The sequence below is a fragment of the Cygnus atratus genome, chromosome 4, assembly GCF_013377495.2.
Source record: "Cygnus atratus isolate AKBS03 ecotype Queensland, Australia chromosome 4, CAtr_DNAZoo_HiC_assembly, whole genome shotgun sequence".
Classification (NCBI taxonomy): domain Eukaryota; kingdom Metazoa; phylum Chordata; class Aves; order Anseriformes; family Anatidae; genus Cygnus; species Cygnus atratus.
The window spans coordinates 39752654-39824742 of NC_066365.1; positions in this window are offsets into that span (position 1 = coordinate 39752654).

Sequence of the window (72089 nt, forward strand, 5' to 3'; positions counted from 1 at the left end):
TACACCCCAAGAAAAAGAACCACTACAGAAACCGCAGAGATATTGCAGCTCAGTGTTACACCAAATGCTTTTAATGTATATTTAGTTCAGCAGTTATTGCATGGCAATACAAAAACAGTGATTTATTTTGTTTGTAACTAAAAGTAAAGTAGACAAATAAAATGAAGAAAATTTACCTTTTTCCTACAGAGAGTTATTCGGGACTATCAGCAGACAGACTCAAACATTTCACTGATCTGGTCAAGTGTCAGTGCTTCCAATTTCTAATTTCCCCAGGTCTACACAGATAGTTTTATTATTGCCAGCTTCAGTCATGAGATGGATGAGTGCATTTAAGACCCAGAAACAGCAGGAAAAGCCTAATGCAGGGTGCCTTCACAGCTAACTCCCTTTGTAATGCCTTTTGCAAAGAGACTTTCTAATGTAGCTATTAAATATGTTATCTCAGCTTTCCAGTCTGATGTTTTGTAAACTTCAAAACTACATGAGTAAGAAAACAGTCAAGCTCTGTCATTCACTTAAAACCATTCCCTGAAAAACAGTCCTAATATACGCTAGTGAAGGAGATGTGGTTTGCTCTCCATTAATTTTTGCTTAGGAACATCAATGTACATTGGCAACCAATATCTTCATGCATTTTTTTTTTCCTTCAAGAGAAGAAATCACTGGGGGATCTGTAATTAGCTTTCCCCCCAGGTTTCAATATAGACATTAGCACAGGACAAGTACTCTCCAAAAACGTCCATTTTCCTTTTGTGGAAGAGGATGCACTCATTACCTGCCTCTCTCCTAGCACGAGGAAACAAAGAGCGCAATCTCTGAAGCTCTTGACAGAATCAAAGGCAGAGGAGAAAAATAAAACAAAACAAAACCTGTCCAGCTGAAGGTTTAAAAGAAAGGGGAACGCCACCAGCCAGCACATCCTGCTGAGACTCTAATGCATGCAGCCTCTAAATATGCCTCGTAGGACTGGAATAAGGAAACTGTGTAAGAGGAGCAGATGGGAGAAAGTCTAAAAATAAGTACATAGTGTGGAACAGAGAGGTTGCATGTTCTAGTAGGAAGAAAAGAGAAGCTTGAAGCAAACTGTTGTATAAACAGACTTTAAAGAAAGCAAGCATGACCTCACTAAAATGCTTCCTAATGATGTGGTTTCAAGATAGACACAATCTAGTCTCTTCGTGATAAAATGCATTAATCAGCAGAATGACAACAGCTTATAAAGCTTCTAAAAATAACACATAAAACTGAATAATCCCAAGTCACATTGTCATTAATAATTGAAAATTTAGCCAATAAAAAGTTATTGCTGAAAATTTATTAGTGTAATTGAAAAATGGAAATATACCAAAACTGAAATCTCATTTTAGCGTAGGGAAAAAAAAATGGTATTTTCATATTTTCATTCTTATTTTAAAAGAAGCATTCCCCTTCCTGCTTTCAGCAAGCGTTCTCAATACAGAAGTGAATCCTAGACGAACAACTCCCTTCTTAGACCTGCTTCCATCTTTTGAGCAAAAGGACTTCCACAGATTGGATGCAACAAGTCATCCTGGGATAAAAGCTGACTGCACTTAAAAATCAGAGGGTTAAATTAAAGAAGTAAACCAAGATACATGTGTGAAACCATAAGATGTCCAATCATCAAGCACTGAAGCACTAGAAAAGTAACATTCTATTTGCATTTAAAGCATTTGAGATAGTAACAACTAATTAGTGCAATTAAACTTCTTGTTAACTATTTTACTTTTGATCACTGGATAATAAGGAGTAGCAAGTCTTGATTTGGTAGCATATTACCTGCTATATATACAGTGCGAAACATCCCATTTGCTTGTCTGAAAGGGCAGACGCTCACTTCTGCACTGATAAGAAGAAGATACTATCCTTTATTTTTCTCCTGGTACAATCTCCATATACAGAAGACATGCAAATTGTGTTCAGCTCCTGCGTTATGGACATAACCACCTCACTATCTTCAAGATAGTTGGTGTAAAATTTAAAAAGAAAATTACTTCTCCTTATAGACCAAATACTTTTCTCAGGGACTCTTCAGTCTGTTTGTGTACACATTAGAATTTTATTCCAACAGGCAGCTTCATAGGCAGGAAACAACAGCCTATAACAATGCAATGCACAGCCAAATTTTAGCTGGTAATAATCCTCAGCTAAACACATTTTTAAAAAGTGCTTATGACTTTTGCTCAAATCAACTGCCTAAGCACTGACATTTCTGAAATCTGCATAATTTTTGTGTTTGTTTACAAATACGTTAAGTGCGTCATCATCATTGCTAAGCACATGTGGGATAACAAGAAAAAAATAGAATAAATTTATATATTTAGCATATAAAGTATATTTAGTCGTTTTTGTGTAACAAGCATTTTCTGTGGAAGAAATGAGAACTCTGGAGATAGGTATGGCTCATAAATTACTGAACATACTGACATTTCTCAGCATATTTCAGTTAATTTGAAGATTCCTCACAGCATTAACAGGTCGACTTGTTTTAAAATGCAGAATATAACATATCCATTGTGCTTCCAGTCATACCTTTCAACAACCTTTTTTTTTTTTAAATGTCTTCTTGGCATGTAATGTAATCGTATTCTATTAAATATTAGCTTAAGACACTATTCCATTATTTATTTATAGGCCTATGACCACACAAACAAGAATAGCTAGAGGGGGACGAAGAAAGATGCATACGATCTCTATTTAATCCTACTTTTTTTACCTGTTCTAGTCATTCAGTGTGAGTCTCACTGCATGCAACAAAAAAGCAACACCTGCTGTATGATTCATTTTGTAGGTTTTAGGCCTAAACTAAGCCAAGACACGTATGTGTAAAATACAATAGTGCTATTTTTTCCCAATGTCATCATTAAAGAAAGAAGTAAACAACATACTCCCAACTGAAGTCCTGCCTACCTTCCACGAGAGCGCTGTACCAGCGTACCACACTCATTGGGACACGGACTGAAGAAGGACATGACATTGCTTTGATCAGGGACACGTAGGGGGTTTTCCTGCACACCCCTGAGAGCTACTGCATGCCCCACAAGACAGACCACCACCAAATGGCCAGCCTCAAATGCAGCATTCTTTGGGCAGAGTCTTTCCATACTGCTTGTAATTACTGACCTGTAGATATCCACAGTTCTTTCCCGAGGAAGGAGCTACTGGAAGACAAAGTGAAGCGATTTTACATCAGTTTTATACTTCGTCATCTGCTGGGCACCACTGCACAGCTACGCAGCAGCTTCACTGTTGCTATTGGTGGAAGCAAGTAAAAAACGTTCAAAAAAAAGACAAGCTAAACAGGAGTTTGCATAAGTTTGCTTCAATGTGGTCTATTGAAGTTGTTTCCCTTCAACTGAATAAAAACAAAAAGCAAAAAAAAAGACACTAAACAGTGTATGTTTCGTTCGTGAGTATGGTGAAAAGGTATCTAAATCAATTTTTCTGATGAGAGGTGATATTTGACATTATGCAATTAATATGAGACTGACTATCCTGAGGATGCTCTTTAAATTAGTTTCACATAAACTTTTCTGATATGAATAAAAGGTGCATGTCTGAAAGTTCTGCTCAATGAGCCTTTTAAAAAATACCCACATCTAAGAAAAACATAAAATGAAGGGCGAAGTTTTGTTTGCACTTTATAGAACATATTTGAACTATGCGTTCTAAAAACATCATTACACAAAAATAATGTTACTTAGAAAGAATATCTATTTAAATTATTTTCTTTTCATCAGTAGATAATGTAATTAATTACTCAAAGAATTTTTCCTATGTTTTCTATCCATTAGAAAATAACTCTCCAGCTATTCAAGTTCTAAAGTATAAAGAAATATAGGCAACTTATTATGACTATCAGAAGACTGGAAAATGAGAAAGAAAAAAATACTACAAAGTAACATTCCAATTGAAGCCAGAGAATAGTAGAGACTGTATATTAAAGGTTACGTGCCTTTAGTACAATTAGGCAGAACAAAAGAAAACTGATGTATTACACTGTATATGTTTGTTCAGTTTTTCCATCATGATGATATTTCCTTTGATTCTACTTTTTCCTTTTGAAGTATTGCCTTAACATTTAGCTTGCAAACTAATGTGCATATTAGCATAAACCTGTGCTTAACATTTATTCTATAGGCCTCTAGACAAAAGCCTGAGTTAGTGTATAAGGTCAGAAAAATAGGCTTTGTAAATGTTACAACAGTAAACCTCAAGGTTCAGCGGAATATTAAATTGTGTAACATTTTTTAATTTACCTGAATCAAGGCTACTATATATAAACTCTAACAAAAACTAGAAAAAAAACAATAAGCAATATTTAAACATATGTGAAGTGCATACAGAGAGGGAATAGTTTATAAAAAGTAATAAAATGGTTAAATTTAAAATTTTAGAACCCCAAAGTGTATGTAAATCCAGGCAACATCAGTAGTCTTGATATCCCTGATGTAACTAATTTTCTAGTGGTTTAGCTGAGAACACCATTTAGAAGTTACCTGTGATTAGTCCAAGCAGTTTACCACACTAACAATATGGTCATCAGATGAATTCATAACATTGTTACAGACATGCAGGAAAAGCTGCACAGAGGACTACAGAAAAAAACAATTTCTCATAAATACATCTGGATAGAATGACAGCAGACGGAGATTGCAACAGGTCTCTGGCAACTGGAGAGTACTGGATGTTTAAGAAAGTTTCTTATTTTGAAGTTCGCTGGCAAGTCATTCTACAGCAGACAAAAGAGACACTGAAGTGATTAAAAAAATAAAACAAAATTCTTGTACCATGATTCAAGACAAAATACCTGAAGTCTCTGAAAGCCCCTGTTCATGGGGGCAGGTTCACAGCTGAGAATCTCCAGCTGCATCTGGGAAATAGCTCAAAGGCATAGAAAATTAAATTCCCAGTACAAACCTGGCTCAAGTACCCACACTGAAAACCCATCAGAATGGAAGAAAAAGACCTATATAGACAATCCTTATGCACGCCTTATACCTGCCTAATCTCTGCATACTACCGGTCTGTTTGAATGCTATTTGATTGCTTCAGCGCTAAGCAATTATGCAGTGTTTGGGGAGAGCGTCACGGGGGTTAAACATTATAACCAGTCAAAAAAGCCACCTACAGACCAGAGAAGTAACAAATGTAAATGAAAATAAATTCAGCACTTGAAGGCAAATTGGTTATTGTTCACATATTATGAGTTATCCTTGAGGACAAGGAAAAAAAAAAGGTAATAGCCTTGGGAGATTTCTTTCAGTATCTTCTGAGACAAGGTTAAAGCTAGAGAATTAGGGAAAGATTTATATTTAGCATACAGGGATAAAGCAACAGATGACATAGGCACTAAACTGCCATTTAAATGACAGAACAATCATAATTCTGTAGGCTTTTTTTCAGCTGATACCTAGACCTAATACTCTGCATTATCTTCCACAAAGTACTGATGCACTCCCATGCTGATAACAGAGTTGCTCAGTCATAACCAGCATGGTTTGTGCTTGCTGGAAAACTATTTCATCTGGATCTGAGATGCTTGGTAATGCCAGGTCCAAGGATTTAAACTCAGATGAGGACCCTACCTTTACCTGCTAATGTCAACTTCTGTTCCATGTTGTCCCAGAAGTTCCTCTGCATATGCAGTTACCAGGGGAATTTAGGTAAATTTTAAAAGAGATTTAAAATATACGAATGGAGAAACCCTCATATATCAGAGCATGGGTACAGTTTCTGTTATCCAACACCCAACAATGGCTATTCATAGGTGTCTAAGGAACGAGCATAACTATCAGGACACACAGTAACGTTGGGGAAAAGATCCTTCCGGGCAACACCACACAAGCACCAGGCAGTCACTGCTTTGGGGAAGATGGTTAATAGTCACCAACACATGCTGGATTCTCCAGAACTTTTTCCAATTCTCTTGGCCTCCCTACCCCTGCAAGCAGTAAGCTTAAATCACTAACTTTTTCTTTCAAAGGGGGAAGAGGAATATTATTTTCTATGTTAGGGCTGCTGCTTGAATAATGTCATTGGGTGCCTCTTAGAACTGGTATTGTCAGAAATAGTGAGCAATCACTCCCTATTCACCTTTTCTATACTCCCATGATTTATAAAAATCTCCATCACATTTTGCTTCTCCTGTAAATTTTTTCTTCCTAATTTGAAGAGTCAGTTTGTTTCATTGTTCTTTTAAGACTCTCCTCTTCCACACCTCCGGTCTTTCCTACTCTGGGCCTCTAACATAATTCCACACTTTCCTTCCTAAGTGCTGAGAATTTCTTTCCTAAGTGCTGAGAACTAAATTAGAGTCAAACATCGCATATATGTTGATGCAGCTGTTTTATCTTGTCCTTAAGTGCATTACTTTGCATTTATGAATACTGTAGTTCTGCATGCCTTTCAGTCACATCATAGGAGCATTCTTCAGAAAGTCAAATATAAAGCTGACTGAACAGCTGTGTACTTAACTGTCATGTTATTATTTAGCCCTTTTTCCCCAGATTATATATAAAGGTTTTCCAGTATATGTTCTCTGAGATTTCAACAGGAACCATACCCTATTGCACAGCATCAGAACAAAGAGCCATATAGCAGTTAGTGCCCTTTATTTCTTTGATATGACAGCTGATTTAGTGGAAAGTTATCCTTCACCACCATTTGCTCAGCCACTTCGTTTCTTAACTTCACAAGGACTCTTAGGTAATTCTATACTCACCATAGGCTTGTAACAGTACGTTTCCTTATTTAGTTTATAAGTCCTACTATTGATACCTCAGTTTGAGACTGCTGCTCGGGCTTCTTCCCTAAGACGCTTCAGAGCTGAGCTAATCTTCTCCGGAGCAAGCACAGCAGCACCTAGCTAGCTTTGCCCGTTTGCTACAGCTACTCATTCTCAGAGCTCCTTAAGTCACCTCACTTCTCTGCTCCTCAGTCTGTTAGCCAGCCCCACAATTTACCAGCATGCTTGACCATCTTCCCGTTTAGTAGAGGCTTATAACCTACCTCACACAGACCAAAATCCAAACCCACCAGGACCTCTCCTAATGATGTGACAGAATTTAAAAGGAAATGTCTTCACCAAACTCATATTCTTTCTTTCAAAATCAAGAGCAGAATTATTCATCATCTGGTTTCTCAAGGCAAATAAACCACCCTAGTACAGTTGACTGTAATTGACTTCCCACAGCTTCTAGTGATCCGGATAATGACTTCAGAGAAGTATGTTCAACATCACTAGCATGGCAGATCAAGTCCTTAGTTGTCATTTTGATATATTCTATTCCCACAAGCAAAGGACTTAAGTTTGTAATCAGGGGACAAAGGAATCTATTTTAAAATTTTCATATGAATAATATGAAGTGACAGGAACTACTGTTAAGAAGAAAAATTGAGTGGTTTTATTTTTCCTAAAGTAGGAATATAGGTTACATGTGTTTTATTTGTGGTTCAGGTTCACTCTCCTTGCTCTGTGGGATGGTAATAACCACATTTAAAGAAGTACCTGAGGACCTGCAAACTCTCAGTCCTGTCAGTTGTAGCTGACATCTAATACTGAAGTGGATTTCTGAAGTTCATACAGCAACAGGTATTCCCTTTGAATTCACAGGAAACATTCTATAATTTAAGTGAAGCTGATGGGACCACTACTGGAGCAAGGCACTCATCAGATGTCACTACCTAGCTTTTGCAAAATACTTTGCCAAAACAGTTAAGATGCCACTACGTAACACCTGTTGCTGTGATATCACAAAATAAATTTTACAGGTGTTATTTTTAGCTGAAGCTATTTTTTAATTAACTACCCATCTCTTCTGATATTGATTGCAGGGCATCTGTTCACTTGTAAGATTATGACTCATTATGACTTCAGTTCTCTACTTCCCTTCATATCCTATTCATTCACTTACCTATCCTACCATTATGGCAACGTTTTTTTTCTGATATGTTCTATGCTCTTCCTCCTTCTGCTGGAGACCTTCCATCTTAATGGAGTTGCTTTAAGGTTATGAAGTATGAATTGATAATTCTTTCAAGTCAGTATAAACTTATGTAAGTATAAATATCCAAATAGCATAGGACACTGTAATAGCATAGGCACTGTAATAATTTGCATGAGTGCTACAATGTGTTGGGCAATTAAAAACTTAGAAAATAAACTAGCAAGTTTCTGAAAACCAAAAATCTAAATTGTATTCAGCTGATGTAAGCAAGCCATTCTGATGACCTCACTGGACCTACTAAAATTTCTGTCTCATAATACCATTTAAAAAAGGGGGGGGGGGGGGGGGGGGACACAAAATTCCAGACATCATCTCTAAAGAAACAGAAATGTTTAAAAGAAAGGCTGCTCATCTGTCCAAGGCAGGTGCAGGTAAGTGCTGCCATCTGTCTTATGATGTAATATCACTATAATTGCCTTATATTTATGTTTTTAATTCAGTCCACCTCTAAGAAAACTGAGCTGCCCAGAGATGAAATGCAGGTATTTAGCAGCTGTTCTTTATAATACTGAATCTACCTTTTTTTCCCCCCCTACAGATTCAAATGCAATAGATTAGGTCAGAAAAGTTTATTCTTTTTTGTTCAACTATTCAACTGCCAGTATCTATTAAAGAAAAATTTAATCAAGATATATATATATATATATATTCCATTTGCTTCTATATTCATGATATTTTTAAACTTAGTACTTAACATATATTAACTATATGAGTTACCTGTGAGTTAAAGCAAAAGTCTGCTTTGCTTTTAAAAATAAAATTCAATTATTTTTTTTTTTAGTTGTCTCTCAGCTATTGGACAAAATCATCTATTTCAAAATTCCTTGTGGTAAAGCCATTTCTTAATTAATAACCACTAGTAATTATAGAAGTTAATGTCAAAATACCACTTGAGAAATCACACATGGTGTCAAAGAATCCATTTTGCTTAGTTTTTCTCTTTATCATCTTGCATAGAAGATGAGAATAAGGACAGCAAATAACGTCTGAGCATCAGCTGTATTGCTGTATTATCAAACCGTAACTGCAAAATATACATTTATATTCTGTGGGGAAATAAACACTCTCAGATTATTTTAGAACCTCCACCAGGGAGTGTAATATCAGGGCTTGGTTTGGGTTGTGGTTTTTTTGGTTGGTTGGTTTTATTATTTTTTTTCGGAGCAAATGTTTTGTCAAGTTTATTTAATAAAAAGCAATGAGCCAAAACAAACAAACAAAAAAGCACAAAACAATTGATATTGAGGGATCTCTGTTTCAGTAGTAAAGAAAAAGTAAAGTCAAATTCCCAAGAACATAGGGAGTTCATAAGTAATGCTCAGGATCCCAAGTCACAAAGTTGTTTTTTTTTTTTTACTTCTGTATTTCTCTGCTTTGCATAATCAACATTTCCTTCTTCTACCTTTATTTCTATTGTCACTTATTTCATCCTCTGATTTTTAACTGGCAATTTGTGCTCTCATCACTGACTTTCCTTCAAAGCAGGGTCTGCAGTTTGTTTCCACATAAGATTTTCATGAAAAAACTATCAAAACTATTTATGCAGTCTGCCATGTTTTCAGGGATGAAAAAGAATACCAACAGCTTTGTACTTATTGTAAACGTGTGACCCTCCTCCCAGACTGCCAAAATGCAAATACATAGCTGCGTTCAGTTTTGATGAAATTCTCACAGCACAGTAATGCCTCTTGAGCTTTGTGGTTCAGAAAGAAAAGCACCAGAAATTGAGTGCAGATGTAAGTAAACTGTGAAAATGGTATTGTTCTTGCAACACGGGATGTCTGACAGCACTGAAGGAAAACATACTTTTTTAACTGTTTTGCATTAACCATATTTTTTATTCATTTTCCATTTTCATTACGTATGCAAATAGAAAGTATTCAGGATTTTAAACAAACAAAAAAATCACTCGACCTTTCTGGTAAGCTAAGGTACAGTAAGACTTCACTTATGTTTACAACATTGCTACATCATATTACCTGGCCCTGATGTTTCACATTATCAGCTTCTTTATTACTTATGAATTTCTTTATGATCTTTTAAGATAATTAAAGATATTGCCTAATTCTGTAGATCACGTCGCCATAAGATGAAGATAAAAATGTAAAACAAGTTACTTACCTCCTTTTCCAAAAGCTTAGTCCTTTTACTCAGTTTTCAGCAAAGGAACATTTCCTACAGTATCACACTAGAGAATAATAATAATAAAAAAAAAAAAAGAAAATAGTTTCACTCATTAAGAAACAAAAAATATAGATTGCAACAGATCAAGGTTTTGTCCCCTGTGAAGTATGAAAGCATGCATTATTTTAAGTTATGCAATTTAAAATATTTAAAGTATGTTCCACTTAATCATTTACATCTTACAGCACTATTTTATTAAATAATGAAATATTTATAGCCTCTAAGGCTCTAATTAAAATGTTTTCTCAAAATTATTTTGCTGATTTCATATGAAGACTTAACATATGAAAACAGACAACCCAGTAAATATTTAAAAGGAAATGATCTATGAATATTCACTCGCGAACAGCAGAGCGACAAAGAACAGGCACACAAAAGCAACTCCAAACTTAATCCTCTCCACACCAGCAAAGCGTAATCAGATCCAACTCACGTGGCTAAAACAACTTCTATTTTCTGCCTCTTGAAAATGCTTTGATTAGGAATATATGTCTGGAAGAAGTTCCCCAGAAAAGCCATTTTAGACTGTCATGATAGCACTACATAGGCCATTTTGGTCTCTCTGGCCACATGAGCACTGGAATGGCACTACCACAGGGTCGCTACCACTGAGCCATCCCACCAGCAACCTACACCTTTCCACAGAAATCTTTCTTCTCTTCATATTTTTCATTTTAAGTTGAAAACTTAACTATATCTCTATCGATAAAAACTGCCTAATTTAGGCCTTCTGCTGCCACAGGGAAGGTCTTTCACCTGTTATTCCTGGCAAGATGCAGGGAGCACCACCGCCAGCAGGCCTGTGTTCACCCGGCTGCTCTCCTGACTTGCTCAGCCACAGTACGCCTCATCTGCACAGTCCTGCCTGTCCGTCACGGACAAGCACTTGCAAATGAAGGCTCTCTGGCATTTTGGGTACTTCAGGCAGTTTGGGTACAGGACACCAAACCAGCAAGGCCTTCACAGGCTCCAGTGCAACATGGGCATCCATCGGCCTTAGGGTGAGGCAGAAATCCCGCTCGCCCAGCACTTCCGAGCATCTGTGTAACTGAGGGGTCTTTACTTTGTTTTATTTAAAGGTCGATGTGTTACAAGATCCCTAAATAACTACACACTATTCATCAGTTGCACCAGCAATTCGCTGACTTTTGCTGTCCAGATGATTTCAACTGAGTTAGCTTGGGTTAGTATAAGCACAGGGCCAAAATATTTACCAAATCTAAATTCTTCAAAAATTATTACATTGCTAACCCAGGTGATGCAATAAAAATTTTTACTCTTTAATTTTTCATTATAATTATTATTGCTGTTTAAAAAAGGGTGAAAAAATCTGATTTCAAGCAAGTTGACATTTTAAAGCCTTATTTAAAATGCTGAAAGCATCTTGTTCTTATTAACTTTCTCTACATCTTCAGCAGTAGGTTGTTTTTCATTTGTTTTTAAAATCAAGGTATAGATGGGCTCACATACAGCTGCAATTCCCCAACATCAGGCCTTTTCATTCCCTTGCCCCTCTTAATAATTATCTCTTTTTTTTTTTTCCCTGTGCTATTTCTCTTCCAACAAGAGCAGATGAAAAGTATCAGACAGAAAGAGAGGAGAGATGCAGCACCAGACAGACACTGTCCAGCTCTTTTTTCCCCCATTTTCAGTTTTGTGTGTTCTTACTATTAACAGAAATCTACGTTAAAAAGTGCATTTAATCCCCCAGTTACAAAGAAACACCTAAATTCCAGTATTAAATTTTAGATTCTGTACAATGTGTGCAGTCTTTAAATGTGTACTCAAATTAGTACAACCTTAGTTTTAACTCTTCTGACATTATTTAGTAACTGTGTAAATAAGTACAAGCATCTCAGTTATGACCAAACACTTGACACCATAGAAGACAGGGAGAAAGATGTACACTGCTTTGCTGTTTGAGGTATTCAACAAGAAGCTTGAAATACACAATACTAAAGGATAAGTATTTTAACCCCTGCTTTTCTTTAAGCTTAGGGCTTAATTTCTTCTATCAAATTTCTTTTATCACAATGACAGAAGATTTGAATTGTCTCAAATAACAGGCCATTAGATTACAATCTATTGTAATCTTTGAAATATTACACTGAAGTGATAACTGATTAGTATTCACATGTCCAGGTCATGCCAACATATTGGCAAACACCATTAGAGATATAGAAGGAGAGGAGCCTGAAGTTAAGCAAACAATACAAATGAGTTAAGATACAAATCACTAAGGGTCATTTTCATTCCACGCAAAATCATAAAAATCAGAATTCAGCAATTTGAAATGGGTACACTCCAAAAAAAACTTGAATTTGTTATCTTTTGATAAAAAACAGAAGTCCTGTGCTCATGCAATAATAAGAGTTGTGGTATTAGCCTTACAGCAAATATATTCCTGTAAGACGTTATAGGCTTATTTAGTAGCAAAACTACATCAGTTTTCTATTTCCTATTCCCTGCTAAATACCAAATCAGTGACAGTCGTGCAAAAGCAATACTAATAAAACTGATCTACTCTCACAGCAGTGTGGCCTCACAGAAAATATTTATGGAGACAACTTGTCTAAAGCTTAATCTTTAAATTCTAAGCTAAATTATGTTTCCGAAACTGTAAAAGAGGAGTTGGCAGCCTTTAAAAAGAAAAATCTTATCAATAGATCAAGCTTGATACGCTTGAACACAATTAACCTTAATCCTCCAATATGCTTATATGGAGTTGATCTAAACCTCAACATCTTCAATTTTGTACATGTGCATCTTCAAATACGGAGGGAATTTTTGCAAACTAAAATGGCTATTTTTCTATTACCATCATTTGCACATATTATAAAGAAAAGGAAAATACTACAGATGACAATATACTCCCCCATCCTCCTTTGAAATGGTTGAGAAGGTTTGTGGCTGTTACAGACCATGCTCTGGAAGCTCACTACAGCAGTAAGACTCTGGCTGCTTAGTGTTAAACGTGAAACCCATCATTGCTTGAGGAGGGGAAAATGTCAGCTCACTAAATAAATCCTGGCTGGCAGTCAATTAGTTATTACTTTTACCACCTGCCCACACACCTGTTGTTAAGTTAACGCTTTTGCATCCGCTCTCCCTACAGACCAGTAGAACTTTATGAAATAAAGTGACGCAAAACTCTGACACAGTCCTTGTTACAAAATATGCCTCGAATAGCTATTAATCAAAGGATGTCGTGAGCTCAACAGAGCCTTCAATAAATACTATGAGACTGAACATCTACAGCTATTGTTTCAGCCGTAAATCTTGTAAATGCTTTTTACTGTAGCAACAAACTGCTAATAAATTCAACTTGCATTACCAGAAACATATAAAGGACAGGATACACTTCACGATGTTTTCTCAATGTCCTCCCCAAGCCCATGCACTCAGGCATTTTGTTTCCAGAACTATTTTATAGTTAGCAGTGACACACTGTTCCCCCTACACTCTCTCATGACTGACGAGGGAGAGCAGCGACCGAATGCCATTGCCAGCACTGTGCCCCTCTCACCCAGCAGAGCAGGAAGGCTTTCTGCTTCCAGCCCACAGCAGCTTTAGCAGCAATTAGCAATATTAATTGCACATGTTGCATTGGGCAAATAGAGTCTTAAAAAAAAAAGCACCAAAACCAACAACAGCAGAAGTGCTGTCCCTGCTACTGTGCAAAAGTGGCAGTTTTCCACTATTCTAGAGCATATATTCAATAAATGGGAGTGATAAACCAGGCATAACACAGGTTACTCAGTGAACGGTCTGAAGTTTTCAAAGTACTTCAAACACTTACTGAATAAAGAAGCACAAAGATAGGAACTTCTCATCTATGTTCATTTTGTTTCAATTAAGAAGCAATTCCTCCAGTGAGATTTATGGAAGCATTCACATTCCATACAGCTTTAATCCCTATAAACTACAGCAAAGGTCACCGGCTTGTTTTTACTTTCTCCTCATATTACCGCATTTTCTTCTCAGTAAGGACATAATAGATCTAAAGAGATAAAGCGAGAGAAACAGATGTCGTTTGACATCAACGAAAAAGCTGAACTAAACAAAAGATCACAACCCCTACGTATCAAGTCTAGAAATCTCTCTCGACATTATGCTGGTTGGGATTCAGACTGAGCGAGGCTGAATGTACATGGCTGCTGAGCAAGCTGTGCTCCAAGGCACACAGCAGTTAAACACTGACAACAGCCTAAACCAGCTGGGAGGGGGAAAAGTGTTCAGACAGATCCAGCCAGCCAGGTGTTTCCTCTCCATGTAGTTCATTGCACTTTCGATATTCTTGATCAACTTGTTCTTTGTTTGCCCCTTCATTTCTTTGAGGTTTGAAACCCACTAGCACCTGCAATCCTTCAGAAAGGTAAAGCAGATTAAGCACAAAGGATTAGCATGAGATATTGAAAATCCCCCCCTCCACATCCTCACCTATGTACTAACAAAACCAGAAGAGGCAAGTAGAGGAGAACTGCTCCACAGAAAAACAACTTGTTGCCCCCATAGCCCAATGAGAGGGGTTAAGGACAACACCATAACCATTTCTCAGCCCATTACTCTTATAATGCAGTTCAGCATAACCTTTAAAGTTGCAGCCTTCCCTGACTTACAAGTTTACCCCAGAGACACGTAATCTCTGTTTCCTGGGATCTTTACATTCAATCTGCTGTACTGGTGTTTCCCCAGCCACTTGCCTGTTCTCTGGAAGCAGAGTCACCTGGAACTACGGGGAAATAACGCCGTGGTAGACTCCCACTACTGTGGACAGGGACAGACAGATTTCAGTATGGAAAAGGGGAAGAGGAACAGGAGAAAAGGAAGATGATTCCCTCATATAAAACTAATTTCAAAAAGACAGTTCATTTCACCAAAATTTTACAAATTTACTTTGATAGCAATAATTGCCACTGTGAAGGGTACCGGAGTTCAAAGGACAATTGGTTCATCTTGCAAACTCAAAAGAGTGACTGGTACGTGTCACATGGCACACACCAGTAGCACGGGTATGTAAGAAAGAGACTTCATACACAAAACTCTTCTATTAGTAACCTTCCCCAGAAAACTCATCTGTATGGAAACAGTTTCAGTTGTGCTTTTACTCTATTAAGTTCAAAAAGAGCAGGAAGTACCTTCAACTGCAAGAAAAACACCAGAATATGTACATGACATGGTTTTCCAGACAACTTTTTAGTAGCTTTTATTCGGTTAAAGAAATGGAGGTAGAAGTTTCTGGAGCAACTGAAAACATCTGCATTGCAGCACCAGCGCACAAAAGATTTGATTGCCTTCTGCTTGGAGACTGAGCCAGCGACTGTAAGAAGATACCCAGCTGTAAAAGATGCTACCACTGACATTTTGCTAGTTGGCATTTACTAACAGAGCCCAAAACAGGTACATAGGTTTGGTTCAGGGCAGTTTAAGGGAAAGCTGCTTATTCTTTTACAAACTAATCCCTCTTCCCTTGTGTTCAGCCACATAATAGTCTGAAGTTCACAAGTACCAAATAGCAGCTAGCATTGTAAAGATGGAATCAATAGTATAATCCTATTAAATTCTGCAAAGCAGGCTACTTTTCAGATATATACTGGAATCCTCTTAAGTTTCTTTTTTTTTTTTCTTATATAAAAGGTAGGGTTATGCGAGACTCTAGCCAGAAACCTAAAAACATTGCATACGTAATGCTCATAGGTAGCAGCGCAGTCTGCTTTTCTCTGACTAACATGCAACTGTGACACTTTACTAGACAGTATTCCAGAGTAAAACCAAAGTTTCCTTTGCTTTTGTAACTAAAAGCAATGAAATAATTGATGAGCTGACTCACACAAAAAGACTTTAATGAGAACTGACACTTCCATTTGTATGGGAGCTACTGACACCTATTGCAGAAATTCCTCCATTCACACGATCAGATTGTTCTTACTGATATTGAAAGCTGGTGTTATCATTTGCATGACCGTCTTTCCAGATATTAGCTCTTGTACAAACAGTTTACTCCATTCCAAGCTTCATCTGCTTATATTTGAAGATTGCTGGATCTCTAAATACATTTTGAACAATTACCATGTTTGAAGCTATAGGAAGATTTAATCTATTTAGCTCACATAGCAGGAAGATAAGAAATACCTACGGCACTAGCTACCTGAATGTTACATCAACAAAAATGAATGCTGTTATCTATCCCAGTCCACATGCTGGCCGCTGCAGCTAAGCAGTATGAGCTATGTAGATACTTGCTGATGTGGACAGACCTATATTCCCAGTTCTGTCACAGCATCCATCCAGAAAGTTACGCTGCAGTCTACACATGCTCCAAGACAGCCTGGCATTTTTCTCATGTCTTTCAGAGAAAAGAAGCTACACACAAAAAATTAAGAAATTCTTTCTCTGCTCCTAGAAAACATCTTTAATTGTCCTCCTTCCTATCTTTCCCTGTTCTACCAATGCTTCCCAGTTGTGCAGCCACCCCAAATCCTGAAGTATTAGCAAACATATTTTTAAAAATGTCAGGGCCTTTACAGTAACTCAACTACATTTAGAGCTATATAAAAATCTGCAACTACAATTCACAACTCGGAAAATCATTGCAACTCTATGATAAGAATGATTCGCCGACATTGCTTAAAATATGACGGATTTCTCATTTCCCCAAACTATAAGTGTACGTATTTGATGTTTTCTACATTAATTTGATGCATTTTGTGGATTAACTTTTATTGTTAGCATCATACCAGCTTCTATAACCACAAACCAGCAGCAGCACCCCTCACGCGTAAAGTACTGGCCGGATGCCTCCTCTGAAATGGGGCAGTTGGAAAGGAGCTGAAGGCCGGGCTGGGACCCTGCCCGGCCCCCTGGCACAAGAGGGCAGTGAGGGAATTGGGGAGAGAAGCCACAGCTCCAGCGTTCCCACCCTGCCTTTGCCCCATCCACCTCTCACATTTTAAATTAATCTCTCAATAGATCGCAACGTGTTATAAAGGTTTGGGATTGACAGGGGAAAAAAGGCATAAGTGTGGCAGCCTCATTAGCATTCTGCTCTCAAAGACTCCACACAGCTTTGTCTTTTGAAGAGTAAAAGCTGCTTAACAAGTCAGCAATAGCTCCGTTCCCCCTAGAACAGCTATGGTAACAGTCTTCATTTCACAAACACGTTTCTTGAACTACTTTCCCAAGTCCCTGCTAATACGAACCTGTAGAGTGAAATAAATGCAAGACAGCTCTTTTGTTTCCCAGCTTCTTTAAAAAAAACTTCACATGACAAGTATATCACTCCTGTTTCCTGTCTTTTCCCTTCTGTTACAAATAATTCACCAGAATACACATTTCTGAAGATAGAGATAGGTAGTTTGTGGGACTAGAAATCCACAAAATCAGCTGTCATAACCACGGCCAAAGTTAGTCTCACATTTCTGAGGATTTCTGACAACGAGGAGTCAATTGGCAGCGTGCTTTAAGATGTGCCTGTCCAAGCATTTGAGGAAACCATCGAGGTTTAAGACTGCTTTGGGGTGATTATGTAATTATGCTAAACAGAGGATCACAACAAAACTAGTTTACCTACTACTAAAGGTAGTAGTAGATCCTCTTATTTTGAGATAAGCCTGCATAAGCGTTGATTTTCAAAACGTTTCTCTCATGATCCGGACGCAGGCCTCTCCCAGAAGACGAGCTGTCCCACTCATGAGCACTGAGGTGCCACAGCTGCCTCAGAGGGACGAGGAGGCACGTTCCTATTGCAGGCCAGACACCTTGCAGCTACTTCATCTAGACTGAAGAATTCACGTAGAAATAGTGTGGCTAGGTAAATAAATCACTAAAGCACTGCCATATAGATATCTGATTTTTAAAACTTTATGGACTGCTGTTTTTTCATGGGGCATGAAGCCTGAGGAAAAAGCTGCGGTTTGGCACAAGTGAGGGGTGTGGGACAGGCTATGCCAGGCACTTTTGCAGAAGCCGGTCTAATGGTTTATCTAATCCTTTATGAGTGTTTGATCATTTCTGCTCAACTTTCAGCCACCATTGAATTGTTCCATTGAATGTTCCATTACAAACATGGCAAAGGTATCAAACACTTGCCTTTAAAACCTCTCTACCATACCGTGCTCTTCTGAAATATGAAGCCTGGACATCAAGAGAAAAAAGCATGCATTTATTAATATGTAAAACGCAAATGCTTTCCTGATTAATAAATCAAAGCTGCAACATTAATCTCAAGAGTAAACGAATGAAAACCACAAAGCAGAGGTCAGTTTTTAATTTGAGGTTGCTACTGATAAAATCTGTGTTAGCTATAACAGGAAGTCTGTTGTCCCAGTCCCTACGCACACCCAAGTTTCTACAGAGCGGCCTCACAGTCAGAAGGAAAAGAAGGACTTAGAAGTTGGTACACATTTACTTCATACACAGCCCTAAACCCAGGAGGCAAATCTAGCCTTCTTTGATGTAGAAGAGCTGCTAATGTTGCTATTGTTTTTCTTCTCCCTGCTCCAACCATCCCTTTGCATTTATGAGAGATTTGAATTGCAGAAACAGAAACCATAGCCTACTCCCAAAAGTATACCGCTGATACATCCAAGACAGCCTGTGTATGTAGAAGCACTCCTTTTATTTATAAAGGATAAGCAATCCAAAGCATTTTCTCATTGTGAGAATTTGTTAAAGTCAAATAAATATAAATATTTAGGGTACCATAAGCAGTGCAGTGTTCATTCAGGAGATGTTCAGAAACCAAACACTTCAAGAAGTCTACAAACTTCTAAAACACATCAGCCTGCCCTCTGGATAGACACACATGGATGAGCTCACGGCAGAAAGTCTTTCCACACCCACGGAAGGAAGAGGAGCGTTTAAAAACGGGCCTTGGAACACCCTGATACAGGACATCACAGTAACACTGATTTCCCTGAACAGCATACAGTTCTTTTAAAAGGAACAAAACGTTAATAAATCATATTTTTCACAATTCTGAAAACTATCAGTTAAAATTTAGTAAATGTAGAGGCCTATACACCCCAGGAGTGAGAATACACTGATGCATAAAAATCTTCATTGAAAGGACAACATAGTTCTGATTAAAAAAAATAATAAAAATAAATTCCTTCTTCCTTTCTCTTTGCTTTAAGCAGAAAAAAAAAATCTAACCGAAAACAACAACGTGTTTTCTAACAGGCACTGACAAATTGACAAGGAAGAGAAAACAGTCAACACATTTCTAAGATCATTTTGTGTTATTTTTACACATACAAGAGAAACATCAGTGATCCAGAAGCATTATACAGAATATGACTTCTGATTTAGCTGGCGTTACTGAGGCAAAGAAGATGAAATACGCCTTGCATGTTCAGTGATTCAATCCAGATACAAGTAATAGAGAAAACAGAAAAAATATGCATAGAAGATGAAGTAAGAAGCAGGTGTGGGAATCAAAAGAGACAGTGCTCAGACAGGACACGCAGTGCTTATGAAGACCCACCAGGGTGAATAAAAAGAGGAAAAGGTCTCATTCAGCGCTTCTGAAGAGCCTGACAGGGCATGAGCTGTGAAGGGCTTTGGCCAAACTTTCTTAGCTGCTGAGCAGTGCAGGAGAGCAATTGCAGGACTGTGGTGGTATCAGCCAGCAAATCTAGACAGGCAGAAATAAGAGCAAAACACGCCCACACCTGAAATCATTGGGATGAATTAACTAGGTAGAAGCGTGTCTGTGTAGGTATGAATATGACAAGTATTTTCAGTAGAATATTTCTGATATTTAAAAAAGGAAAAACTAAAAGAAAAGGAAAAAGTGTTCCTGCAAAGAGCCATTTTTGCAAGTGCTGAAGTTTTTATCTTCAGAATAATATCCCAGAAGTCTCCCTAGGTTATTTTATATATACATATATAGCATGAGTTCTTGAAATACATATAAAAGTGTATATGTGTATATATACACACATACATATAACTACACCTGATCTGATACATTTTCCTATTTGATGATTCATTAACATGAATCCAATCATAAGCATATTTCACTCTCAATTATATCTATTTATATTTCATCTCTACATACTTAAAAACAGATCTTTAACAGTTACAGCGTCTAGCACATTTTTCCCCTGACTCACACAGAACAAAAACACTCATATCATCCACAAATGATGTGCCTTTTGTCATCAAAAAATTTCAGCTAATTGCCAAATACAGAAGCATTTATTCAGATTTTAGCAAGTCTAAATAAGTGAGGACAAGAGAGGAGTTTAGTTTTGTAAGGGTCGGTTTCACATTCTTCTGAACACAGATCTGTGCACAAAAAGTGATTTACCTGAGTAAAGGACTTCAAAATACAGCCTTTGAGTGGCACAGTGAAATAGCTATGAAATAAATTATGCTGTCAAAATTTTGTTTGGAGAAAACCCGAAAGCCTCAGTTGTTTACGCAATTCAAATAAGGAAGATTTAGTTAATTACCACATGCAACTCGAACTTCTGACATTTTCAATACGTTGCTCACATACGCTACAAAACCCAATCTTAGTCACGCATCCCTAACTGATTTCCTACTGCCCCCCCAATCTGTCTTGCTAATGTTAAAAACTGTCTTGGGAGAACTCTTTGCACAGTTTAGCAGTCTCGATTTTGTATTTGTCATGCAATGAGTCGAAGATGACTTATGCTGTAGTCTACATCATTCTTCAGCTGTTTTTTTTTTTGTTTTTTTCTTTACTTAATTGTTTTCTTTGCATAATTAATAACTATTTGTAGCAAGTTCACAGACCATAACCCCAAACAAGTAGAGGATGTGCATGCTCCCCCATCTACTCAGCCAAAAAGGACAAACACGTTCAAGAAAACTTCAAGTTAGCCTAAAGATCAACACTGGAACATTTGGCAGGTTGCTTCCTCGAACAATCAAAAACCCTACTCCAAATAGTTTGCATTGCAGGGGGAATATGTTTGATTAGATGCCTGATGCTCATTATAGGAAAAGAGACCATAAATGCAAAAGGCAGCCTAGCTATCAAAAACAGGCAGACAGTATTTTCTTTACAAATAACTTATTATTATTATTATTTATCTTAAAGGCTTTTATAACTCAGAACTCCTGCTGCAGGACTGGACTCTACCTTCCATGGAAGCCTGCTCTGCAGACAGCTGCTCTCCCTGCTGAGGGTGGGAAGAAGTGATCTCCAGAGGAACGCCAGGACAACAACCGTCCCTTCATTCTCCTTCGCCACAGTGGTCTGCTTCTACTGATAGGAAAATCCTTTTCAACAGCAGCAACACACCAAGAGTTATGTTTTGCAACAGATATCGTAGCAATGAAGCTAAAGCTGTATAGACTGAGGACAAAAATTATTTTTGAACCACACCAAAACATGTCATTTTTTCCCCCATTTGCTCTCCATTTCTGCAGCAGTTTTACATCATCTGCTTTTTTTTTTTCTTCACAGCTTGGCTTTCCCCATTTCAACTGCCCTCCTTTATAAAATATTCAAACTCAGCAAGAATGTTACATAAATTATTTTTAAGAGCTTGACTAGCGTAAAGATATGCTCAGAAATTCATGGGAAATGATGAAATTGTACTGGTAATTTCCTTAGTTCAACTGCACTAACACAGAGGAAAGATTTCCATCCTTTCCTAGCTCTAGCACGTTACATACTCCTAGACCTGATTTTTTTATCTGTTAGTAAACCTAAGATGACAGCCTGTCTCATGGCATACAGGGTCAAGTAAAAACAGCTCTCCCGTACCACTGCCTCCTCCCCACTGCCACAAGACAACAGCCTCAGCCTGCTCCAGAAGTGACGCGTTATCGGAGCATCTTCGCCTTCGATAATGAAGCTAGTTGATAAGCAGGTCCTCCATAGGGCAGCGCAGCGTGGGTGAGCATAGCTCACTACTCTCCCATTTCAAATTACACATGCGACAGACTACATTTTGTTTCATTTCACAGTTTTCCCCTCTTCCATTCTTGTTTCAACTCAGAATTATAATCGAGTCCATTTATGTGCACATCTCCAAAACACTGTAATGAGAAAGGGTAGCTAGTAAATTATCAAAAGGTTACAGAAACTGTTCCTGGCTCTTTTCTGTCTCTCATACCCACAGCTGGGTTCAAAGGCCAAGGTCTCTCTCCAGTACATGTGCTTATGACTGTTCTACATCTTCCCCTATGCACGTTTATGGGAAGAGGCTCCACAGCCAGCTGTCTACTGACAGACCAAAAGAACCATCCACATCCTCGTTAGGATTTTCTGTACTTTAAGACTTTGACAATAACCCTGTAAGTACTGACTGCTCCCTAGCCTCTCATTAGGGAGCTCGGTAGCAGGAAGATGCACATTTTTGATGCTGACTAGTCATTTGGACAGGTCTTATTTTTAAATTAATTTGAGACACTTTAAAACAAATCAACCCATAGAAGAATTCTTTCCTTGAGAGTGATTTGAAGCAGCACTCCAAACACTAAGGCATAAATTTACTGGTCAACTCCGACAATTTAAGACAATAAATTTTGCTGTTTTGTAGCTCATTTAAATTATTCCATGGGGTACAACTTATCAACATTAAATTTTTTTAAAGTAAAATCAATATTATAATATATTGCTGGGCCATAGAGATATCTTCCATGGTAACCGCTTCAAAGAAGCAGAAGTTATTAGGTTAAGACTAAAGGAGAAGACATAGTTCTTCCTGGAACATATTTTACATTTAATCTGAAGAGATGTACAGAACCATCCATGTATTTAGACTGAACCACTGTGCTGTGCACTGAGATGCATATTCCATCCTAATTGTTAATTATTCTGCTTTTACATTTTTTTGTTTTTTTTTTCTTTAGCTCCTGTCATCCTGCTAGGTCCCCCTAATTACACATTCCTGAGATTTAGCAAATGCCTAGAGAACTCTGAAACCCTTAGGGAATAGCTTCCATGGAATTAATGGATTAGGCACACCAATTTTTCCTCTATTAGTTTACTCTTATACTGACAGAAGTAAAACTGTTCTGTGTTCCTACCAGAAGTCACTAATATGTTGCCCCAGTAAGTATGCCAGCTCCAACATATTAACAGAGTCTTATGGTTAGCTGCTGTTTTTAACTGGCATTCCCGGGAGCTGCAACATAGCTACTGTGTGCCAAATTCAGTGCAGCACAGCTGCTATTTGAAATTATCTTGTAGGTGTAGCTCTCCTGTATGAAACATGCAATATATTTATCTTTACAAAAAGACACTGTTCAGCAAATGATGAGCTTTGGCACCTAGCAGAGAAATGGTGCACCATTAAGTACTATAGTGGGTATTGGGAGGAGGAGGGAAAGAGGAACTGACCACCTGTACTAAGAACAAGGATGTTATTAGGTATGGACCAATTCCCAAATCTAAACTATACAGAAGGAATATAACAAGTAGCCAATTTAAAAAAATATATATATTTTCAGACTGCATCAGGAAAAGCAGAATCAACTCTTGCTAAAAGCAGGCCTGATATCCAAACATGCTCAGTAGTAGCACTATTAATTTGTGAATGAAGATACCACTTACAACAGCAGCCCAAAGAGATGCCCACAAAGATTCCGCATTCTCACAAACTGCTCGCATGTGGCTTCCAGTGTTTATACTGGCACATTTTAGATATATAATTGTATGGCTTCATCTAATTATCATGATTCTCCTGACACTGTAGTTTTAAAGGTCAAGTAGGGTATTTCTAAGCAGTTCAGTGTTTGAAGCAAACTAAGAAGAAATTAAAATGTAGGGAAGGAGTACGGGTTCATGATCTTCTTTTGAACTCAGCCATGTGGAATTCAGTGATTAGAACTGAATTAATATACTGAAGAATAAATTAAGCTCAAGTTTATTTGCAAGTAGTTCAAATGATGTACATCTCTGTCTTAAAATAACTTTGAACAGCTTACATATTTACAGACATCTTTACATGAAAGGAAACATACAGGAAAAACAGAATGCAAAACAAATGTATTGCTACTTTACTGAACTCCTGCATGTCTCCACTCTAGCCTTAAATTATATGTTCCTCCCAATTCCTCCTTATTCCTATTCTTTTCCAACATATTTCTGAGATAGAAAAGTGCATTGTTTAAGGACTGGAGGATCAAGGGCACTGCTCATAAACTTATTAGCAATTGCATCAATAGGAAAAGTTGTGAGACTAAATGGTATTTTTTTTCCCAAGTGTTTCTAGTACAGCACCTGTATTCTAAAAAAATATGGTTTGTATAGATAATTGCTTGTTTTTATGTCCTTGCCAGGAAGTACTGGAAATTTATATTTGACATGACAGAAAAGAACAGCTTTGTTGATATTAGCCATTTTTCTATGTAGTCTCGTTAGGATACATTCTTAATCTACTGAAAATATAGCCTTATCACTCACTGATTAAATTACAAATAAGGTAAGATTACATTGCATGACTTTCTTCTACAGCCTTTTAAAGTTATTAAGACTGCAACAATCACCGCTGTTCAGCAAACATCTTTCAGTTATTTTTGAATTAGGTCTTAGGCAAAACTCCTTTCCTGTGGATGTTGCTATTTTGCAGGGAAAGTCGTGTTATCCCTTAGAGACACACTCCTCCTTCCAAACCTGGCACCCTCAGATTACTAATCAAAACTACATCTGGGTAGCAGTGATCAGCCAAGAGCCAATTAACAACGCTTTTTTTGTCTAAATATTTCTGTCATTTGTGTATCTTAATGTAAACATGCATACAGACATTCACAGGTGGACCCCAAGATTCAAGCACTTCCCACTTGAGCGTCCAACAGACTTGTTCTGGGCAGTGTGGGGTGGAAAGCCCCCCCCAAAAATTATTCTTCATTACTGGAAGTTGCCTCGGCTCTGGTGAAGCAGTATTTGCATCTCCCAAGAAGCGTGTTAGTCCTTTGTTTATCAGAAGTTTCAAGCAACTCTCACTCCCATAAAATGAGGAAACCTCTGAGGAAGGAGTTTAATTTGAACCTGAAGATAACTTCAAGCGAGTTCCTGAAGATGCCGGTGAGGTTCTACGCTCTCGCTGGGAGATGCACCCTACAGCTCCAGCCTGCCAGGAGAAGTCAGGGATTAAATGACAAGCATGCACATCCCACGTGCAGGAGATAAATGGGTAATAAGGTGTGCTTCCTCAAAAGCAGTGTATAACAATATGAGAATTAGTATAGCAAAACTTCATTATTTTAACACATTATTACTACAAAGGAAGCATCTTACAAAAGAAAACGATGTCATGGAGCTCTTTGGATTTACAGGGTAGCAAACCTTGCAGTATTGGGGGTTTAGCTTTGTTTTTGCTTATTTCTAAAGGAGTTTATATCAACTTCCTTTAAGGAAAAGAATATTGTGCTCACCTAGTTCTCCTTAGAGTGGTTTCTACCTTCATACTGCTAGCTGCAACACACCCAGTCTAACTTTTGACAAGCAAATGAAAATTGGCTTAAAGTAAAATAGCTAATGCAGAGCTAGTCCTCAGATCAATCTGATGCTGCCCAAGTATCAGGATGTATCAAGAGGCAGCTATGAACTTCAAACATCACCCACTGCAATCAGGCCACCGCCATCCCATTGAATCCTCCCCCAAATAAGGCTCAAGAAACCACTTAAAAAAATCAATGTAGAAAAAAATTGAGCGTTATTTCTAGCCTCCACTGAAATGGATAAAATCTCTTACACAAAGGCATTCCTTGATCTGCCCATAAGCACTGCCATAATTATTTATGTTTAAGAACACTGTATGGAATTGATTAGGAGTTCAATAATAGAAAGTCAATCTTGTCCTTAGGAACAAGGACCACTTAAAAATAGTAGGGGAATTTGGAAGTTTAATACCTGCATTTTGTCATGACATTTTAGTAAACAAGCTGGAATTTGAAGAAATGAAAGCCTTTGGTACCATTTAAAAAGGCACCAATTTTCAAGTAGAAAGATGATTAATTAATCGAACAGACTGAAATCTACTAAAGAGTTATCTACCTTCAGATCCTGTTGCCAAGGCATATACTACAATTTAGTCAAACGTTACTCAGATCAACCCACGCATTCAACAACTGTAGAGAAATTCAAAATAGTACAGATGATTCACTACAGACTTAATCGCTGAATTTATGTATTAAGGGTTTAAGGAAATATCTTACCAGCTACTATTTAAGTGGCTCCCTGCATATGCCGAAAACAAATATGCTTGGTTGGTTGCCCCAGCAGAACAGGTCACCAGCCTGCCAGCTGAGGGACAATACCTGCATTGCAGGTGGGGACAGAACAGCAGGAACATATCCACCTGCCCAGCGGTCAGCTCACAGACTGTCACCGCTGTCCAGTGCTTTTACAGCCCAGCATAGCAGGCTTCGTAATTATGCAGCTTACCTTACTAGAAGTGTACCCTTGTATTCTAACAGAAATTACTTTAAAAGGAAAGGTAAAATAAGTTTTGTCCTAGGACTGCAGAAAGTTTTAGCTCTTTCATTTCAATGATGTTCTTCCAAGGTCCAACCACTGTTGCAAACTAACCATATATGTCAACATCAGACAACCAGAAAAAGAACAGCAGATACCCTATTCCATTTTTTTCTATCTATATTTATATTTTTGTCCTTCCCTCCCCCCCCCCCAATATCAGCATGCACCAACTTTAATGGGACTAAATTAGATACCAGCTGATGAGAAGGCTGTTGACTAGTCCATCGTCCTCCTCTTCTGCACTAATAAGAATTTTGTTACCGTTTCATTTCAGTAGTAACTCATTAGTTAAATGGTTTTAAAAGGTAGAGTTACCTGTTAATTCTTTTTTGCAGAGAGATTAAACAGGCTCGGTTAACACTAATATAATAGGCTCATAGGATTAAAAAATCATATAACATGCTAAAAGACACAATAGGATAGATTTACCTCAGTAGAACTCAAGAAAAAGTTAATGATTGCTAATGCAACTGATCCTGATTCCCAGTATGCAAATATAAGTAACTTTTGTTTTGATCTAGTTTTTATCTACTGTATATAATCATTTTCCAGACTTTCAAGGAAATCACAATTGTTAATGCATGGATGTGTAACTCTTGGCTACACGAATTACATGCATCTTTTATCGGCATTTATGGTGCTGCAGTGATGCTAAAAACATGAATTTTCTCCAGACTACAGCCTAAAAATAACCTAACCAAGTTGTATCCTCCCCCCCCCAAAAAAAACAAAACACTCATTTTCTTTCTAACAGGTAGATCTCTACAGTCTTTCAGATAATAATTCAGCTATTGTGTGACAACATTTGTAATGCAGTTCACCTCTATGAAGCCAACTTCTCAGACTTGACCTTTTGCTAATTACATTTCCCTGAGTCAAGACACCTTTTAGGGGCTGATAAGACTTTGGGTCAAGCACATAAACTATCTTAAGCTCATCCTGAATACTTTATTTACTTGCTTAAAGGAAAGTCCAGTAATATAGTCGGGATTTATATTCCTGGTTTAAAATTTATGGTATTTACTACTTTTTTCAGTAGGGTACTAACACTATTTCGAGGTTTCTTTTAAAGCTTATTTTATTATCCTCCAATACATAAGAGACTTTTTCATAGATAACTTTGTTGGGAGCAAGCAGCATTTGCACCGATTGTCATGAGTTGATGCTTTAAACAGCTGTAGACAGCCATGGCCTTTTGCATAAACCCCTGCCGGTTTGCAGATTTGAATGATGTCCTTCATCAATATTTCTCTACTCTACTTTGTGACAGTAAGAAACTTACTGAGTAGTAAAAAGCGTATTTACTTCCTTAATGTGAACAACCAGTGACAACCACAAAATCATTTTGACATTTGGAGAGTTGTTAACATGCTCACATTCTCTTTAGCATCTTGAACACGCTAATTACAAATTTCATTACGGGGGGAAAAAGCAGCAAGCTCAAAGCTTGAATCCTGCTGCATTTTCTTCTCACTGCATGATCACATTAGAATGATGAATTTTGGATAAAATAAGGTACTGGCTTATGGCACTTGAGAGCACTACTACATTTAGGAAATAACAGTCTTGCTAAAAATTACACAAAACTACTTTTAGTAGAAGAACGAAGTCACTGACATTCAGGTAGCAAATGGCATGATGGTTCTCAGAGCCAGAGGTAACGAGCACCTTTTGTCAGCTACACACAAAGTGGTGATGTCTCAATGAAACAGGAGTGGTAAGACCTGGCACTGGACACGCGCACACCCCAGCCTTTACGCACAAAGCACTGGACAGAAGCACAGACCCAACTCCTGAACTCCCAGCGTGCTGCACCACTACTGCAGATAAAGCCTCTGCCCGAAAAAGTCTTGCACTTCCCCATATTCTGCCAGGCACTCCCTAAACAGGACATATTTTTCCTCTGTGCAGTTGCCCAAAAGAGGCTGTAACTGAACACCACACCATTAAGTCATCAGTTCGTAGCAACACTCGTAGATGGTGCTTTCTGCGAACATGCGGAAGGCCACCCTAAAACAGATGAAACTGGTAACCTTAACACATGCTACAGAAATTTCCCTCAGTAGGACAGCTATTTATATGAAAGCTTCCTTACCAAAAGTACTTCTTCCTACATACGCATGTGACCATATATATGTGGGGGGGTGTATATATTTTATATGTATATATATGGAAAGCTGACTTCTTTCTGTCATACATTCAATATACATAAAAATATCTTCCCTAGATTAAAACACTAGAGAAAAAGCTATAGCATGATGCAGCTTTTTAAACCAAGAGACAGACATGCACAGAACTACGCTGTTACCACGGGGTCACCACTGCTCCAGCGAGGCAAGGTCCAGAGGGCACGAACTGAAGGAACTGACGTAGCTCAACGAACAGCCTTCCAAGCACATTGGCCCTTCCTGGGGCCTGAAGCTAGAAGAGCCCGCTCAAATTCCCTTGTGCTCACCTCCAGGAATGGCAAGTTGAAGTTACTGATTCTGCTTCAGACCTTAGAAGCCCTGCATGGCTCTGGGAAGGTACAACCGCTCGGCTTTGCTCACTGAGAACAGCCATTAAATGAAAGCATGTACATGAGTGTCCCTACCCCTCACTTGGGCAGGTGGCACTGTAAGGAAAACAAGACCAAACATAAAACAAGACTCAGTCCTCTATTTGAAACTGGGTGCTTTTTTGAAGCAGAGTTTTGACATCAGTCTCCTACTAACATAGCTAGTAAGATATGTCTCCCCTTCAGATGCAAGCCATTACTTCTCCTAACAAATAACCACAGAGAAAACAACATTTTAATGCTGCATCATTAAATGAAGGCCCAACACCAGCTCCAGTGCTGCCTGTGTGCCATCACAGCTGGACTCGAGCCTGTGCAGGAAAGGGAAATCTTGTGCTCCCTCTCTTTTTTAAATCCAGCTTTACTACATATCCAGTATATAGAGCTGGCTGTTATTTCTTCTAATCTGCTAATTGCCACAGACTGTGATGATCTATTTATATCTTCAGAAATATTCTGAAAAAGCGCAAAATACTCATCATAGGATTTAGAGGCCAGAAGTAATCAATCATTTGGCAGATACTGTATTTTTCTGCAGTCAGCAAATTACATTGCTGTTTCCCATTTAAAAAAAAAAAAGTCAGTTCATGTGGAGAAAAATGATGAACTGAATAAGGAAATCTTTGTTTCTAAATCTGACAGAAGTGAACTGTAACCAGTCTGCAGATTTTTAATAGTTTTGTCTGCATGTGGTAGGCACGCACATTTTCTTGATACCTGTTTCTAGAGGACTCGTCTTTGGAGGGGCTATTGCTTTCATTCTGAAAGAATACATCTCAGCCCTGCAAAGCGGTAAACCATGATCAGACTGCAATCCAACACAGACACGGAGCTGGCTGTGAGCAACCCATCCTGAAGCACCTCCACTGAGGGCAAAAGCCCCCGAGAGGTCACCTGAGCTGCTCTGGCACACCAGTGGAGCAGCCTCCCACCTCCTTTGCCTACACAGTTACAAGCCATTCAGCTTGTCCTCTGCTAAGCATACATGACAATACTTTATTCCTTCTGCTTCAAGCTGCCTTGGTAAGTAATAAGTTGCACAGTCACGTGCTGGAACCCGAGCATGACATCAGGTCAAGCACCCTTCCCTCCCACCCCTGAAGAGGGAGGGGAGGATTTGTTACACATAAGGGATCACTCCTCGGCAGGTGCACTGCTCGAGCCTTCCTGAACTTACGGGTTATGAAACAAGCAAAATGTGAGTTACTAAGATTGCCATCATGAGCATTTCTTTGCTTTTTCTTAGTTTCTCCCTCAGAAGGGCCTGCTAGTTGTCTTACTCTTTCTGTCACTTTTAATTGGTATCTGCCAAACTTCTCCACTCACAGGAGTGGCAAACACTTGACTTTAATGAGGAAGTCATTAAAGTCAAACCTGATGTTCATAAGGTTTGTAAGCTAAATAGCAGTAGCATCTACTTAACTGGCCGCAGCTTCATATCCATTATCCAGACAGAAAGAGGTCTGGTATCCCATTTTATATACTATCATTTTCTTTTTTTTTTAGTAACAATAAGGTTACAGCAAACACTTGTAGAGCTTGTCAATGAGAGAAGAACTGCAGGAGAATAGGGCCTCTAAGGAGGTCGGCAGTTCAAAACTCACCTAAAGCACACGACACAGGTAACTGGTAGGCTGCTGCCACTGCTCATGTGGACTGGTTCCTACTCCAGAGGAGATAAGACATGTAAGAGACAAACCATGCATAACTCAAACGAGCATAAAGACAACTATTTTGAAGATGCAAAAGGCACAGAATACTGATGCATTTCTATTACTGAAGCTTTAATTAAAGGTATACCTCTCACACCATAGGGCTTAAGAATTACCTATTGACTTTTCATCCTCAGAAACAGTCTTAGCAGCTTAATTGCTAACATGAAAAAGATAGACATTAGAGTTCTGAGCCATTTTGTCCAAACGAGATAATATAAATGCTAACACAAAATATGCCTCTCTACCAACAACTCTTCAAAGCTCAAAGGTGATTAATGCAGCTACATTTCACATTGGTGTTGTCAAGATCCTTCTGCACATATCCTAGCAAAGATGAGATTTTAAAAGTATGTAGTATTTACTCTGAAAGCAAAGGGCCTTTTCACATGACAAGATGAGGTCTTTGCCTAGGAGCTGGTTTTGATAGCAGAAATCAGAGAGTCCTTCTCACTTTTTGTTCCACGCTCATTAGCACTGTCAGAAATAGCGGTAGGTGAGAAGCCATATTATTCTCCCCCTCCTCCCTTGGGAGGACAGTGATTCTTGTGATTGACTGACATGATCCATTTTCCAGATCTATTAAATTTCCTCTTGCTTTATAAAATGCATTTTTTTAACGTTTTATCATCTCCACTGCACTGTAATGTTACTCATCTCTCTTCCACAATTCAGCCCTTTCTTGTCTATTTCCTCTATATAAGAGGAAAAAAATCCTTATTAATCCACACAAGATTTGTTTATTTATAATTAATTTGGATATGCATTCCTACATATACTGCATCTGGCCAGGATGGAGTTGACTTCCTTCATAGCAAGCCCCACAGTGCTGTGTTTTGGGTTTGTGGCTAAAAGTATTGATACCATGGCATTATTGTGGCTGTTATTGAACAGTGCTCACAGAGCACCAAGGCTTCCTCTTTTTCCCACTCTACCCCCTCCCACACCGAGTCAGCTAGGGGTGAAAAAAGCCAGGAGAGGACACAGGTGGGGAAGGTGACCTGAACTGACCAAAGGCACATCCCAAACCATCTAACGTCACGCTGAAATACAAACTGGGATAGAAGACAGCGGGGTGCTCCTCCAGGGGTAAGGGAAGGAGGCAGTGAGCAGGCAGCTGCTTGGGTGTTTAGCTGCTGATGGGGTCAACCCACAAGGCCATCCTTTCTTCCTAAATTTCAGCCCGAAAATTGTTCCTGTCCTATATACAGCATGAAACTGAGGAATTGGGGTTCTCTAACCACCAGCACCATGCATCTCTTCATTCCTCCATTCCAACCCAAATCTAACAAATACCAGTGTACGGTACTAGAGAAGGTGAGGCAGATCATCATTAATTTACATAATCTGGATGAAGGAGGCAGAGATTCCACTCGTCGTTATATTTTCAGTCTAGAGCCGCAACCTTTTCAGGTGTGATATTCATAGAAGTTAAGGTAATAATTTTCCTCTGGTAGGCAGAAGGAATTATTGGGCACTTCGTGACAGGAAGCCAAAAGTTAATGGTTCTCCCCTCATTCCACATCAGGAATTATCCAGAGAAGCATCCAGTCTACCATATGACCCATCTCTCCTCACCTTTGGTGACAGCAATGGTACTCACTAGTTCCAACAGAGACCTGGAACACAATGAGTTCAAGGCTGGCACAGCAGAATCTGTGTGGAAATGTGGGTTTTTTTTTTTGGTCTACTTTTCACCATAACCCAAGTTGATTCTTAATCACCATCACCAGAATTAATAACTAAGTTTTTCCATGTGTTCCTCTTGTACCTCTGTGTGTCAGTGTGCTGCTGCCTGGGAAAATTTGCTTCAGACCCACAGGCACCAAAGCAACAGATGAGGAATTTTTAAAAGGGAAAAAAAGGAGACTAAAGAATAAGAATTACTTCAGATTATAAAGCTATAACTCAGCACCTGAAGATATCGTACCTTTTGCAGTGTTCAGCCACTTGCATTGGCAATAGTAACAACTGACAAAGTCCACCAAGACCATAGAATTGCTTCTAGTGGAAAAAAAAACTGAAGATCATCGATAGTGACACAGGTTTTTGGTTCTGAGGCATGGCTTCTACCTCTGCGTTTGATTGCCTAGTATTTACCCTGCTGTGATTATTACACAAGGCAAGGTTTATGGAGATGCATTTTACTATAGTGAAAGGATTTTTAGAAGATAAGGTATGAAACAAGCACTTGATTCGGAAAAGTAGTTTGACAATTCTTGGCTGTGTGATCATCAGATGGCAGAGTAAGTCATCCTTGTCAGGTTCTTCATAACAAAAACAAGGTCATTTTAAAGGAAAAATGCCATTCTAATGTTATCTGCACGATCACATACACAATCAAACTATATTTTAAACTGTATCAAGATCAATGGCAAAACTCCCAACAGAGTATAGAAAAGAAAGTTCAGAACCATCTGCTGATACGTGGTTTGATAGATTCTTGGGGACTGTTAAGGAGAAATCTCCCTAGATACTACAGCACATATCCATTATACAGCACATATCCATTAAGCTCTAAACCAGCTTCCAACTCAATTTTGGGGAAATTCCTTAAGTTCACACAATATATGCATTCAATCTAGCAAATTAATTCTTCCCCCCAGTCGAAATGTTTTTATTTTTCCCTTTATGATCTCAAGCAATCTGCAATCATTTGTCTGAGAAAATTATTCAACTCAACTTAAAAAAAAGTCTCTCTCCTTCTCATTTGGGCTTTCTCACATCTGACTGCTGCCAGATGTTACAGGTAGAGGCAGACAGAACATGCCATCTGCACTGCTGCATGTCTCAGGCATAGCCAAACAGGCTCTTGGCTTCATCTGAACATTAATGGCTGGTGGCAGCACAGCAGGTGCAGTGGAGGACCAGTGGGAAATGCAGCGAGAAGCCCAAAATGGGCACAGCACTTACGTGCCAGACAAAAACCAGAGTTATAAAACAGAACGAAGTACCCCCATGCACTATGCCTTGAAAAAAATTAAGAAAATTTTTGAGAATACTGTTTCAGTGGTGACTTTCATTCCCAAACAACACTATACAATTTTAGAAGGAAACTATCTTAAAGAACTGTCCTAACCAACCATATTTCAAAGTAGGAAATCAGAAACAATTAAGATATTTATAAACTGAAGTGTATTTTAATAGCTTGCTTAATATGTTGCAAAAAGGTCAAACAGTATAGTATACATTTCAGCTTCATCTATATAATTGTCAGGTAACAAGAGACACATATATACCTATATACATACCGAAGTACAGACTTACTCCTTGGTTGGTTTTAAAATCAGAGTTATCAGATATAAAGGGCAATAGCACATTATTTGCTACTCCTACACAGTTTACACATGAGTGCACTGGACCCTATGCCTGAATTCTTTCAACACCGTGAAAAAACAAAAGCTGGGCTGTCTAATCGCAAGCAACACAACAAACATTTCTTCTGAGTTTGTATCACAAGGTGATAAGTTCAATAAGAGCAAAGTACTTTATTATTGCAGTACTGCAGTTATTTTTTGTTATTTCTGTTCTTCAGTTCCTTTGTAACTAATACAATTCGTTACTTTCCTTTGCAAGAGTTTCTACCGCCCTGGGATTTGCACTGAATTATTTCACAAGATTAGAGAAACAGCTAGAAACTTCACTTACTCTCACTCAAGTTTGCTCCAAGATTTTTTTCAGTTTAAGATGTCCAATACATATGGTAAATCACATCTGAACTTTGACATATCGCTGAAGCTTTTTCATGATACCCTGTCAGTATACTAGTAACTAATGTGAATTAAGTGTCTTTAGAGACTAACTAAAGCTAATCCCACAGAATGGTTCTGTTAAATGCCCAAGTTAGTTCACCATCTCTGTACTGATATGGAAGAAACCCACCTAATTTGATTGGTATGGTAACTTTACCAGTAATTGAACCAGTATCTCCTCATATCACATAGGCAAAACAGTTGGTTAGGTTTATTTTGTTTGTTTATAGATGACTAATTAGTTTCCTTTAAAGCCTGAAGTCACCGTACCTCCCTATCTGGTCTCCAATATGAGGAGTATTTGTCATAGCTGTAAGAAAATAAGTTGACAGCAGAGCCATACTTCTGAAGGTCTTTGTATGCCCACAAACCTAAAACAATAGTAACGTGGAGGGGCAGAACACCACAAAAACAAAGCAAACACGATTAGGCAAATCTGACAACGAAAGCAATGTGCGATCATTTCTGCTCATTAAAAATTTAATGACTAGCACTGCTTCTTAGTCCCTAAATTCAGTTCAGGTCTCTCTCTGCACGCTGGAAAAATTCTAGTTCAGGTCACAAACTTCCCGCTGCTTCATGGGGCTAGGGAACAGATCCCATCGCTGCACAGGCTGCCTGTGGGTACTTGGGAACTTTTTTCATGAGCAGCTAGACCTGTACACCCATTTCAGCTCTTACCACAACCACCTTCAGACCAATCGCTGAGACAGGTCAGCAGTGTAAAACTACCTAGTTTGCTTGGTTTGCTGAAGGGAACAGGAAGATGATGCCATACTGCATCTATTCTGCCTTGCCTGACTATGTTATCAATAAGCACACTGTCACCAGGCAGGAGGACACGCTTGTTTCTGCGGGTCAAATTGACTCAACTGGGGTGCAGGACCCTAGGATTTCATTGCAATAGCTAAAGGGTTTTGTAGTAGTTGTTTGCTTCCACCATTCAGGATTTAGTTTAAGCCCTGACCAACATCTTAAATTACATTCCATACTCCACTGCATCTGCCAAGTGCAAATAAGGGCTGGCATTAGCCAGAAAGGTAGGGTTTGTTTCCCGGTTACAGGACATCCTAAATGCTCTCCAACCTGAAGACAGCAAACCTCTGGCTTCTTGTCTGTTTGTAACTCGAACGAAATCAAAACAAACTAAAAAAGCCACTCATGCTTCCAACTGCTTTAAATATTTAATTTACTAGACTAAGGCTTTAGTTGCCTAGGCGCCTGTTCTTTCTTAACATCTAATTGGGTAGCACACAAATTGAGAGGACAAATTGTTAATTCTTTAATTCATGCAATTAGCTCTACTCGTGCCAATAACCCCATTAGAGCCAATGGAAGCATTCCTCCCAGGAAAGGTTTGCAAGCTAGTTCATGTTTTTTCTTATTTACTTTTCTTTTAGGCAGAGAAGGGTGAAACAACAGAGTAAGTTCATTAGCTTCAAAATAGCTCCATAGGGTGTCAGTGGTACGAAGCTGATCCATCGTTTAACATTACATTTTCTGATGCTTTCCTTTATTATCCTTTGAATAATTAAAGCCCTTGAATGCCTGTACCATTAAACAACTAACTTTTATCTCATTTGTTGCTCCAATAGTTGAAAGGCCAAACACAATACGAGCTATATGTAGTTTTGAAGAAACTGTTCATTTCCTTCTGTTAAATGACACCCGCAAATCCTGTCAACACAGACCCTTACAGCCAACATTACTGAACAGCAGCTTCTGCAGAACATGCATACAGTATTAATAGTCACAGTTGAGTTCAGTAGCAAAAAACCACTGCTATTAATCATAATTTGATACTAAATTAAGGGATATTAAACTCTTAAAAATTTAAGATTTTTAACTTAACCACATTCACTCCATTTCTTCCCACATGCTCAACTTATAGGATCCTTTTAATTTACCAGAAGTAGAGGTAATAATTTTCTTCAGATCGAATCAATAGTAAGGCAGGTATCAGTTATCTTACAAAGAGAAAGGTTGGGCACAAATACAAAACAGGAATTGGTTCTTACCAGTGAACAGGGTCAAACAGGAACTGTATTACTCCTTCCTTCTTCCCTAGAAAGCCTTATAGTCCATATATCATCATTAAAAAAGGGTACCAAAAATATCATCCCATTACTTTTTTATATGATTAAAGAAAGTATCACATAAGCATTATTCATTCAAAAACTGTCTCATTTTCAAAAGCCTAGGGCTAAAGGGAGATACAGATGGGAGGAAGTTAGCAGCACAATCTACACAGAGGAACTTGTCATGTAAAGCACGATTTCAAAGGAAATAGAGAATAGAGGAAAAAGCATTCTGCACTTCCTCCACTGCTAAATGTAAGCTGGAACACAGCTATTTAAATGTATTTACTACTATTTATATGGACATGTGTGCCAGTTACAGCTGTAAATTAGTTTCCAAATCAAGCTGCTTTGTAGAACCATACTTCCCCTTGAAAAAAAAAGGGAACAGAAGTTTCCAGTATTGCATTTTCTGTCCTCTAATGATTTACTTAAACAGTACAAGTCACTGGATCTTTTTCTGTGTGTTAGTTATAAATATTCTTTAACAATTTGTTTTATGGATTTATGAACTGTTGCAACATCTTTGAATATTTATCACAGCAGCAAGGATGTAGCTTTTGAAAACAGAGCTACATGACATCTTGACCGTAACAGTAGCACATTAATCATGCCATCCTTCCAAGTTCAATGCATCCAAACATAGCCTAGAAAGAACCTAAAAACAGTAGGAACCAACGTTGAAAAGTAATATTTCAGAGTAAAATATTCCATACATAAGATGCATTTCACTATTACAACTCTGAGAGATCAATCCCCTATTGCTGGCAGAGAAGAGACTATCACAAAATGCTGAAGATCCATGGCAATTGTTTTTTGCAGAATGATGAAGAAAAATAAGGATTATTTTGTTGTCCTCTTCAACACTATCCATTCCAGCCACACCAAAAACACTTAAACTCTGGTTTACATGGGCCTCCACGCACTGGCCTCTTGTTCACGAGGCTGGAGAGGAAACAAGCCTCCCATGATCTTAAACTTTTCCCTCTTCCACATGATCCTGAAACTACAAAGAGATCACCCTAACCAGAGAAGGGTTTCCCCCTCCATGTACTACCATAGATGGTTTCCTAAAACGCTGAGGCCCCGACATTTCATGCTGTTATCTTCTTGGTGAGATTCAGCCCCAGAGCTCTGGGTCCAAGCCCGATCCCAACTTGGAGACCCACCCACCTGCATCGTGACCTCGAATTGCTGGTGGCTCTCTGAAAGCACTTTCAGATAACATTTCACTGATGCTATTAAATCATTCAGATAGATTATAGTAAATGCTGTGAAATAACAGTAAAGCAAACTTGTGATATCCATACATACAGAAGAAAAAAAAAAAGGAAAAGCTGGAGTTATTCACTCAGGAGGAAAACCAGCCTCTGTTGTGGCTTTTTGACCACTCCATTGCGTATCACAGCAGGGCTGCCGGCATTAAATGCCAAGAGCAGACTGATAATATCTGAAGCCTGTAATAGCTTTCACTGTGCTCAAAACAGTTCAATGCTGGCACTCTTGAGTAACCCTGTACTAAATAGTTTCCTTGCACAGTTTTCTTCTTCTCTTGACCCTGAAAGTTAATTGTGGTGTCACTTTTCTAATACCAGTGCATTCTTACTCCATGGTGTATTAAAAAAACCTCACACAAGCAAAACTATTCCAGGAATGTATCTTTTAAGTATGAGGAGGGTACTGGATGTTGTGAAAGTAAGTTTAAAATGTAACTGCACAACTGAAAACCAGGTATCATGGCACAGACAAGGCTCCCCTCCACCCACTTCCAATGCCATGGTCAGGAGAGACCCCATCCAGCCGTGCAGAAGGGGCTGCAGCCTGCATGTTATCAGCAAGCATCAGAAGAGCTGCTTGGCACGGTCTGCCCACGTTCATACACCAGGAAACACCAACCCTAAGACTCAAAATGCTGCTGCCTTCTGTTGTGGCTCCAACGCTTTCCAGTCATCTGAGTTTTAAGATCACATTTTATTGCTCAGCTCCCCTTGATAGACCAGGGCAGCTACAGACTACAGAGTGCCTTAAGGGCAGAGCTTTCCCCTCAAAAGCATTAGATCCTTTATATCCTTTACTGTTTTTGACAATGCACAATGTGGCAACTTGAAGCACGTTACCCACTGGAATATAGCACCGCGGAGCAGCACGAGGTGGAATTCCCTCACAGGGGCACTGAAATAGCTGTGCTGAAGAAGGAAGCGGGCAGCAGGAGATGAAATGCACACTCCAGTTTCCAAGGAAAGCATGTTAATGTGGGGAGGGGGGGGAATAGTTAAAAAAAAAAATAAGAGAAAAATGTATCTATTATAAAAATGTTGCTTAAGTGCTGCTAGGGGAAGATCAGCAAGACCTGTGATGTGCTGGGTAAATGCCGGTCATGCAAGCTGAAACCGCCCAAGAGCAGCTTTCAGTGACATATCCAATTTCAGCGTTTACAATGCATGAACTATTAAACTCAACCAGTATGACTCTTCACAGCGGCCGTTTTCAGAGCTGTGTGCTGACTAACACTTTAATACAGAAAACTATTTTGTTTGCTTTTCAGAACATACTTCTCAAGGAAAGTGCTAGCTTGTAGTACAGGCCAACTGAGATCCTGATGGCAAGAAGAAAATAACCCCAAACAAACTCAGCCTACGTCAAGATTGCTAGTGACCAGCTATCTGCAGACCAACGTGGCTTCTTTTTTGTGGTGTCTTCTTTGAGAAACAGGGACAGCAATGTTAATAATTAAAGCTAGCAAATGCAGTTTGACCTTTCTTTTTTTTTTTTTTTAATACAGAATCCAAGTTGTCTCAACAATGAACAGTGACATTATTAAGGGGCCAAGATTAAGAATAAATATTTGTCTGTCTAAACAAACATTTACTTAAATACTTCAGGCTTTGTGCATGCCTTTAACAAAATAATTGTATTGTTATTTTGATTTACACCGTGTAGTGTTACAGATCTGTCATAGGTTAAAGGCAAGCTAAAAGCACTGCTCAAATGTGACCTTGACTACAGCTGCTGTCAGAGTGAGGGTCCAGGTCCCTCAGGCCCACGGTGTCAGCCCAAACTGGACAGGAGGCTAACAGGAGGAGAAAAGGAGAAATCACCATTCATCCCCTGTACCCTTTGCATTCAGTACATACTTTTTCAGTTAAGTGGTGGTGTTCTGTTGTCTCAGCCACCTAACCCAATCCCATGTAACAACTGTTCTTCCAGAAGATATTTTAACGATAAAATGGTGCTAAAAGTAACTTAACTTATCACCAGCAACCTAGACAACAAGTATAGTGGAAAGAAAGGGAAAACAACAGCAGAGAACAGCAAAGTTCATTCTCTTGGTTTAGTTTTCAGCCTTTCTACATCATTTGATGCATTGGCAAGAATTGCAAGAAGGTATTACAGACACTGAATTCTAAGTTACACATTGATACAAACTGTTTGCCACATCTGGGGAACCAGGTTACAATCCCACTAGCATTTTACTGCACTTGTGTTAACCACACAAGGTTAAATGTTCAATCCCTGTGGAATTTAATGGCAGAAGCACAACAGATTTCAACAGGGTTCGTATTCCTCTTAGAGGATAGACATTGCATGAGGGTAACCGTGAACATGTAGAAGAGCAAGTCCTAGATTTCCACCCCCCCCCCTTTTTTTTTTTTTTTTAAAAAGAAGCTACATTGGTACCATCATTACTGGTTAAGATTGGAAGCGTGATTTCCTCAGATGGTCAAATTGGTTTAAGCACGGTCTCTGTGACCGAGTCTGTCCACCCTTTTTTGGGTGGCATTGTTTTCAGCTGTATCAGCACCTTGTGTAGGTCACTGGGCCATTATACAAGCACTAGCAACGCTATTAGGAATGCAGATAGGGAAAGCACAGAGTTTGTGGGCAAGACTTCACAGGACAGATTTACATCCAGATTTTAACAATGTTCCTAATATTCTTGTTATCCAAAAACCTATTTGCACATTGGATATATGTAAGTCCAAGACAAAAATGCAGAAAGGCTAGCATTATTGATCTGCTCAGCTATGGTGCAGAGTACTTCCAAACCCCCACAAAAGTCACAGAATTATTCAAGTCCTGTACAGACAGCACATTACTGAAACTGGCCCTTCATTTGGCCCTATATACGCAGAAACATTTAGCATCCATTTCTTAATGGATGGTTCCGTGACTCATGTAAGGATTAACTGGGTTTTAATTCTGAGAAGAAGTGGAACTAAGCACGAGTAAGGATGAGGAAGAGCCACCAGGACCGGCACAACAAGTCCTTCCTCAGAGCACTGCCCTCCAGGCTAAAAGGCAGGCCATCCACGTCTTGCTGATTTTTGCTTCAGAAAATTCAGCAATTCTCCTACAGGGCTACTTATTGAGACCAAATATTTTCCCAAGCATCTAGCACTGTATTATTTTGTACTTGTCAATATTAAAAAAAAAAAAAAAACAAACCACCTTTTCCATTATCTACAGACCTAAATAAAACATTACTGAGCAGGGAATGCCTTGGGTCCTTTCAAGATAGATTCGGTAGGTTTCCTCTTTGTGCTCCCCCTCCCCAGCAGGGATCGGTAATTATCAGCAGCACATTTGTTCTTACTTTACAGCATGTGCTCTGATGAATGAGGAGTTGTGTAAATATATTACATTACCCAAACACCTGCTATAACATTAAGCCTGACAGAAGTCCAACAGTTAGACTCCATCATTATTTAATCTAGCAGACTGATTTCTCTTCCTGCTTCTACCTATCTTACTATGGTAACCTTTAACTTAAATACTTTAGAAATGATTTTTCCCCTATTTACAGTGCATTAAAATCCAGATTTTATATAATCATGTATTTACTCTCAATGTCCTTCAGGTTAATCAAATAAATACTCAAACGAATTCCTGTATTATTCAAGATGAGGAAACCAGAAGACCACAGTTACATTTCAAATCTCTTCAGATTCAGACAGCAAGATAAATTTGAATAAGATCTACAAAACAGAGTGCTACTGTTACCCCACCCCCCCACCCCTCGGTGGGCAGTGCAGAATTAAACATTCAACTATTCAACTGATGGCAAAAATGACAGCAAGAAAGAAGCAGCAATAATTTATAAAGATTCCCTGTGCATATGCAAAGGCCTTTTCTTCCAAGTTCTTCTGTCACCCCCAGCCTTTTCAGTCCAAACTGCAACCAAGGAAAAAAATAGTTGTACTGTCACTGTTGTCACTATATGACCATTTTACAAATGTTTGGAACCATTTCAAGATCTTCCCTCTTTCCAACTTCCAGAAAGCATTACCAGTCAGCAAGCCTCATCAAGACTGCTGACACCGAGTAAAGTTACTACAAGTTTGTATGCAGCAGTTTTACATCTCTAAAAGAGACTCGTATGACTAATACTAACAACTAGAACGTTCTAGCACTTCTGGCATTTGTCTACACCGAGATTAAGGTACTCATGCAGATGGTCCTCACAAAGCAGTAGCACACTGGAGCATCTCCGAGACACTTGGACATCAAGGCACCGATCAGGCAACATGTGAAGTTAGCTAATGCCAGCGCTAAAATAACACCACTTCATCGAGCGGCACAGATGGAGACTCACGCTATCGCTGTGCTAGGTGGGTGTGCAGTCACCCTACAGAAAGAACAGACAAATCACTCGGATCCCGCCGTGCCACTCACTCAGCATGGTGGCACCCAGCACTCCTGCTTTCTTCGCGGGTACACGGTAATCACATCTTGTTCGGTCATGCTGCTAACGAGGATGCCTGCATTTAGCTCGTAACTATTTGGAGTATGAAGCTGAAATTGAAGCTGAAATCGACACCCACAAACAGAGCATAGAATTCACCCAGTATTTTTATCATCCAATCCATATATTCAGCTACCTGAATGCATTAAAAACAAAAGAGCCCGGAGCATTAGCATATTTGGCTTTTGTTACAAATAGCTTTTTTTTTTTTTTTTAAATATCAAAGCTATCTAGTTATACTAACATTTTTTTCCCCTAAAATGTTACTTCATGGGCTTGGAATAAAAAAGAAGTTAACATCTGTGCTTCTTAGTGTATTTACCACTGAACCTCCACCAAAAGTCAACCTTTACCCACTTCTGAAAGGTTTTTCCAATTTCCCCTATGGGCTGCACATTGGCAAGTCCTCCAATTTGTACAATGAAGCCATGGGATATCTACCCTGTCCAACTGAGAAATACTGTTTTTGATCATACTGTTTATGGAATACAAGAAAGCAAATTCAAGCACAACTGCATTTATTATGTTCTGCGTAAACCCAGAAGACCTTAAGGTTCACAGTAATTGCAGAAGGAAGAGTTGTGTTCCCCCCCTGCTTTTAATAGAAATAATGCATTAAGGCTTTAGGAATGTCATTCCCAGGGAACTGAACCACAGTTTCTTAATTTATTTCAAATACACATCATCATTTAGGATTACTACAGGATATGCCTACCAATTGAAAAAAAATCTTCACTGTTTATGAAAGGTAAACTCTGAATTTTATTCATAGCAAACAATGAGAACTACCATGAAATTGTTAAAAGGTTTACCAAATTGACTTGTTTGTGAGTGAGAATAAGCATGAAGAAAAGACTGTTTTCCCCCTTTATGAAAACTGAAAGTCAACCACAAGAGTCTCAGGAGGTGCTCTAAAGAATTATGATTTTGAAAACTTAACTCAGCACAACGTTCAGCTAAAAAAGCAGCCAGAGTATTTTGAGAAGTGTTAATAGACACATCCCTCCCTTGAAATCCTAACCCACACCTTTAAACATCCATAGTGAAAGAGAATTTTACTTCTCTTTTGGGCTTCTCCATGATAAGTATTTAGCATATTTTGGCAGAATTTATTTTTGCATATAATCACTTATCTTTAATGAGAGGTACACAAACTTTCTGTAATCTTTCTGCTTAAACACTCTCAGCCAGCCTGGATCCCATCCCTCTTGTTGCTGATTCAGCAACATGACTATTCATGCCAAAGGCTAAAACAATTAGATATGAACTTGATGAAATAGCTACACTTTCCATTTACTAAATGATGTTGAAGTGATTTCATATCTGTGCGTTTGTAACAGCAGGTGCCCTGTACATTAGCCCTCGTGTTCTCCTCTGCCATCCTGACTTGTAACCACGAATACAAGGAACAGATTATAACCTTGATAGTCTGATTATCTCTGTTGTCACGCTTCTCCATGGTGCTGTATAATTGTTCCACTGACAAGTAACATTGATGCCTTAATGCCCGCAACAAAATACATTTCTGCTGAACTGCCTAAACATTAGCTGTTCCACAGAGAGGAAAGAGAGGTCCCGAGGGTCAAAACATAAGGAAGACAAGTTATCAAATACTTACCAGCAGCAGGCAATAGGCAATGAATGAACATCATGCATGCAGGCCATACATAATGCCTTTCTTTTCAATACCATGGATTAGTTTTATTTCATTGATAAAGGTAGAATTTCATTCCAACTTCGAATACAGCTAAGAAAACAACTCAAGTTTCTCTTCATACAACATTCAGTGATGAGGGGAAAAATATAGCAGGCTTGGAGAAATCGCAACAGAACAGAAGAGAAAATCTTCTCATGACAGCAAAAGGCAGGACTGAGGATCCTGCGCTTAGATGTGGAGCATCTTATCAAGGTCAGTTAGTTTCTCTCAAACATACGGCAAGGATTTTTGTCTCTGGAAAACCCAGGTGAGGAAAAATTATTTAAAGAATTCAACATTCTCATGCTAGGTCACGTTAGGTCTACATCCATTCTCAGAATTCCCAACTACTAATCATTTCCTCTCAAAAGTATACATAGTACTTCATGCCCTCAAATCCATTTGCAAAGCAAGGTCCCTGAGCAGGCAAAGATATGGAGCAGGTGCAAAGGTATATACCACGGACCTTTTTGTTTCATCTTTGGAGATGACTTACTGACCTACCATTTCTGCTGTGGAAGCAGTAGATTTTATTTTTTAGTGAAATAGTGATTTGTCTTCGGTGTATAAAACACAGACTTGAAAAGGAAGATATGAATACTGCCAAAGAACATTTCAACACCGAGTAGCATCCAAGAAAACAAAAAGCTTTGGGAACCAAGTGAATTTAGCATTGTTCCTTCTCTTGTGTGCAGAAGTTGTAAGAGGTGAACTGCAGGAAATAGAGAAAGAAACAGAGGATTTATAATTACATATGAAGACAAACGAAGAGGTGCATAAAGACATTTGGAATTAAATTCTAATCACTTTACCATCTATTTAAGCATTTAAGAAGTGGTGTATCTGTAAAAGAAAATGAAAAGCTATGGAAGGCATACCTGACGGGCATCCTTGTAGGACAATCCAGGTTATTATCCCAATGCTTCTTCAGAGAAACAACAGTTACCTGCGGTTCAATTAGTAGACTAAGAGATATTCAGCCAAGACCAAAAGCAACAGAATGGTGTTCAGTCTGCCGGAATAAGAAAATAGAAGTGTGATTGCCAGATTGAGTAGGCTGGCAAGTATCTGGTGTTGATGTATGCTGACATCACACAGACCTCCACAGACGACAGAAGAATTCCGAGATCCTTACTTTGATTTTATTTTTATTGCAAAGGGAATAGTCTTCACAAAGAAGCTCTTCCCGTGAGAAAAACAAATCAGGAAAAAAATGAAAGCAAGTAGTTGAGCACTGAGTATAAAAGGTAAAAGATTGGAATAGTCATTAAGTTCTGATTAAGTTTTACTTCAAGAAGAAAGTTCTCCCTAAAAACACTTCATATTATGGCCAGATGTTGAATGACAAGAGAAGTATTGTATTTGCCGGATTTTGATGTATTAGTACATCTGTAAATAGATGTATTTGATATAACCTGCACTGTTGGTGAGGTAAGTCATATGACTTCTTAACAGTGTTGAACTCCTTGATTATAGCTAGTTTGAGAAGGACCAAGGAGACAAAAATGAAGAAATGGGAAAGCTACTTCGTGGCACTGAACATTAAAGAAAGTATAGCTTGAGTTTTTGATCACACAGAAACAGACACACATCACATATATACACAGAGACCAAGATACTTTAAATCTAGTAGGATATTTTCATGTGTGATCACCAAGTCCTAGGTAGCAGAGATGCTAAAAAGATTCTGAAGAAACTTCTATGTAAGAGAAGCTTCATTGCTGCTAGGAAAGCACACAGCTGTAATGTACCAGGAGACTGAAGCTCTTTGTGAGCCTATTACAAAAGAGTAGGCTAAGGAGACACTTACTCTACTCTTCTACACCAGGAGAGCTGTCAGCCGTGAAAAAGGGGTGCTAAGGCCCAGACCCACATCGTAATGCTGACCTAAGCTTCTACACCGCCTCTTCCCACAGCCTCCCATGTCACTGCTGCCCCATGGCACAACCAGCACTTCAGCCCCAGTGCTTCACCATGCAGCTTGGTGTCATAAATCCATGGTTGCTCACGGATCTGGGCCCACACTCAGAGCAGCTGACGTACAAGAAGTACACTCAATTTGGGGCAGACAGCTGGGACAGAGTGCACACCTGGGCAGCACAGCTAGGCCTTGTGAGCATCATCCACCACAGCTCTTGTGTTGTGGGCCTACACAGAGAGGCCTTTGCTGAGAGAGCTCCGTATCTGAGGACAGACCCCTAGCGTTTCAGCCATATGCTAGCTTAAACATTTCATACTTCTTTTGTTGAGGCTGAGCCATCCTGCAGAAAGAAACCACACTGCAAAATATTCACCTAATAGCAAAAGCAAACATAACCAAAAAGGAGCAGGATTCTGCAAGTCAGCAAAGGCTCAGGCCTCTTCTCCCAGGCCTAGTTTTGTATTTTCCCCAACTGTCCTTCACTGTGAACACGCACATGAAATTAGAGTTGGAGTTCTTGTTCTGATTTTCTGGTAAAAGAAATGATGACTTTTTTAAACAGCAAAAACCAAAACGTGGATTTGCATATCAAAGATGATCTGACATTAAGGAAAAAAATATGGTAATTAATCTCTCTCTCTATGAATGAGAAAAGTAGGGTTTTTAGGATAAGGTCAGCAGTATGCTATTTATATGTTCAAGCTTATAAAGCAAGAGAACAACACAAGCACCCAACACTGGTGAGTAATAAGGACAACTAGAAAAAAAAAGTATTTTCAGAAGTCCTCCCAGATCCCTTGCAGGTGTCTGATGCTCCAAAGAACAACAAAAATCAGGATGCTTGAAAGAGGAAGATGTTTCCAAATCTCAGGAAAAAAAGTGCTTTTTTAGCAGTCTTTTAAGCTCAGGCATCTGGTTGTATTGACGTCAAAGAAGGAAGAGAAAAATTTAAATAAAAAAAAAAAAGGTCCCACACTTCCTATCTTTTCCTACAAAATGAGCTCTGCCCAAAGGCTGTCAGTGAAAAATTGAGATACCACTTCAAGGAGAATCTTCCAAGTACCTGAATCATCACTGCAGTATAACTTCATCCGAACTTGGTTACTTTACAGCCTCCTGGAAGAGCAAAGCAGCACATCAGATGCCTCACTCTGGACCTTTTTGACTGACGAAGAAAGGTCTCAGCTATAACGTTAAACTGTTCTTTCAAGCATTCAAGACAGCCTTATAGGAAACACACAAACAGAAACTTGTAGCAGCGATTTATTAGGAAAAACACACATTTTAACAAGTCCAAACTTACACTGACCTACAAGTTCATTTAGAACCACCTTGATCAAGTACCCACAACGAAGAACTGCACTTTGTATAGCTAGCCAATACAACTGTGTCAAAGATCCTGAGGACTGATTGCATTCTGTTCTTTAAGCAACAGGAACAAACGAATAAAATATGCTACTTGTAAAGTATTGCAATTTTTTCTGAAAAAAACATATTCCTATACTTCTGGAGCTTACATTCCTCTCTAATGCCACTGCTGCTTCTACACTTCAATATTTTCCTTACAGCCATTAATTAGCACACCAAAGTGTAGCAAAATTGACAGGTAAATTATCCTTTAAGAGCATTAAAAACCATTTTCCAGATAAACAATTATATTAAAATATGTTAAAGCAATGATTTTCGCTATACTAGGTCATGAAAAATATTTCTAAAAATCCACACTGGCAATTTGCATTCCACCTTAAGTTGTTTGTAATTTCTTTCACATAATATACCTTTTAGAGTAATAGCCTCTTTGCCTCCCTCCCCATACGCTGCCCTTTTCACTCCAACAGTACCAAAAGCATCAGCTGCTGCCTGTACCTGACAGGAATAGCTGTCCTTTATCAGGTTCTCTCCTGTGATTATTCACTCCTCCCTCCCCCTCATCTGGCACCCAAGGCAAGCCTGCATTAGGATGCCAAGATCCTTCTTTACATAGTTGGGCTTTATACCCATGCAAACACTCATTCGAATCTGTGGTAAAAGTGTACACATACAGCACGCATCTATTTCATTTTGCCTTGAATGCCAAGATAAAAATAATAAAAGCATATATTGGGAAGTTGTTAGACTTCCCAAATTAACAGTCATGATATTCCTACAAAGTGGTAATGAAAGCAGAACAGATTTTCTTTAAAACCTATAAAGCATGATAATTTAGCCTACATACAGCTCTTTTCCACTCCTAAACTTTTAGGTACACAATATAGCATGTGTGAAAGCTAGTTTGATTATTTCTACGTTGCACTGTACCTTAAAAAGGGGAAATATGACCAAGCTCTGCCAGGATCTAAACCAAGCATGCCAGTTAGAGGTACTGAATAAAGTTATTGTTAAATCGAGGAAGCAATTTCAGGTGCCTTAGCTTTCAGCTTCCCAATTTAAAACTACAGCTTCAAAAAAGAAATAGAAAAATAAGCCAGCTCCCACATATCACCAACCCTTAAGTTCCTTCAAAACAGGGCAGACAGAAGTCCTCACATGTCTGGAAACCAAAGGAACATCACTAACACACAGCTTCAGAGGCACTCTGTTACCCGTTATAGCTGGAGCTGCTATAGCAAAGACACGTAAAATTGCAGTAAATCGACAGCTGCCCATTGAAACACACTCATGCACCATCCTGGACAATTGGATGTGTCACAAACACACCTTTACCAAACATCTCTCTAGGGAACCCCATTAAATGCACATCTGTCCAGGATCTTCCCTTTCCAGACGTATTTTACAGGAGTGTGCTGTCTAACCTGCCTATTACAAGAGGATCCAAGCAAGTCAGTAGAAGCCCTGGAGAGTGAGATGTCTTTTTTGTTTTTTTTTTCATTACACCAAGGGGAAAGCAGAGTTTAAATGAAAAAGAGTTGCTAAAATAACAGATAAATATAGGACCATTAAACAGAAGAAGAAATGATACTGACAATAAGTGACCACTACATGCACACATACCTAGCTGGGCCAGATGATGTTACCACAGAAAACAACAAATTTAGCATCTCAAATTCCTCTCTTGAAATTGTTCCACAGAACAATGTTTACAAAGGGAAAAAAAAAGACTAACTTAACAGTTAGGAAGACAGAACTACTGCAGCTTTGACTACAGGCTGCTGCTGCATCTTGCAATATATTTAAAAAAAACTCAGTTCTTCACCTTACAGATTTTATTTGCATAGGAGGAATACTTCCCTATAGCTTAGCTTACTGCCTGGCAATCTAGAGGGTTGAGCGGCATTGCAACTTATGTGCTAGGCTAAAAATCTTTCACCAGGGCAAAAATCTTTCACCATGAGCATTACACAAGATGTCCAGGTGCCTCACCCAGAGGGTCTGACCAGACTCCAGCTATTTAGATGCAGGCTTTGCAATCAATATGCCTTGTCACAACACCTATGTCTCCTCTCTAGATTTAACTTGACATTTACACCTACCTTCTTTGTGAAAGAATGCAGTACACACACAAATTAATCATTTCTACTGTTCTCAAATTGCTTTCTGAGATCCAATACACACAGCTTCTTTGCTGCTCTGTTGTGTTGTGAATAACTCAGAGTAACTAAGAAAAAACCTCTCTTAAGGCTAGTTCATACACTGGACAACTGACCAAAAACCAGTCCCTTCTCCCCTCTTTGTCTGGAATCTCTTCCAGACAACTGCAGCCACAAATGACATCCAGCTCCACAACACTGCTCTATACATTGGAATCCATGCTACAAATACAGTGCAATCAGTGCAAGCACTTATTTAGTATAGTAGTAACTGAAGAATAAGGGGTGAACAATTTGCCACGCAGAACTACACACAAGTATTTCCAGTATAACCAAACAGCTAACACTGAGTTGTATGCAGGTTTAGGTTCAGTTGACATTATGCTTTTGTCTTTCAGGGACTAAAGTTGTCTCAGATAAGATTATGGCTCTGGAACATTATTAAGCAGGGCACTGACAGAAACCACATAGCTTTCAGCAAGTATTTATTCTACCCATTCATCCCTTCCATCAGAGGAAGTAATTTCAGTCTACTTCAGACAGTATTCCGAATTTGAAAATAATCATTTCATAAATAGCCCAATGGCCTGCTCCTTTCCATCCACAGTCTTAGAGAATATCAAAAATATCCAGCGTATTGGTAATGCACACGTAGTTACCTGACTTGAAAGCACTTGAGCTATGCTGTTGGAGAACTACAAAGGGACTTTGAATTCTGTCTGTAAAGAAGCGTTCTTTGATACCACCCTAACAAACTTTCTGGAAGACAGGAGCGCCCATACAGTTACTGCTTCTTTTTCTTCCAGCATTCTTTATTTACGGTGTATTAGTACCATAATAAAATAGTACCATAACTTGGAGACAAACGTGGACCATCTGCACAGTGCAAAGATTAAATCATTTGCATTTGTTTCTTAGATCACTTTCGTATTCAGAGATCGACAAAATAAAGCTAGTTTCAAAAAAAAAAAAATTGTTCGCAATATAATCACAGTTTGTCTTTTCCACCTGCACACATTGGGATAGAGGGGGAATATAAGAAAAACCCTGATGTCAGGTCCCAAAAACCCAAGCAGGCCCAGAATTCATTCATGCTCATGTGTAGTTTAGAAAGAGAGAAGAGTTGAGATATATCGAAGCCTTTTCCTATGAGAAGAAACTCTGCCTCACCTGAGAAGTAAACAAATAGCAAAGTCCCTTTGATGAGGGAATAACATGTTGCAAGACTCTAGGGACAAACATAAAAACACACAGCTTCACAGCTACCAACCCAATCCCAAGTGCACTTCCACATCCCACAGACTGAGCTTTTCTGGTAGAACATAGTACTGCACGTGAGCTTCTGCTGTACCAAACAGAAGAGTTAAAATATTAGAGCTGAAGGCTCTTCATGTCTATCTGACCTGATAGCTGCCTTCCTTCTCAATAGCCACACCAAGTACTCCCACAGTGACAAAAGTCCCAGAAAAGGCATTTCTGTGGAAGCAAAGAAAAAGAAACAGCAGTATTTCCAAATTAAGTTTTATCAAGCATTCATATTTATTGTCACCTTATTTCTAGTAAGGCTAGAAGTGTTTTGTATTTCCTATGAGCACAGTTCCTTATGTGTGCCCAGCATCAGGCTGAACTCCAGCCTCAGGCCACTCACACTCATGAATTTGTAGGGCAGGGTCTTTTTAAACAACTCTGTCTGAGCAACTCCCCAACCTTCAGTCATGAAGTTAGTCCTCTCAAGTCAAGTATGCATGCAAAAACATTGAAAACTGGAGGTTTATTTCTTTTCTCCATAATCAATAAAAGCTTTTCTTCTTTAGTCTCCTCTTTTTATTGAGGCCATTGTGTACAGAAGTGCTTGGTGCACCATTTAGTAGAAGCTGAAGAGCTGTATGGAAAGTCTAAATAAGCCCAAACAATCGCCATAAATAATTGAGAAATTAAGTCAGCTCCTCCCCCGCCCCCCCCATCATGTTACTGGGGGCTGTGGGAAGAAAAACTGAAAGAAGAGAGGAAAAACAAATGTATCCGCATCAGATAAAACCTACTAAACGAGCTTTTCCCTGTGATTTGTTTAATGTGAGTTTTGTTTTGGATTCTGAAAAAAAAAGTTCAATCTTTGAAAGTAACTCAAAATTTGAGTGAGTTCTAAGACAGTTTTTAAACATGGTAATTTTAACACCTTCATGATGCTTGTAGTCAGCTTACTGTGGAGATGTTAATTGTAAGTCAAAAATTACTTTACATGCAGCAAAACAATCACTTCAGACCCCTGAGTGTCCTAGTCCTTACCATGCAGAAGTGCTTTGTGCCCAGTTCAGGGCCTCATTCATTCTCACAGTCCTTCTTGCAACAGCGCAAACAGCCACTTGTGAGGCAGCTGATAATTGCCCAAGTAGTTGGTTTATTCAGGCGAATAAAGCTTGAGGGTACTTCATGCAGAAGCATTCAGCAGCCATCCCATAACATACCATGGTCCTTACTGACGAGCTCTGGTAAATTCAACTCCAAAAGTTTAGCATTGACAAGCCTCAGCTCCCACACCCTCCCTGTTGTTCATCTACCACAGAAAAGAACAACTGAAAAGCTTCACTTCAGACTCCAGCTTCCTTGCATGAGCCAGCCTAATTGATAGTTTAAAATAATCCTCCAGACGTTGTAATGAAGCAGATACATTACAACTTCTCTTCATTATGCTCTGGAGAACAGATCGACAAAAGGAATCAAGTGGGAAGGCTAATGTTAGCCTCTCCAGGGCTCACCAGTTAGCAGCCACAGTCAGAAGTATTTCTTGCAGCCTAAACGAGAAAATTGTTCTGATTAACGTGGAATTCTAGTTGTCAAATTTTATTTTGTTTTAATAATAACAAAAACAAACATACACGAGAGGAGAGTTCTGCATGCAAAAGAGGCAAGCCCCCTCCCCAAAGACCTGAACATAGTTGGTCTCCAAAAGCCAATTATAAAGGAGACACAAACAGCTATGGTAGGATGCTTCTCAATTTGCTAAAAACCATTTCCCTTCTTTTTAAGTCATTCTCAGTTTAAGCAAAGAATACTTTCACTACCCTTCCGACAGCATGAAGAACCAAAATAGGATGTGTGACTAAATAAAGAGCATGGAGTTTTACCGGTATCAACATACTATCCAGCTCAGAGGAACCTGAAACTCAGTCAATTCCCTGCTTGATCCAAGTACTTTACACAGCCAAACTCCAGTTCAGCTGCATTCTGCTTCTTGTCCAAAGGATTTAAGATACCTGGGCTTGAATTAGCCACAGGGAAATCTGTCTAATAAACATGGCTTCCTCCTAGGTTGTATTGCATCAGAGCATCTTTGCACCATGTTTAAGTCCCACTTAAGTCTGTGCAACACGTAGACTTTGCCACTAGACATACATACAGCCTAGCCATGCTAGTGGACAGGCCCCATGAATTCAGCAGCGGCATGGTGCTACAGTGAGATATCGCCTCTACTCTGATCATGCTCATGTAGCATTTTATGTCACCTTTACCAGAGATTAAATAGTGAAGAGCAAGAGGAAGCCTCAAACCGAGTTCCTCTGTTCTTCAGCTGAGTGAAGGAACAAGTAAGTTGGGAAAGATAGTAAGAGAATTCACTCATGCTGCTCCACCATTCTGCAAGCAGGTTTTGTAGGTGACAAGTTATATCTGCAAAGGGGAGTGAGCGGGAAAGAACTGACTACTCAATTCAAGTTCTTCTCATGCAACTTGACCCGCTACTGGAGTTTATCATCAGTTTCAATGAACTGGAAAAAAAACCTTTGAAATCCGACCACAAATTGTTTCTGCCTGCTCGTGAAACGACAGACAGAAAACAGTTAAGTCAGATAGAAAAATACCACAAAGGCTTTTCCTGTTGTCTTATAAGAAGGTCTTGGAGACACAGAAAAAGTTAACAGCATCTTAACAGAAGTCATTTCCAGCTTCTTCATTTATTCCATGTAGTTTCCAAAAACCTAGGAATTAACCTTTCAGAAATCTTGCCACTGATTGTGGAAGACTGAGAAGCAGAACTTATGAGGGACTGCATCTGACCTTGACTTTACTCCTTACAATGCAGACTTTCATTTCATCTCTGCAGATGGTCTTGATTAATTCTTTTAGAATTAACCACCAAATTACCATTTCTAAATCACTTCTGCTATGGTGAAGAGGTGCACACCAGCTAAGACGTGGTATCACGCTGCTAAATGCATTGGCTGCCTTTCCCGTTTGACATCCCCACTTGAAATGCAAAGCAAGCTTCAAATGGCAGAATCACATCTCTATAGAGATCTCCTTGCACATCTACAGATCCAGCAAGGGAGGCTGACAAAGATATTTATGCCCTTGCTCTTCCATGGAGCTTTTTCCAGTCATCACAGCTGTGCACATCAGGACTTGGCAGGTTTCTACCTGAAGACTCCATACGTAGACATGAAACAGCCATCAGATTTTGAAGTACAAAGTCTCTCTTATCAAGACCCTACGCGAGGGAGAATTTTAAATTAAGCTTCGCTTATGCAAATTGCTTACATCTTTCATAGATAGAATCAGACAATAAGCAAGCACAGTAAGATACAGTAGCATTGAGTGAAGTACTTCACTTCAAGGGAGGAAGTTGATCCAGGAGCCAGATAACACCTCAGTGAAGCAACTGCTATCACAGCGGAGCTGGCAATCCCTTCTGTAGCACTTCTCTCTTGGTGTGCACAAAAGCATTCCTGTTAAGCTTATCCTTAGAACTATAAATTAAAACATTCCAGGAACCTTATTTTCCAAGCAGCATAATAAACAATGTTATTTCTTTGTTAGAAGTCACTTTAATGTAAATTCCAGCCTCTCTTTTGACAATTCAACGACAACTCAAGAGTTAAACTTATTAATAGATCTGATGGCCTTTATTCAAAAGTAGTTGTTTTCATGAAACTTGGTTTGAGTAAAATTATTACTTGCTCCTACAAAGTCCAAGATAATTAATGTAATTTCCGCCAGATGTAATAGGAACAGTTTCAATTACCCTACTTTTCAATTATTCTCCATAATATCCTTTATTTTAGAAAGACTAGAGTGTCTTTATTAATAAAGTGTTAAACTGATAATGATGACTGGGGAAGTCAGGGGAAAGAGGGGAGGAACTGTCTACACAGGAAAAATTGTATCATATATTATTTACCCTAGTTCACTCAAACTCCAAAGAAAAGGAAAAGACAGAATAAGTGACTTAATGTGAAGGTCTGAATTGGACACACAGATGAGTTATAAGGATTAAGGTCAAAGGATAGATAAAGGACAGAAATCTGCTCAACGTCCATTAAGATGCAGATGTTTTATTTAAAGACACTCCTAATTCAGACCAACTTCAAAAAGTCATCTGCGAGACCAGTACTGCCAAATTTCTACTAAAGCGAGCTCCCTCTGAATTGCTGCACAAGACTTAAGGTTGTGGCACAAGAAATGTAATTACAGAAAGCTCCTTTTCGATGAGGTGCTCAGATCCCATTTTGAGGTGCTATAAATGGAGAGGTGGGATGGAAAACTCTACACAATATATCAATCCTTTACAGTTGAAATTACTATTTACTGAAACAACTTCCTTACCTGACATACTGCCTGATTTACCACGTATTCACATCCACGCATCTGCGTTGTGCCTGCATGAGCAATGTCACGCTCTGTTCTGCGTGCAAGGAGCTCTCTGAACAAAGGTAACACAAAGAACTCAAACACGCATTCTGGCAGTGTCCTGCTTATTTTAGTAAAGGCCTTTCCAACCATTAGGTGCTAGAAGGCAGTAGGGCTTTTTAATCTTAAAGAAGATTAAAGTAAGAGGTGTCTATGCTTCTAGATCTGCTATTAAAAGTGCTCTCCAGGGCTCTACAAGCTGCAAAGTACACATTTGTTTATTCTGTAAAAACTCATGTTGTGAATGTTTTTGTATTCACAAAAATACAGGGGTTTAATATGCAAAGATCACTATGCATTGTTATTTTTTTTTCCTTTTATTTCATCAAATCTTCCCTTTCAATATTTTAGAATGCACACTGCTTAGCCTGCTTGCCATTCTAGAAAAAATAACCATCACCTTAAAAACATTAAGTACCTTTTTGTGCTAGACTTGATATTTACAAAGATGTAAAGACAATTTTATGGACTGGACATGGCTGTTTGAATGATATTAATTTATACTACGCTATCAAACAAATGCTGATAATACAGTAGACACAAAGCATAAACACTATTAAAGGGCAAGAACTGGGCTATAACTGCATGTTATGTTTAAACAAGTAACACAGTTATGAAGATAATATATTATCTGTGGTACCTTGAAAACATGCTATAGATTCAAATGTCTCTTCCTCTTTCCATTATAAATCCTGTTCTGTAGCAATTAAAGACTTATCAAAGTTGATTTCCATCAGCGTGAAGCCCAGCGTTAGAATTCTCCACTTAGATGCATGTCCTCTTTTCTAATTTTGAAAAACATTTGATGTAAATCATTCCAGACCTTTTCATTATTAGATGAGCTCACCACCTTATTGCTTTTCTAACCAAGTACAAAAGCCTAATAGAGAGCTGATATAATCAGTTGATTCACACCATATTAAGCTTTTTTTTAATATAAGAGTTATCTCCAAGACCTCCATTTCCAAAACCTCTTTAAAATGGCCTCCCAAGGACTATACTCCAAACTAACAGCATTGTGTATGTAGGATCAAAATGGACACATCAGCCACACAAAGCATAAATAAAGCCATAAGCAGGTCCAGTATGGACCTTCTTACTCAGGCAAAACTGACTTTACTTAATTTGCATTTTAGGCAGCTGCAAGGCAGTCTACAATCACTACATTACCAGCAGCTGTATAACAGCCACACTCTTCAAAAAAAACACCCTGTGGCTTGCTGTTTGTTGTTGGGGTTTTTTTGTTTGTTTGTTTGTTTTTTTTTAGGTAAGGTCCATAACAAGACTTGGTTCCAGCTTTGAGATGAATCCTTATCTCACTCTGGGTACACAGGTGTCCCTACACTGAAAACCTGTCAATGACATAGGAAAGCATTGTCCAGAGCCATCCTTTCAGACCCCAGAAGAACAGATCCAAAAGGTATTAAAGCCATTCTCAAAGTTCCTCCAAAATCTATCCTTCCTTGCCAAGAGCCGAGGCAGATCTTAAAACAGTATCCTTGAGAGCGCCAGTTACAGCTACTGCAACATTTCAGGATTAGCATCTTCAAACATGCACATTTACACTTCATTTTGCACAGTGGAGCAGACATTGGGTTCTCTTCAGACGAAGCTAAGTAACCCTTGTACTCCACTCAGAAGCAAAGTTCATGGAATCGGATTAAAATTAACCCAAAATTTAAAAAATTAAGTGTTGATATGCTTTGAGTATGCACGTGAAGCACTCAGCTACTCCCAGCTCTCACTACACATCCACTCCTGCTGGTTCACACTACTTCGTAAGGTCAGCACAGCCAGGGACCATTCAGTAAGATGTGATACTTAAAGCAGAACACAGCGGAAGAACTCGTACTGTGAGGGAGCTGAATTCCACTTCCACCATGGACATCTCATAAATCCAGAAGGTGTAAGATATGATTAACAACTTGCATTAGTCACAGTAATGAAACAATGCCTTTTACCATTGATAACAAAGAAATTCCTCATTGCCAATATAATAACCAAATCTGTAACTTAAATAAATAAATAAAACCCAGCACAGCAACAGTGATGGCATATACCACCAGCAGCAGCAGAAGTCCATGGCTTCCAGACCCTACCAAAGAAAATTAATGAATCCTGTTCTCATGGGGACAGCCTTTGTAGTAAAAAGGTTATTTTTAAAAACATTTTACAAGTAAGAAGAAAAATGCAGGCATAAGGTGGGGAGAGAGCACTCCAGGAAAGCAAGCTGATTATTTGTCCTTTTACCTTCTGAACCTTGGAGGACTGGAGGAAAAAGCCCTGCCCCGTGTACGAGCCTTCCCTCATTTGCTGGAAGCAATGGTTCTCATTTAAATCCAGCCAAAGCTTTACTAAATTGCTCTGTATTTTCAAGATACACACAGGAAGAGATTATGCCAACCTGCAACAGCCAGCAACCAGACATCTGGTATCGCAACACAGTCCCTCACAGCCATCCAGTCCCAGTTTTTAATGCCAATTTAAGGGCTGAATTGGAATTCCTGATCCAGTTATTCTGAGAACATTTTAGAACAAGCTGATGAAATAAACACACAACAAAAATGACTGGGACAGTCACTCAAAGGTTCAACCAAATGGTCCCAAGGGAATCTGCTACAAAGATGCTCAATAACTGTGGCCTATAAAACTTATCACTTCTATCAGCACATATGCAGAAGGAATAGTGTATGCTTGCCACTTAAAAACCTTTAAGAATCATTTCATGAGATCGGTAAATTTCAATCCATCACTTGTGTGCAAAGCAAAAAGTAAAACCCATGAACAAATGAAAGTTAGAAGATAAGTGAACACAAACCAGGAGAAGAAGAGTGATTTGTTTAGGATAAGAAGTCATTTCTCGCAACTCTACCTGAAGCCCTTTGAAGGGGACAGGGAACACAGATAATTCTGTCAATAAAGGATACTCATGGTTCCTAACAGCTTTTGTCACAAATCCTCATTAAAGGCTCTTAAAAAAATGTAACTAGATGAGAGAAGATCCTACCCTTCATTTTCTATCCTTTGATCACTTATTAACTCATGAAAAAGTTAAATTGTCCTTTCTGAGCAGTTGCTAAGACATTTCTTGAACCATATACTGGGTTCTTCACTGTTCAATACACTTAAATAATCGAGATGGAGCAGAGGGGAAGACACATGAAGAGGAATAAAAGTAGGATGTGGAGTATACAGATGCAAGAGCTGAGGATTACTGTGACAGGTTGTAAGTATATTAAGCAGATAAGTGAAAACAAAGATGAATGGAAAGATGCATATGGAGTAAATAAAGTTGTTCTTTCTCTTCCACCAGCACTTAAGGTAGGAAAGTTACCACTCAGAAAAGATACTAGATTTAACTCATTATTCAGAAACAGATAAAGAGAAGCTTTGAAATTATTAGGAAAGAAACAGCAAACCAGAAAGTATTGTGATCTCTCTCCAAAAGAGCACATGCCCATTTATGAATTCACACTGCATGCAGTGCTTAATCCCATTTCAAAAAGGAGGTATAAGAACTGGAAAAGATACAGAATATTGCGAGGACAATCAAAGGTATGGGAAAATCTTCTTTATAAAGGGATTAAGTAGATTAGCTTGGCATTTGAAGAGAAAACTAAGGGAGAGGAATAGTGGTAATCTACAAAATTATGCATAACATAAAGAAACTCTGCATAAGGAGAGTACGCTCTTCTATGGCGGAGGAAGTGAACTAGGTAGCTCTCAGTAGTGTCATTAGGGAAGAAGTTTAAAATGAAATTAAAAGTAATTCTGCTAATTATGCAAGCTTTCATTAAAGTTTTGGAACTGTAAATCTGGGATGAAGCCAGTTTTCAGGGAGTCGGTCCCACGTGTAACCCTTACAACATGACTGCCCAGATACAGCTTCCAGATGGCTAAATGCTGGTGACAGGTAGCAGCGTGAAGCCGAGGTGATACATACTTTGTACTCCCTTCAACTCCCTGGTGAATGTTGCAAGCTCTCAGGCAGCAGGGTAGAAAGATCCTTACTTGGACCTGGTACAGGGACCAGTTAGATCCAATCGAAAGACAATCATGTCTTTCTTAGTCAGCCTTGTTAATGACTAACTGGAGGGAAGAGCCCTCAATCGTTTCTTAATCTCCATTATTCATGCACTATGCACTGTATCTCCAGTTCTGCAAGGAGTCGGTGTGTACACAAGCACGCAGTCTGTATAACTACCATTTTTATTTATTTTACATACCTGTCAAGTAATGTTTGTTTCGGGTGGGTTTTTTGGTTCGTTGTTTTTTTTTTTCTCCTCCCTCCAGGGGAACACCTTCATTTGGCTAATTCTTGTGTAACACACAGAGTCCCAGTCTACATCATGTTCCAAGGAGGATGGTAGAGGAATTATTCTTCTGCTCAACTTGAATCTTTCCAAAAGCTTTAACTAAAATTAATTTCAGCATAAGACTTATTTGATCACTGCAAATGTTAAGTTAAACTGCCAGAAAAAAAAATGAGAAGTGGTCATTGGCAAATATTTCATTACTTGCACTTACAGAACAGGCATTTATTTTCTATGAAGTCCATGTGTTCAGAAGTACTGACAGTCCTCCAAGCCCAGTTTCCCTTCCTGCTACCCTCATGAGAGGCAGCAGAGAGAACAGGAGGCAGCTTTGTTTTTTTCTCACCCAGAGCCCCTTTCCTTTGTTATGAAATAGCTCTCTGCCAGAGTGAATTAAGCTTCCACTGAGACCACAAAGACAAATGCCCACATACCTAGTCATATATTTGTGGTTTTGCACATGCGTTTCCTGCACGGTGCAAAAATTCATTTAACTGTGATCCTAACTACATCAACTAAATAAGGGTAGCTGGAAAAGAAAAGCCTTACAGATGGGCAGAATACGCTCTATTTTGTAACACAGTAACTTAAGTGCTGAAATTAGTCCAACAGCTGCCTAAAGAAGCCTTCCAGTTTTACCCAAATGTTTAACTACAGGATACAAAAAAAAAGTAAAGAAAGAAAGAAAAAGAACACAGTAAATTACCTGTCAGGCAATTAGCAATTGCTGGACAGGTTTCCTAGCAAAGGACTAGCCAGGGCCTTCCTTAGTGTGGTTATAAAACAAAATGTGCCTAGTCCACAAAGGGGTAGCTGATCAGGAACAGGCATTTGAGATCCTATTAATCCGTAGATATCTGCAATACAATTACTGCAGTGGCTTTTTTTGTTCTTTGTGTTTGCTTGGTTTTTATTTTGTAGTTCTGGAGTGCAATAGTTTGTCTTCCTTCCCACTGACAGCTATTTTTAAAAACGAAGGCTACTTGGTACAAGTTTGCATAATGTATTGATTTGAGAGGTACTGCATCAATTTGTTAAAAATACTGTGAAATATTTTCATATACTAAACAAGAAGATATTGAAAAAGATTAAAGATCAGGGACCAACTGTTTCATACAAAAGGATTCCCCCTCCAAAATTATTTTGACCAGGAATAAAAAAAAAAAAAAAAAAAAGAGTTTTGTTCCCCACTACTCCTGTTACACTGAACAACTTTTACCTCTCCTTAGGAAAACAGAACTGAGAGAAGCATACCTTTCTGGCCAGGAAGAAGATTATATATGAAGACCAAACTGTAGCTTGACCTTTATCTTTATAAGTGATAACTCTCAAAAGTGACCAAAAGGTTAACTAAACTCTAAAAAGGTCATCTGTCTTTAATCTGACTATATAGATCCTTTTCTGATGTTCAGTAATACACAGCTACTGTTCATTAAATATCATCCGTCCATTCTGTACTTCCACCTTCAGTTTTCAGCAGCAGGTGCATTTTTGTTCTCTCACACTAAAATTGTAGCTTCTTTCAATCCAGCACATCTTTTGTGATAGGAAGCATTTTAGAACTAAGTACATTCCTAATTGTTCTGCAACGTTAGATATTTACACTAGTTCTGAGCACATTAGTGCTTTCCTCTTTGTCCCAATATGAGGCTTTCATACTCTTAAGCTATAGTAATCATTTATTTCTCTCTTCAGAAGTGATGCAGTTCAAAACATATTCAGCTAAAACACATTTCAAAACTATGTAATTCAAAATTGTATCAGAAACGAAACGCTGAACTCCAAATGCAGTATACACAGTGATAGTATGAGGGATCAGGTTCTTCAGATGCCTCAAGAGTTAAGAACAAACTGAATGAATACAAGGCATCAGGATTGCTTCCTCCCCCTAACACAATAGTATTGCTTATGTGCAAATACATTCTGAAATTCTGTAATTGAGACCGTGTACACTTTACTCTTAGCTTTCTTATTTCTTGACTTTTAACTATTTTGTGAGCCCTGCTAGTTACAGTTCATATCCCCACTGCAGGGAATGAAGCTCACCACTTTTTTTCTCCTCCCTTCAAGGACAACATTCTGAAGGTTTAGTTCCTTCCACTAAGCATTAATCAAGATTCAGCTGATTAAGTAGACAAGTGTTATCTTCTCATTTTTCATCAAATATGTAACAAAATCCATGGAAAAAAGAGACTTTATCAAGCACTCATCTGGTTAGCTTTCAATGGATGTCTACAGAAGACATGGAGTCAGTCTGGAACACTCACTGAGAAGAGCTTCACTTTTCCACTTGTTTTATAAATTTTATTTTCCAAAACTAAGAGTTTTGAAAGATTAACTAGCACAGAAAGCAAGCTATAAAAAAAAGATATTGTCCAAACTGCCACCATCAAGCCGAACAGAAGCTACGAATCAGGTCAATCAAAGAACATGCTGGATGAGCTTCTTCACTTGACTTGTTCTGGGATTATGAGAAAGGACACAAGGGATCCACAGCCAGGCATTATTTGTCTGCTTAACCTATAGTGTTGCAGGGGAAAATGGGATGTAATTTCCCATCTAGACTAACAATTTTTCTTCCAGCTCTTCCCCATCCATAAGATAATTGTTGTTTAATTATCATATTTATTGCAGAGCTCAGAAGCAACTCACAGAATCAGAATCATTTCGGTTGGAAAAGACCTCTAAGATCACCTACTCATTCACTCTAATTCTTCACTGTCATGCCCAAATTTGCATATGAAAAGTCATTTCACATCCATCTCTTCACAGAAAGAAGAAAACAGCAACCGTCATCCAACCACGCACCAGTCTGAGTGCTAGGGGAGTGAGCTAGGAGAAGGCAGGCGCTCAAAGGAGTGACATCCCTCAAACCACCACAGGCAGACATATGCGAGACTCAAGAAGGCAGGGTATGATTTAATCCCCAGCAGTCACAAAGCACAAGACAGGGCTGCTTGTCCTGGACGCTGACAAAACAAATCCATGTAACTCTATCCTTCCCAGACACAAAGCGTGTAATGGCTCCATGATTTTTCAGAGTCAGGGTTCTTCACGAAGAGGAGTGGTCCTAATCCAAATGGCTGTAGTCTCTCATGTTCTCAGAGCTGTAGAGATTTTAGGGATCTTCTAATTTATTATGCAGCATTTTATTCCTGTTTCTTCAAGGAAGAGTTACAAGTGAAACCTGGAAGTATGTTTCTCTCACTTGGCATGCAAATGCACGTAAGTTCCTTCACAGGGTCTTAGTCCAGGATCTGCATCACTGAATACCACAGCTCACCTACCGAGATGCCTAAAATCAACAGAACACTTCCCAATCTGCTGAAAGGTGAAACAAAGCAAGTTGTGGACATTTGACAACCCTGTATGTTTCTCAGCAAATCTGCAGAGGCTATTTTCTTAACCTATACAGTGACACATGCAAATAGGAGGAAAAAAAAAGTGGAGGTCTGGTTTGTGGATCAATGGATGCCTTCCGACTCTTGCCTCTCACTATAGACACAGCTCCCGTGTCAAACCTAATCACTCCTTACAAGTCAAACAAAAATGAAGCATGTTTTGCAGTGTTCTGCCAAAAGCAAAAGAGGATAAGAGAGATGAAAGGGACTTAATGGGAGGGGGGTTCAAGACCTCAGATTTAGATATAAGCTTATTGCTGTTAAAGAACAGTGAGAAAGGATCAGAATGGATGGGGGCACAATTTGTGAGTTTGCATATCTATTTTTTCTGTCTATGTAAGTCAGTCTAATAATAGTAGAATTATGAGGGTATTACTTCAGTCCTCAAAATCCAACCTCTTCTGATTTATGCTATAGTGTCTGCAAGAAATGGAAAGTTCAAGGGATGAACAGCACAGCACGTGCTACAGGCCAGCATCCTAAACTTTAGGAATGCTTGAGACATTGGGACAAGGTCTGGAAGTTGCTCAGTGACTTGTTATGAAGTTAATTAGAATCACAGAATCATTTCAGCTGCAAAAGACCTGCAAGATCACTAAATTCAACTATCAACCTGACCTACTGAGTCCCATCATTAAACCACATCCCCTAGTGCCGTGTCCAGACGTCTCAAATACATCCAAGGATGGGGACTCTACCACTTCCCAGGGCAGCCTGTTCCAATGCCTGTCCACCCTTTCCATGAATAAGTTCTCCAAATATCCAATCTAAACCTCCCTGGAGCAATTTTAGACTGTTTCTTTACAGAAGCTTGTCACACGAGAAAAGAGATCAACACCCTCCCTGCTGGAACCTCCTTGCAGGTAGTTGGGAGAGAGCAATGAGGTCTCCCCTGAGCCTCCTCTTCTCCACACCAACCACCCCCAGCTCCCTCAGCTGTTCCTCGTAAGTCTTGTTTTCTAGTCCCTTCACCAGCTCCATTGCTCTTCTGTGCACATACTCAAACAACTCAATATCCTTCTTGAGGATATTGTGAGGAGCCCAAAACTGAATATAATATTTGAGATGTGGTCTCCCCAGTGCCACATACAAGGGGAAAATCATGTCCCTAGTCCTGCTGGCCCCACTATTTCTGGTACAGGCAGATTACCAGCATTCCCCAGGACTCAGACCACCAGTGTTCATACCCACAGACACCACACTGCAAGTGGTCCTTACCAGCTCTTAGTTTAATTAATTGTCCTTTTACAAGAAACTAAGAGTTTTAAGTCTTAGTATCTACCTTCTTTTCTTCATGGTCATTTCTTAAGCATGGGTTTTCAAAGAAATAAATTACTGTGTAGTGAGATGCAACCTACACAACCAGCAGTATATCACCCACCAAACAAGTCTAAAATAAAGCAGTCTCAACAACCTGAAGGGGAATAAGAGTTATAATCACTAAATCACTTCCTGAATCTTCCAAAGGCATGTTTGTTTGTAATATAAATATTACATTTACAAATATACAAAATATATACATTAGGCAAAAGGAGTATTAGAAGAATTACTTTCTCCCCAGTATGATTAAAGGAGTGTTCACAGAAAAAGATTTCCAGACAGTGGTTTTATTGTATGCAACAACAATAACCAGGCACTATAAAAACAGCAGTATGGAATACAATTTATTTCAAATTGAGTGAGGTTACTTTGATCAGACAAGTTCAGACACCTTACCCACTATGAATTAAATAGACTGATTTGGAAGAGACAACTCCGTACACATTCTTAACTAAAGAAAAGATTTCTATGCATCAGAAGACAACACAAAAACCTTGTATCAAGAACTAAATGGTCAAGCATTTGCAACTTTGAAGTTTAAAAGCTGACATTTCTTATTCAAAGAAATCGTCTTCTGCCTCTTCTCCTTCATTCAAATTTATTCTCTATTACTACTTTAAATGAAGGAGTTCAGGTTGAAACAAAGTTCAGAACCATACTGAGACTTCAGCTCAACAAGGCTTGGAAGGGTGACTGACTAATCTTTTTATGCCTCTTCTTCAAAGAGAACAGGCTTACAGTCTCAGACAGTGTTTTATTAGAATGCTCTACAACATAATTTTGCAAGATGTGCCTAAACAGAGAAATCTTAAATCCAGTGGGTGATCAGATTAAAAAAATCTGCTGACGGAGGATGGATGTCATCCTCCCACTGCTCACATCTCTGAAATACGGGAAGGGGTCCCTCCCAGTCCTGGCTGCCAGTCCAACAGCTTTCAGCACCTCCCCAGGTTGAGCAAACATCAGATAACCCTCTCTTGGGTCTCTGTAAAATCTTTCATCACTCCTGAAGTCTAGCTTGGCCAGCAGTTCCCTGCTGAAAGCAGGATCTCTCCTTGCTGCACATCTCACTGGTTCACTACTTCATTGTGCTCACCAGAACCTTCCTCAGCCTGAGCATGCTAGGAAAGCAGCAGTTTCTGCCTCTTTCCCTTTCCAGAGGGAGTCGAACATAACAAATCATACCGCAGCAGCCAGGATATTGTAACTGTTCCTCTTCCCTGTCCAGCCACAACTTAACATAACATAGGCTATTCAGCTCAGCTGATCAGCTAAACACACCACACCACCCTGAATGCGTTACCACTGAGCCTTCACTTAAACTGCTCTTTGAATATTTAGCCTTGTACTATCTACAACGCTACTTGAACACTTGATGCCAGCTTGTCATATAATTGCCCAAATCAGAACTTTGTTTTCCAGGTTTCCTATGTAATGAATAAAAGTTAAATTATGAACCCCAAAATGAGATTCACATACACACTGACACATAAGAATTCTGCAGTGATATATTCAACTAAACACGAACAGAGAACGCTACTGCCTGAGGGATGACCTAACGTTGGAGGCATCTGCACCTCTCTCATCCCAGCTAGCTCAAGGACTTCCCACACTGCACTACATTAAGGCGTGGATATGCATTATCTCCCCTTTTTTGAGTTTAGCCATTTGAAGTACACATCGGACACAAGATAAATTCTCCATGAGGTTACAGGACCAATAAACTGATGAACATGTCATTATTCCTAAATACTGATAAACGTATCATCTTCATGTGATAGGATATACAACGTTATTGCATGCCTGCCTGTTGAGAGCGAGGACTCGCTTTCAGAATGAGAATATATGTCCTGCTGCTTTCTCATTTTCCTTGAGGATTTTCATGTAATTTTCTGAAGATGTGGACTACAGACAACTTTTGTTTTTTAAATTATTTCCTTCACTAAAAGCAAAAAGACAATCCCACTGCCTACACCAAGTAATTTTTAAGATAGAAGATCTTATCAGCTAAATCAGACTTCTCATTAAGTTCCCTCTCGCTTCCCACTGCCTGAAATTTGGCCGTTATAGAGAAGAAAATGAATTGTTCATACTGACGTTCTCATCACTTTTTTCCATTGCTGAAAAGCTTTCAGTTGAGAAACGAACTACCACATAAGAAAAGACAGTGGAACATATGCATGAACTTCAATATACAAATTTGTGTCTGATTTCCCATAAATTAATAGGTCTTGATCTCCAGATCCTGTCAAAAGCTTTAAATATCCAAGTTCTCAGCTACTGCTGCTATTTAAGAACTTCATTAAAACTTTCTCAGCTTTCGCAAAACTTGAACTCTGGAAGCAGTTGCAAGATAATAACCATAGCAAAGGGTATAACTAAGTTCATTAAGTATCTCCACAGCTGAGCCAAAATCAGTTCTCACTGCCAGGGTATTTGAATTAGGATATTTAACCTCATGAAACTGATAACCTAGTGAAGAATTTGAATACAGAGAAAGGGTGAAGGAAAAAGAGGATGTTTGAAATAGAACAACGAACTCTACAGTAGTAAAAACACTTGCTTCAAGTGACATTATCACTTACTTTTACCATACTCCCAGAGTTGGTTTCTTTAGTCAGTCAACTATAAAGATGCTCTAAACCAGTGGTCTCCAAAGTGGGTTGTGCAGACCCCTGGGAGGGGGCAAGACAATCCACCAGGATGCAGCAGAAAAATATTTTTGAACCATTACTAAATGAAGTAAGTAGTGTTTATTGCACCATTATCTCATCTTCTTTCTATTTTATTTTTATAGTGTACATAACACATTAGTATGTAGCAAATGTATGTAGCTTATAAATAGGTATACAAATATTGGAAGTTTGTGCTCAAAACATTTTTAAATGACAGGAGTGTGCAATCAAAAAAGTTTGGTGAGCTACTCTACATAGCGTATCTATCATAGAGTAGCATTCTGAATATTTGTAACGTTTCTAAACCTCTCAAATATCTGTAACTACTACAGTTCTCTTCAAGCCATACAAAACTAACAGAAAATCCAGTTACTGTTAAACACATCTAGCTGTTATATAACCAAATGCTAATATACATATAGTTTTCTCTTTTTTCTCTTTATAACCTCTGAACACAAATAGTCCATTTTCACATACTGAAAGAAAATAAAGGTTTTCAGCTGGCCTATCCATTAAAGTTTTCAAACTGGCTAGCTAGATCAAGGTAGGGGTTTTTAATGGAGGTGGAATGGAAAAAAAAAAGGGGGGGGACAGAAGGAATATTTCTTAAGTTTGCACACAGCTGCCCCCGCCACTTGGCTAGTGCAGAGCAAGGTTCTGAAATGGTTTCATTCTGTGCTTCGTCAAAGTAAATCTACCATTGTTTCACTCTCAAAAAAAAAAAAAAAAAAAAAAAAAGCTTTCATCAGTATACACAAATAATTTCAAGATTCAGAAAGTATTATCTCCAAAGTAGGTATTTCTTTTTTACTCAGCTCTACTTCATTATTTATTATGCCTCTATTTTCAGAGTAATATCAATAAGAAGAGAACAGAGGTTGGTTTCTGCCAATCAACCAAAAAAAAAGTACTGAGGTCCAATTCCCAATACAGGCTTGAAGGTAAATGCATCTACAGTAACATTCGGAAACAGCCCTACAGCACTCCAAGCTCATCCCCTGCCCCTTATTACAGTACATCATCATCTGTGTTTTTTTTTGCTTGTTTGTTTTGACTTTTTTTTTGACTCTCTCCTAAGGACAGGGTTTTCCTTGAGGCCTTTGGAGTATATTAGCTAATCTGCATTTACAGCCCCCTGAGAGCCTCCCCCCAACACCTTATTTTCAGCACACGAGGTCAGCTCGACTGAAGCAGTTTGTCCTGACCTTGGCAACGTGTTAGGCCAGACTAACTATTTTTACTGCCTAACCTATTTTTATTTCAAACAAAGCCACCTCACGTAAAAGCCAAAGGCTTCAGTGGCAAAGCCAGGTCCCACTCACCTGCAGCAGACACATGCAGTGGCAGCACTGTCCCAAACCGAAACCTGCAGCCCATAAGACTTTTCCACAGTCTCACAAAGCCCCACACACCCAACAGGGACGCCGTACGCCTTCCTGACCCTTTCCTCCCCCAAATTTAACACCCCCTCAACGTGCTTTCATCCTTTTGCAAAACACCCCTGAGGGCTCACCTCCGCCCCGGCGGCCCTGCCCACGCTGCAGCCCCCTCCCTCCTACCGCCGGGCCGGGCCGCCCCTCCGTGCCTTGCAGCAGCACCGGCTAACAGCCAACACCTGCCTGAGAGGAGTTTTTGCTCCGTTAGAGCAGCCCTGGCTCGATAGCAGCCTTTTCCCCCCTTCAACAGCTTCCCTGCAGCCCCCCTGCTCCTCCTGGCCACGCCGCTTCCCTGCCCGGGAGCGGGGTGAGGACTCGGGATGTCCTGGTGGAAACAGAGAGAGCCCGGGAGGTTCAGGATGAGCCCCACACTTTGTATTTCTGTACGACTCAACGAATTAATTTTAAAAAGCCTTCAAGTGTTGTTTTCAAGGATTTGAATGCAAATCTCTCCTACGTGCACATGAATAAAGTAAATAAATAAATAAATAAATAACCACCAATTCTGTAGACAATGCATTTTAAACAAAAATGGAATATATATGCACATAGTTTAGCTGGCTGCATTAAAATATACACACGAGAAAACACTTTACATATAAAAGAACCTGGTGTATTTCCATTCACAGGAAAAATATTGCATGACTTTTCAATAACGGATTGGTAACTACTTTTCCAATGTAATATTTATTTATTTTAATGCTGATAAAATAATGGCACCTGGAATAGTTGTGTTTACATTTCCAATTCCTCTTGCCCTGCTGTCTCAGCCCTGGGCATGCCAGGAAGACCACCGCAGTGTGTGGAAAACAGAGGCCCACACTATCATTTGCAGGATCACTCAATCTTAGATAAATTAATAAAAATGTCAACACATGGCTGTGGGCTTTATAGCAGGTAAAGCGGTGATGAAGATGAGCAAAGGCAGCACAGGGGTGTGGAGGAGCTGGTGCAGCCGTGGTGGCAGGCTGGCAGCCTCCATGTGGGCCCTCCATGGAGGGCAGCTGAGAGCTGCTCCTGCAGAGCAGGCCAGGCCCCTGGGCCCCTCACACTTTCCTGCAAACCCCATCTCACCTAGCAAGGAGGCAGGGACTGCTTTGTTGGCTTCCCACATCTTCTTCCCAAGGGAAAAGCCCGCTGAGGGGCCCGTGTCTGAGCCCCAGCTGTTCCTTGGCCCCTTACCACCAGGCTTGTCCAGCCACAGTGGGGACCGCTTGGCCTCAGGCCCTGGGCCTCATGGGGCTCTCCCTGTTTATACTTTAATTATATCACAAATATCGTGTTTCTGTTTTTCTCTTCAGGAGCCGTGAGGCAGTACTGGTCAGCAGTGGGGAGGAAGACAGCTTCCACAGCGGCCTGCTCCTCCCACCGTGTGTAGCACTGATTCACCTTTTGGTATTAAAAAGAAAAATATAAGCTGATAAGCTATCCCCAGGCAGCGCTTTCATGCTACCCGAGACAGCCTCCGTGGCTGCAGAGATCCTTCAATAAGCTGTCAAGAGCTGGCGTCCCTGTGTAAAGAGCTGTTCGTCCCTATATCTCATTTTAGATTGATGTACGTGCCACTTTCATATCCTTCAGCTCTGCGTAACATTTGCCCTTTCATGTTCTCAGTTTAAGCCACTGGGAATTGAAAGCTATTTCAAAGCATAATTATAGCAATCTGCATATAAAAGGCTATATGTCCTACAGAGGATTCCGCAGAAAAAAGCAAACTCCTCGAAAGAAGAAAATTAGAAGTAAATCCCACAACTTAGATTCAGTAGTTAATACATTTTTCATCTGATGTGAACAGTCTGTGGATTTGTAAAGCCAATGGAAAATTGTCTAAGCCACTGTACTGAATCAGTCTTCACCTATGAAATAATGTAGCTATTACAAGGGGCCCACAGCTTCAAAGCTTGCTCTCTCCTCGTGTGCTATCCTGCACCTTATTGACCTAAAGGCATGCTGCAAGGCCCACTTGTTTAAGTGAGCTTTGAAGGGCTGGAGAGCTTCCCCACCTTCCTCCCTGTGGGCTGCTGCCAGCTCTTGAGGAAGGAGCGGTTTGTAGAAACATCACTTGCTAAAAACACTGTGAAAGAGATATAGAAGAGGCCTTTTAAATAGGTAAATCTATCAAGAGGTCTTCAGAAAAAAAAAAAAAAAATCTTCGCTATAAATTGATACTGAACTGCATAAAATTGTTTTGCTTTGACTGCATCATACTGCTCTATTATACAGTAAGATTTGAGATACGGGAATTGTAGCCACAAATGTTATATATGCTGGCTCACAGAAAGCAGTTGATTCATAATATTCCTTAAACTGAACATAGAGTATTAACCTCATCAAACTTCTTAAAATGCCTACAAATCATTAGAGTATTTTTAATTTACCTTACTTGCTTTACATACTTGGTTTAAAATCTCTCCAAAAAATATATTTTTTCTTTAATTTAAAGTTGAGCCTCATATAGTTACAGGACTTGAGGAAAATTATAATAAATTAAAATTTGAATATTTGCAACTTAATCATGTACTTGTAACACTGCTTTTCTGGGATTATGTTTCAGAGGTGGTTTCCCTACCATACAGATTCATACTCTCTTCCTAGTTTTCCTGGAATTGTGTTTTCTGGGGTTATGTTTCAGAGGTGGTTTCCCTACCATATAGTTTTTCCTTCTCTCTCTTTCTAATTTTCCAGTCGTCTTCCCCTCCAGCTTGTCATCATACTCTCTCTTTCATGCCACTCACTTTTTGGTTCTCCTTAAACTCAGTCTCCTTCCTCAGTTTCTTCTTTCTTCTTCATAAATTTAGACTGTATCTAGAGGTTGTTTTCAAAGTAGCATAAAGGCCCTGGGAAAACTACTCCAGATGAGCTTCCTTTATTCTCCCACAGCAACTTCTGCAAAAACAGCCACCCCTTTCACCTTTCTTTTCATGTTATGTAGGTAACATATTGCAGACAAAGACACTCTCTTTGTTTTTCTAAGAAGAGCTTGAAACACTGGTAGTTATTGGTTGTCTGAGAAAACCTTCCCAGAATGTTAAAACCAATATCATTATCATTAATTATATCAATAATTAGAGAATTTGCATCCAGGACGTTTAGAAATGCGGAGATGTATGATTTTTCTATACAGCTATATTGTGAAGGGTCTGGACCTCAAGATTTCATTTTAATAATAGTGAGTTACAATAGTCAGGACTCTCAAAGATACTGGAACAGCTCAGGGAAATCAACACAAAAACAGGAAATATACAAGTACTGTTTCTGTATGTGTAGGCTTTTATTAATAAAATGCATGTCTGTTACTGTTTTTCAACTTTGTTTATTCTCTTCTTTGAGAAAGATACTGCATTGATTTATAAATTGTAAGAAAGCTCTTTCAATATGGATTTAGCTCTGATTAAATTTTCTAGGCCAAACTATGGTAAAATTAATAACAATGATTGTTTACTTTTAAATAAACTTCAAAACATCCCCTTGATTATAAGCAAGTCTAGTGTGAGCATGTATTGGTAAACATGTATTACAAAAAATAAAATGCTGGCAAAAAGATTATGAGTAGAAAGAGAGCATTTCTCAGAAGTTCATGAGAGTCAGCACTCACTC